General features: G+C 40.9%; 6 protein-coding genes across 11 annotated transcripts; 4 read left to right on the top strand and 2 right to left on the bottom strand.

The window, feature by feature from the left end:
• Window positions 1-7,717: 7,717 nt before the first annotated feature.
• Window positions 7,718-12,448, bottom strand: LOC115675579 (nuclear pore complex protein NUP98A-like). Its single transcript, XM_056318216.1, has 6 exons — window positions 12,203-12,448; window positions 9,254-10,651; window positions 8,842-9,062; window positions 8,408-8,762; window positions 7,935-8,222; window positions 7,718-7,857 (listed from the first exon to the last, which is right to left on the bottom strand). Exons 1-5 carry the CDS (start codon window positions 12,345-12,347, stop codon window positions 7,945-7,947), a joined length of 2,397 nt encoding a protein of 798 aa, XP_056174191.1. The 5' UTR covers window positions 12,348-12,448; the 3' UTR covers window positions 7,718-7,857; window positions 7,935-7,944.
• A 7,993-nt stretch (window positions 12,449-20,441) lies between these two features.
• Window positions 20,442-23,154, top strand: LOC115675580 (WAT1-related protein At3g30340-like). Its single transcript, XM_030598304.2, has 6 exons — window positions 20,442-20,834; window positions 21,046-21,108; window positions 21,207-21,323; window positions 21,485-21,896; window positions 22,500-22,651; window positions 22,766-23,154. The coding sequence occupies exons 1-6, from the start codon at window positions 20,644-20,646 to the stop codon at window positions 22,911-22,913; spliced, it is 1,083 nt and encodes a 360-aa protein (XP_030454164.1). The 5' UTR covers window positions 20,442-20,643; the 3' UTR covers window positions 22,914-23,154.
• Window positions 23,155-25,989: 2,835 nt separating this feature from the next.
• Window positions 25,990-26,772, top strand: LOC115675640 (uncharacterized). Its single transcript, XM_030598381.2, has one exon. The coding sequence runs from the start codon at window positions 25,994-25,996 to the stop codon at window positions 26,702-26,704; it is 711 nt and encodes a 236-aa protein (XP_030454241.2). The 5' UTR covers window positions 25,990-25,993; the 3' UTR covers window positions 26,705-26,772.
• Window positions 26,773-31,181: 4,409 nt separating this feature from the next.
• Window positions 31,182-36,684, top strand: LOC115675669 (uncharacterized). 5 transcript variants are annotated; one of them, XR_008818043.1, is made up of 6 exons: window positions 31,182-31,398; window positions 31,928-32,194; window positions 33,537-35,149; window positions 35,777-35,857; window positions 35,953-36,157; window positions 36,231-36,684. XR_008818043.1 is itself a non-coding variant. In XM_056318305.1 (4 exons), the coding sequence occupies exons 1-4, from the start codon at window positions 31,684-31,686 to the stop codon at window positions 36,100-36,102; spliced, it is 2,355 nt and encodes a 784-aa protein (XP_056174280.1). In that variant the 5' UTR covers window positions 31,182-31,683; the 3' UTR covers window positions 36,103-36,162. The 5 variants fall into 5 exon arrangements, 1 of the variants encoding a protein (XP_056174280.1); XR_008818041.1 differs by having other exon boundaries at window positions 31,674-32,194; XR_008818042.1 differs by having other exon boundaries at window positions 31,596-32,194.
• Window positions 36,685-52,053: 15,369 nt separating this feature from the next.
• On the bottom strand, window positions 52,054-54,544 carry LOC115675670 (B3 domain-containing transcription factor NGA1). Of its 2 annotated transcripts, XM_056318463.1 has the most exons (2): window positions 53,932-54,544; window positions 52,054-53,818 (listed from the first exon to the last, which is right to left on the bottom strand). In XM_056318463.1, the coding sequence occupies exon 2, from the start codon at window positions 53,741-53,743 to the stop codon at window positions 52,649-52,651; it is 1,095 nt and encodes a 364-aa protein (XP_056174438.1). In that variant the 5' UTR covers window positions 53,744-53,818; window positions 53,932-54,544; the 3' UTR covers window positions 52,054-52,648. The 2 variants fall into 2 exon arrangements, with proteins under 2 accessions (XP_056174438.1, XP_056174437.1); XM_056318462.1 differs by having other exon boundaries at window positions 52,054-54,544.
• Window positions 54,545-66,832: 12,288 nt separating this feature from the next.
• On the top strand, window positions 66,833-69,696 carry LOC115675673 (mitochondrial import inner membrane translocase subunit Tim13). Its single transcript, XM_030598431.2, has 2 exons — window positions 66,833-67,040; window positions 69,337-69,696. Exons 1-2 carry the CDS (start codon window positions 66,924-66,926, stop codon window positions 69,484-69,486), a joined length of 267 nt encoding a protein of 88 aa, XP_030454291.1. The 5' UTR covers window positions 66,833-66,923; the 3' UTR covers window positions 69,487-69,696.
• Window positions 69,697-70,399: the final 703 nt, after the last annotated feature.

The raw sequence follows: 70,399 nt of genomic DNA, 5'->3' as shown, positions 1-70,399 counted from the left end.
TCGATCTGAGCTACCGCCGCCGCTGCTGTAGAGCGGAAGATGGAGAGAGAGGCATCGGAGCCACCCAAGGCAGAAGGACAGAGACGATGAGTGAAGCTAGGGGATTATATAAGCGTGTGGCGCGAAGCTCGCTGGCATGGCATGTGGTCCAGAACATGCATTAAAGCGGAGCCTTTCTATTATAGATGTTGTGCAAATAAGCTATTCCCATTAGGACGCGAATAATAACCATTCTTGTCACGCCCCGAACCCCGCGGGCGCACGACATCCCGCTATGGTCGTTATGATGCGACGACCCAGGACTCGTCGCCGACCCTTTTCTTTTTATCTTTGAATTACGCAAGCGGAAACGATAACCAACACAACAATCCCCAGACAATAATTAAATCGGGGATAGCAGAGGAAAACCAGACATAACAAAAGCCATTTTAATATTCACTTGATTAACCCACGGGAACATACTTACAGGCCCACTCCGGGCGTTTTCACAAAAGCCAAAAAAGACAAAGGTTAGGGTTAATCTACTCCATCCAAAAGATCGCTTCCAGGCCTAACCCTCAAGGACCAACCAAAAACCGCGGTACTCCACACCGCATAAGAAGCAACGACAAGCTAAGGTCCTGAAAAAGGTTTAACAACAACAAATGAGATAAAATCTCAATAAGTTAACGGCCTAAGCCCCGCTTAGGAGGCCAACTCGCACGGGGGTCCCTAACCAGGCAACACAGCATCAACAGCACATTATTAAACAACCGCAGGCATCCTTACCTCGCCTTGGTACACACGTTGATGAAATGCATATGTCGCAAACTCGAAGCATCTAAATCAATTACTCATGCATCAATGCATCACAAGCGGGCGTGTCCCGATTATAAGATAGAATCCACTTGGGCACGTCCCATACCATGCCTAGCAGTTTCTACCACATAATCAGGCACTAAGTATCACACGTATTCCAGTTATTACGCCCCCTCGGGGCCACCACACATCAAGCGATACGCAGCAAGATGGCGGTCTACCGGTAAAAACCGGGCTCTGTCCCGCCCCGTCGGGCACGGCTACGTCAAACGATACATAGGATGACGGCATTCCAATACGGCAACATCAAACGATACACAGTAAGATGGTATCCCGTAAGGAGCATCAAGTCCGGCCTCGGGCCGCGACAAGGCATCCGGGGTATCGGCACTCCAGATTATCCCCAGGCATCCGATAAATCGGGCAACGTCAAGCGATACACAGCAAGACGGCTTTAACGTGTGACCACACGAGCACACAAGCATACCGGCCAATTATTATCTTTTCAATTAGCCCATGCGTCCATGAATAGTGCTCACACAATGCCGCATAACAAACCAAGTGGTCACACATGCAAACAGTCATTCAATTCTTGCAATCTTCGATGCTAAACATGTTTATCAATCACAAAGCATCACTACCAATTACTTGGCATGACAATAAAAATAATTTAATGCCAAAAACTCGTAAACTTTCTTAAAAACTTCCGATCAAAACAGTTTATCATAAATTCAATTTAATTTCAAAAATCCCATAAATACTTTCTCGAATCAAAATCATTTAAACCGTTTTCCAAATACGCCAACTTATACGGCGAAATCCAACATTGGCATCACAATTAACGCTTGAAAATATCCGAAATAATAACATTTAATTTTCGGAAATTAATTATTTAATAATAAAATATTAATATTTAATTCGAAATTAATTTATTAACTAATAAAATAATATTTAAATTTCGAAAATAATTGATTTAACATAATAATCAATAACAATAAAATAACTGATAACTTATCACCACAATCGCGATAACCTATCGCACAACCACGGATAACCTATCACTTAAACCCAATAAAACAAACAAAATACTAATCTAAACATAAATTAAACTACCCTAAGCAAGTTTAACACCCTAAACACGGGATTAGGGGTTAACTTACTCGGCTAACGCCGGCGACGACGCCAGTACGACGGCGGCAACAAGGGCGGTCCACGGTGGCTTCCGGTTCGGTTTCGGCCCAGGCTACGGACAGACGGCGAACGAGCGCGGGGCGAGGGAGACACCCATATGGGGGCTCTTCCGGCGTGGCTTGGCTGTTCCCGACGACTGGACAAAGAACCGGCGACGGCAGTCGAGGTGGACGGCGACGCACGGCGAAGCTCAGTCTGGCGGCGGTGGCGGGCGACGGAGGCGAGCGAAGCTTGACCGCGGCGGCTGGACAAGGCGGACACGGCTCGGTCGGGGCGATGGACGGACGACGACGGCTGGGGGGGAAGGCGCAGCGACGCTGGTTCCAGCGAGGACAAGCCGGCGGTGGTTAGTCCGGCGAGGGGCTAGCCGGCGAGGAGCAGCGAAGCAGGAACCAGCAGCTAGAAGCAACCGCGACGACGGACTGTGGCGCGGCGGTTGGCGGAGCGGCAGCACCAGACGAGCGGCCGGCGGTGAGGCTGGCGTCGGCGCGTGGCTGGGCTGAGGCTGGTCGGGCAGAACAGGAGCAGGAGCAAGAAGCCAGAAGATGCGGCGTCGGGGGTAAGCCAACGCAGGAGAAGAAGAAAGAAGGAGAAGAAGAGAAAAAGGAAAAAGAAAAAAAAAGAAGAAAAAGGAAGAGAGAGAGAGAGAGAGAGAGAGAGAGAGAGAGAGATAGGTCGGTGGGGGTTGGTGGTGGTCAGACGTAGGGGTCAGCGGGAAAGGGGGAAAGGATAGAGAGAGAGAGAAGCACAGGTCAAATCGCAATAATCGCGATCCAACGGTCACGGTTTAAACCCGAAAAACGATCCGACGGTCCCCGAAAAATCCTAATTAATATTTTTAGGATTTGGCCAAAAGGGTGTTAATAAAAACACACTGTGAGGGTGATCTACCAGTCCAAATTCGCACCCGGTCAAAAATTCACTTTTCACGTATCCCAGGTAATATCGAGATTGGCCACACTAATATCGACACCGCCCAATTAAATTCGTTCCGGAATTCCGAGAAATTCGACGCCAAAGTTTGGGCTCTAAATAACGGCCAAATTCGATCGAATGCGATTCTAGCGAAATCTCAATTTTTAAAAACAATAACCGGGAGTGATCAGTTCCCGGGCGAGATTTTACTATAAGCACACTGACGAATTACACGTTTTATAAATCCCAAAAATGGGTCGAAATTCGGAATGTCACAATTCTGTTCCAGAAATTAATTTTTGGCCAGAAATAGATTTTTCCATTTATATTCCATGGATTAGTTTTCAAGTGAAAATACGCGTTTGATAACGACACAAAATTTTTGTCGTTGAAATAGAAATTTGTTTGATAACGGCAGAAAATTTCTCCCTCCCAAGCGACTAGCGGGCGAGCGGCGGAGGACGGCGGGAGGCGGCGAAAGGCAGGCATGCGGTGGTAGGAGGCGGCCGACGGCGGGAGGTGGTTGGTGTCGGGTGGTGGCAAACGGCAGAGGATCGCAGCCGGCGGTGGGTGACGGCTGGTGGCGGGAGATGGCCGGCGTCGAGTGGCAGCAAACGGCGAAAGACAGCGGCGAGAGGTGGCTGGTTTCGGGTGGTGGCAAACGGCTGAGGACGACGGCCGGCGGTGGGAGGCGGCCGGTGACGAGTGGTAGCCCGCGTCGGGTGGTGGCAGACGGCGGAGGACGGCAACCAGCGGTGGGAGGTGGCCGGTGACAGGAGATGGCTGGCGTCGAGTGGTGGTAGACGGTGGAGGACAGCGATGGGAGGTGACCGATGGCGGGAGGTGGCCGGCGTCGGGTGACCGCAAACGGCGAAGGATGGCGGCCGGCGGCGGGAGATGGCTAGTGTCGGGTAGTGGCTGACGGTGGCCGGAGGTTGGAGGCAGCTGGTGGCAGGGGGTGGATGGCGTCAGGTGGCCGAAAACAGCGAAGGATGGCAGTCGGGAGCGGGAGGTGGCCGGCGTTGGATGGTGGCAAACGACGGAGGACGGCAGCCGGCGGTGGGAGGCGGCCGCTGGCCAGAGGTGGCTGGTGGCGGGAGGTGGCCGGCCTTGGGTGGCAGCAAACGGCGAAGGACGACAGCCAGTGGCGGCGGGAGGCGGCTAGCGGCCGGCATTTGACAGCGACGAAGGATGGTAGACGGTGGTCGGTAGAGGACAGCCAGAGGCAGCAAATGGCGGCGGATGACGATAGACAGCGGTGGACGGCGGCGAGAGGCAGCTAGCGGCAAAGGACAGTGACGGACCACGGTGGTGGGAGGCGGCCGAAGGGCGGCAGGTGAGCGACCGGTTAGTATCGAGAGCTAGCGATGAAAAGAATTTTTATTTATCATTTATAGTCCAAAAATAGAAAAGTAAGAAAATTTTACTTTTGATTTCTGTTCCAAACTTATTTCTCGAGTAGAAATTTGTTCCAAAAATAGAAAAATGAAATTGCGTTACCAAACGGATTTTTGTTCCAAATCTGTTCCCGATAACGGAAAAATAGAAAATTAAATAAACAAAATGGTTATCATTTGCGCCCTTAGTATTAGGACTTTGATTCCAAGCTTGATAACTAATTAAGGATATTTCTAGAGAAAAAAATTTCGAACAATTCATATAAATTATAGTTCATACCACGAAAAATTCTAAATCGGTATACGTATGACAAATTTATCTCAAACTAATTTTTTCACCACGAAAAACCCCAAACTGATACACCTGTGATAAATTTACCTCAAACTAATTTTTTGACCACTAAAAACCCCAAACTGATACATTTCTGACAAATTTACCCTCCGTTAAATTGGATCAATACCACGAAAAATCACAAACTGTTATACCTGTGACAAACGAAGGGTAAAACCCCAAACTGGTACACCCGTAAACTGCCATATGTCATCCAACTCAGAAATTTGACGGTAAATTTAACGAAAACTAACGGAGGGTAAATTTGTCACGAGTATACCGGTTTGACATTTTTTGTGGTCAAAAAGTTAGTTTTATGTAAATTTGTCATGGGTGTACCAGTTTAAGGTTTTTCGTGATATTAACCAATTATAATATAATATGGGGAACATTATACAAGAAAGTTATCTATGGAGATCGAATGCATTGAGCAATAAATTTCTTACTAATAGCTCCTAGCCCTTTATCGATCTCAAAAATAGGCGAAAAGGAAATTAAGAACAAGACAAAATAGAAAATAATTCTTTTAACATTCTAAAAAAAATTAAATCAAACTAAGAAAAGAAGAAGAAGAAAACTACTGGAAATTTTTGTAATTGCTTTAATGTAGGAATTATTCGTAGAAATTAAATAAGGAATCACCATCGGAATTGAAAACTTTGACTATGCCATTTATATCTACAGTATTTTAATAACACCATTCGATTGATTTAAATAACTAGTTAACAGTTACAAGTATATAGACTTTGTATGTACTATACAGAAACCTTACTTGGAACTAGAAGAAAACTTTATAATCTTTTTTATAAAAAAATGATTGAGAGATGGTTGGATGCAATAGGTTTATATGTGTCACTAAATTAATAATAGTTTCAGAAAATATAAAAATTTTGATGAAGTGGTGTGTGACACTAGTATCCATATTTAAGGCAAGAACGTATTTTAGATGAATTAAACTATTATATGTACATAGTGACACAACATAAATCACTGCATAAATTCTCTTGTGCACCACTTGCGGTGATGATAGCTGCGTGATTATGTATGAAGTGCTGATCGATTTATTTATGCTTTGACACCACCTATTGTTTGCTTTTTAAGGCATCATCGTATACCAGATGGTTCGATATCGTCACTCTCATCACAGGAGACTTTTAATTGTTGGGGTATGATTTATACTTCCTATTGATAAGAAGGCACGGTGGTCCAGAGGCCACCCCGGTGGGGTTGCAAGGGGTAGCACCCCGGCCACCAGAAGGCTTTTATAGTTTGGGCCCGTATTTTATTGGTAGTTTGGGCTTGAGCCCATGAATAACCGCTGTCTATCTATAATCTCTTTCTTTTATAATTAAGAGTAGTGACAGAGAGGTCGGATATGCTAATTATAGTGAAATCCTCTACTGAATGTAGCGCCCTCATTTAGAAGTGAACCAAAATAAAATATTTGGTCTCGATTTCTCTTTCTCACATCTATTCTCTATTTCCTTGTGTGCCTAATCATAACACTAATGACCAACCAGAGCTTATCCGCGATTGCAGTACATTTTATCGTAATTCCTATGCGTGCTATAGCATGCAAAATCCTATAAAAGGATACGACTGATGGGCGCACTTCATTCTTGTTTGATCCAATTGCCACCAGCCTCCCGAAGAACGGTTACTCGTGGGATTGAAGAAGCTCTCCTCGCCGCGTATCTTGATTCGGGGGTCGTGCCCTTTCGTAGAATTATGGTAAGATGGATAGGACTCTGCTCTATTCTTTGTTTGTTTAGGCATTTATACTCTTCAAGGAGAAGCAAAGTTCGTGCGCATAAAAGTAATGCTGAGTGTTCCTCTTGCAGTTCCTCGTGGCAGGGCAAGTTTCTTCCCTTGAATCTTCTTTCAATTTGCAGGAGCATCTTTCTTGTCGTTTGAGTGATCATCTTACCTTCGATATCTGTTTTATTGTTAAAAGCTGTCAAACTTAAAGATCATCAGTTTGCCATTGTTGACTCGTAGGAACTGAATGCCGTGAGGGTTGCATGGTAGTGTGACTTATGTCCACGAGAAGAACAATGAGAATGTCGTCCAAGCAGTAAATACTATTATAAAGCAGTTTCCGCTTTCGCTACATATTAATCTTGGCAACTGAAAATTCAACAGAAAAGAAAGAAACCCACACCTTATGATCCCCTCTGCCTGATTGAGCTGCGATGTAAGTCGCGATTCGCTCAAAAACGGGTTCAAACACAAAAGAAATCATTTAACAGTCTTGTCCCTAACTAAAAACAGCAAAGTGAAGATTCACCTCCTCTCTTTTCTCCAAAGAATTCTAGATATTTCTTGGGGGAGTGAGTCACTAGAATGATGTAAAGGGAGGGAACCACCAATCTCTAAAATAAAAGAGAAGAAGTGGACCCAACTCCACCCACCTTTCTAGAAAACAGCACTGTAACTTGACCTTATTCAGAACGAGTTTAAGCCTAATAAAGTAGCCAGAGGAGTGAGACTCAACAAGAACGCAAAAAGAAACAAAACTGCAAATAACAGAAACTACACTTATGATGCTTCCATGAATTTAACTCAAGATTAACTTACATTAATCTGACTGAATCCAGCTGGAGTTGTACAAGGAAGCAGTGAAGAAGTGCTTCAGATTCCCCAAGCCCACTGCTAAGTGTGCGGGGATGTATTTTTTTTTTTTTTGGCTAAATGCGGGGATGTATTTGTTTGGCCTAAGGAATGATTTGTCGCCCGACCAAAAGGAGATGTATTCTGTCCAAAGAGAGACGCGGCCTGTCCAAAGTAGAAGTGCTCTGTCCGCAAGCGCAGCCACTCTGCCAAAGGACGGCGTAGTAGACGAAAATAATGGGGAGGACTGAGAGGTTAAACCGGAGCCAAACGGAGTGCACGCCATAGTTGCAGAACTGAAATTCGATAGCCATGAACCGAATGCAGAGGGGCCAGATGTAGAAAAAATGCATGAAGATGAATTGGCACCAAATGCAAGAGTTTGAGTTGATCCAAACAAGTGATGTGTAGTTGACGCTGTTGAAGAACCGAAGGGTGAAATGCTAGGTGGAGGCGAGGATCCAAACCCTGCACTGCCAAAGGGTGTAGAAGCAAATGGATTGAAGGCTCTGGTGGAAGCAAACGGAGATGATTGACCAAAGGCTGGTGAAGGAGTTGAAAGAGGAGCACCGAAGCCAATAGCGCCAGCAGACTGACCAGCAGGATTTGGACCACCTGAGAATTATGCCAAGTAAGCATACGGTCAATGCAGCTAAAGCCAAAACTTATATAGAACATATTAAGGCCTGCACCTTTATCTCCCTATTGATAATCCTCCCATCTAAGCTCCTCATGGCTCTTATCCTTATATGCAGGCATTGCCAATAGTGACTCTAACTTATTAGCTGGCTCAATTCCACTGCCACTATCTGCCTCAGTTGTTGGTGTGTATGGAACCACTCTACTTCCCCCACGTTGACCTCCAAAAGGTGACTGTCCAAAACCACTACTTCCAGAAGTTGGTGTTGTGGCCAGGGCTCTTGCATGACAGATAATGTGAAAAGACCAAATTTTCCAATGAGGTGTTGTAGCCTGAGCTCCTGCATGACAAATATTGCAAAAAGACCAAATTTTCGAATGAGCCAGTACAGTGCAATGGCTATAATAGCAAACCACGAGATAAAATCTAATAGATTGCAGGTTGGATATTCCAAGTGGAAAAGGGGAAGACAACAGTAGTCCAAAACATTCCTGAAGCAAAATGAATTCATTTTACAAGACCCACCAATTTGGTTCTCAAAAGGGAATGATGTAGGTCCAAATGGACTGTCACCAAATGTAGAGATTGATTGGCCAAATACAGGAGATGAGCCAAAACTGAAGGATGGACAACTGGAAGCCCCAAAAGCAGGCACACTTGAGGCTCCAAAAGCTGGAGTACTGGAACTGAAGGATGGAATACTAGAAGCCCCAAAAGCAGGTATGGCTGAGGCACCAAAAGCTGGAGTAAATGAAGCACCAAATGGATTGGAGGTTATAGTGGAAGCAAAAGGATATGATTGACCAAATGCTGGTGAAGGAGCGGAAGGTGGTGCACCGAAGCCAACAAAGACTGCAGACCGACCAGCAGAATCGGTCCCCTGCGAATTATGCCAGGTAAGCATACAGTCAATGCAGCTAAAGCCAAAACTTAGATGGAAGGAACAATCTGAGGGCCACACCTTTATCTCCCGATCGATAATCCTCCCATCTAAGCTCGTCATGGCTCTTATCCTCATACACAGGCATTGCCAATAGTGACTCTAGCTTACCAGCTTGTTGAGCCCCCCTGCCACTATCTGCCTCAGTTGTCGGTGTGTATGGTGCCACTCTACTTCCCCCACCTTGACCTCCAAAAGGTGATTGCCCAAAACCACTACATCCAAAAGTTGGCGTCGGGGCTCCTGCATGACAAATAATGAGAAAATATCAAATTTTTTGATGAGCTAGTACACTGCAATGGCTAAAATAGTAAACCGTGACATAAAATTTAATCGATCACTTTTTTTTTTGCAGGTTTGATATTCCGAGTGGAAAAGGGGAAGACAATAGTAGTCCAAAACATTCCTCAAGTAAAATGAATTCATTTTACAAGACCTACCAATTTCGAATCGAAAAGGGGATGATGCAGGTCTAAACGGACTGCCACCAAATGCACTGGTTGATTGGCCAAAAGCAGGAGAAGAGCCAAAACCAAAGGATGGACTACTAGAAGCCCCAAAAGTAGGCTTACTTGAGGCACCAAAATCTGTTGCACTTGAAGTGAAGGATGGACTACTAGAAGTCCCAAAAGTAGGCTTACTTGAGGCACCACAAGCTGGAGTACATGAAGCAGCAAAAACTGGAGTACTGAAACTTAAGGATGGACTACTCAAAGCACCAAAAGGTGGAGTACTCGAAGCACCGAAAGCTGGAGTGCTTGAACTGAAGGATGGAGTATTAGAAGCCCCAAAATCAGGCATACTTGAGGCACCAAAAGCTGAAGTACTTGAACTGAAGGATGGACTCCTAGAAGTCCCAAAAGCAGGCATACTTGAGGCACCAAAAGCTGGAGTACATGAAGCACCAAAAGCTAGAGTACTAGAGCTGAAAGATGGAGTATTAGACGTCCCAGAAGCAGGCATACTTGAGGCACCAAAGACTGGAGTACTTGAAGTATCACAAGCTGGAGTACTTAAACTGAAGGCTGGACTGCCAGAAGCCCCAAAAGCAGGCATACTTGAGGCACCAAAAGCTAGAGTACTTGAAGCACTGAAAACTGGAGTACTTGAACTGAAGGATGGACTACTAGAAGCCCCAAAAGCAGGCATAGTTGAGGCATCAAAAGCTGGAGTAATGGAACTAAATGATGGACTACTAGAAGCCCCAAAAGCAGGCATACTTGGGGCACCAAAAGCTGGAGTACTCGGAGCACTAAAAACTGGAGTATTGGAATTGAAGGATTGACTACTAGAAGCACCAAAAACTGGAGTACTGGAAGCACCGAAGGCTGGGGCACTTGAAGTACCAAAAGCTGGGTTAGTTGATGCACCAAAAGCAGGGGTACTTGAAGCACCAAATAAAGGAGTACTGGATGTGCCAAACGCAAGGGTACTTGAAGATCCAAAAAGTGGTGAACTGGAAGTCCCAAATGCTCTTCCGGTGCCGAATATTAGGGCAGTTGATGAGCCAAATGCAGTTCCCCTGCTACCAAATGGAGGAGTGGCAGTTGAATCAAAGGCATGAGTGCTTGTAGCGCCAAAGGCAGGAGTGCTTACTTGTCCAAAGGCAGGAGCAGTAGCTCCAAATAGAGGGGTACTGGTAGAATCAAAGGCAGGAGTGCTAGTACAACCAAATGCTGACTGACTTGATGCACCAAAGGTTGGGGAGGAAACAAAAACACTGCTCCCAAATGCTGGCTGTGTTGGCTGACTTGTGCTTCCAAAAGGACTTGTTTGAGTGGTCGAACCAATCCCACCAAAAACAGGCTTTTGTCCAAAAAGAGAAGATCCTGTTAAAAAAGAAGACTATTAGTGAAGAAAAACTCTCAGCTTGTAAACCAGAAAAATGGATAAACAATTGCAATTGTACATTGAAAAGAATAAACATCCAAATTTGACTACTATTTCAGCGAGGAATATAACTCTTAAAGTAAATAGCCAGGTGACTGACTATTGGAGCAGAGTTACGGAAAGCAAATTGTCACTAAAATGCATACTTACACCAAAGAAAGGTAAAAGGATTATCTTATCAGTGGGGAGGTTGCATTGATCGAATGAAGCAACTAAAGTACTATATCAACGCCTTTTAAGATAACTAGCATCAGCCAATATTAGGCAAGGTGTCATGTGAAGCAGGCGGTTGCAGTCAAATTTATTTTGGTAAAGCTCAAGGCTTGCTACGGTTAGTTGCTAATCAACTCTAGAGCTGAATTATATATCTTGACACAACACAATCGGAGTTAACCAAACAACTATCTCTTGACATTCTAATCTACACAAGTGTTCAGTAACCACTGTGGATAAAAGGAAAACAAAGCCATCAACCAATAATTTGCAACGGTCCAATTCTGACAACTTAACATTCTTTCAAGTCAAATCTTCTCAAAAATAAAAAATAAAAACCTTATGCTCCAATAAAAACTCAACAAGAGTTTCTTCGCCTTGAACCCATTTAGGAATAACACTATTCCACACTTTGCAAGCTTGAAGCCCTCGTTTGTACTGAATAAATTATCTTCATTATGAGTGTTTTCCAACTTTCACAACAGCATTAGCTAACATGGAGTTTGTACATGCCAGAATTCTTTTACCGGCTGTGCTTTAACTATATCTTTTCCTCGACTTTAGATCAAATGTTCTCATGATATAAAAAAGCCTATGACACAATGAACTTGGCAAAAGGAAACTTAGAAGCATATCATACAATGAACATAGAAAAGGAAATTATATGTTGTACTTAGTTAGAATGACACAAATGGAAACTGTTCGACTTGCGTCCAAAGACCACAACCTATAAATCTGATCACATTCGGTGGATTTAGCTATACTTTTGCACCCATCATAACTTGAATTCAAGAGTTTCGACCATCACATCACTAAATGTTTAGCCACATTTTTAGGGGAATCGTCAAAGCAAATCACATGCCCAAATCATCCTAGACAAGTTCTCATCTTGATTGCGCTCATTTCATGCATAGGTACATAAAACAAAAGAAACATGCCTGCCCTCCTTCTGACTTTCCTTGAGCTTATGTGTCATTTTGCGTTCCTTGACCATAATTCAAGTTGCTTGCCTTTTGGCTTCTGCTGTGCTGGAATTGCAATTTAATTACCATCATTCTCGCCTCTCAATTTGCCAAGCAGAGAAAACTAAGTTATAGAACAAAGTTCAACATACTCGTCAATTTGTCCCATGATCTGTCTGAAAACTAGGCCATCAAAATCCAATTCCAAATATTCTTCCCATATCAAAGAAACAATGAGCGCCGTATCAAATGCCTATCTATATGCTCACTTTCAGACGTTCCTCATGATCAGGAGGGTAACAACTGGTCACTTACCACCAAAACCTGAGGAAGAGCTTCCAGAAGCGGGTGTTGAAGTTCCAAAAGATGGTGAAGATGAAGCACCGAAGGCAGGCATAGTGGAAAAAGGCGAAGAGGGTTGAGTAGCAGAAAAAACACCAGTTGAAGTTCCACCGAACATGGACCTCCCCGTTAGAGTTCCAAAGACTGATTGGGACTCAAATGGACTGCTAGATGATTGCCCAAAAAGCTGTAGAAAGCGTTCAAGATTGACATACCAAAGAAGGTGACACCGAAAGACATTATAAAGCAAGACAAGCATACATACTTAACGAGAAAGAAATTCAAGTTCCAACTTTTAATTTTACCGACAACACATCAAGAAAGTAACATGTTTCGAGATTTTTTATTTTTCAATTTACCTTAAAGACATCTCTAATCTGAAACTTTCCAGCTTCCTCAGAAATTGAAAGGCCGTGGTCCAAAGAACTTTTAAGATGCCGAATCATTATCGTACGCGTACTATATCGATCATGTCTCTGAGGACTGGTGATTCAACATCTCACTATCTTCCACTAAAAAGATGTATCTTTCTTTTAATTTTCTCTTCAGTGTCATGTCATGCAGATTGATTCCCCTTATACATTTGATCGTATTTCTTTCTTGTTTTTTTCATGTGAAGAACTCTAAGACTGCGAATGATAATCATTATATTTTTATTTTTCTGTTCCAGAAACAAGTTTGGAATAGAAATTCATTTGATAACGCAATTTCATTTTTTAATTTTTGAAACAAATTTTGATTTCAAAAATAGGTTTGGAACATAAAAGAATAGTAAAAAATTTCTACTTTTCTATTTCTAGAACAAAAATGAGAAATAAAAATTCTTCTCATCGCTCGCCCTCGCTACTAGCCGGTCGCCCACCCACCGACCGCCCATCGCCGCCCACTTGCCGGCCGACGCCGTTCGCCGTCTCCCGCCGCCGGCCACCATCTCCCATCGCCGGCCGCCTTCCTCCTACCGCTGTCGCTCGCCACCGCCCACTGTGGGCTGCCACCCGCCGGCCACCGCCTCCTGCTGTCCGTCTCCCACCGCTGCCCTCCTCTCACCACCGGCGGTCGCCCGCCTCTTGCCGTTGCCCGACACCAACTGCCTCAAGCTACCGTCCTCCGCACTCGCCACGTCGCCGTCCGCCGCTGCCTCCCCCATTGTCCGTCGCTCATCGTTTGCTACCACCGTCCGCCCTCCTTCCGTCGCCACCCTCCTTCCGTCGCCGCCCCCCTCCCGCCACCGGCCATCGCCCGCCTCCCGCCACTACTCGACGCCGGCCGCCTCCAACCATCGACCTCCGCACTGGTCGCGTCGCCGTCTACCGCCTGCCGCCGCTTCCCCTCGCCGTCCGTCGCCCGCCGTTTGCTGCCACTGTCCACCGTCCACTTGCCGACCACCCAAGAGAGAGAAATTTTGTGCCGTTATCAAATAAATTTTTGTTTCGGGAAGAAAAATTTTGTGTCATTATCAAACGTGTTTTTTTGCTCAGAAACTCGTCCAGGAACAGAAATAGAAATTTCTGGCCAGAAATTGATTTTTGAAACAGAATAATTGACATTCGCAGCCTAAGTATTCATGCAACTAATTAGTTCTTTATTAATGCTTTGAATTTATTATTATCATTCTCATATTTCAAATTACCTTTCTATTGTGCTAGTCCACCGTTCATGTGGCGAGAAACTGGCTCGACAGTCACAAAAACTTGGAGAGTGTGTAAGCCGCGAAAACGGCACCTCAAGATTCATAATCAGAAAACTAGAACATGGTAATTGAGAAAAAGGATTTGCATACCTAATTTAGAATTTATCGTTCTTAATGCGGAATAGCCACAATTGTGAGCTCAAGTACTTCTCTTCTATTACGTCCGTATCACTTGCTTAATGAAACTGCTCCTCGAATTAGGTTCTTGTGAGATTATTTTAAAGGAGAGACTTTAAGTACTATTTATAGAGTTTTAGCTACAAACCCTCTCATGACAGGTGGGGTTCTACTCGACCCACATCAGTCAACCCTATATTATACTAATTAAGAATTTTTATATCTTACTTTATCAGACCAACCCGGTAAAACGGTAAATTTCAATCTTAATTAATACAGTCCATATCAGAAAAACTCTTACAGAGCGATTTCACAATAATAGACGCATGATGGGAATGGGGTCGTATGTTCTAATGGACGACTTTGCACAAATGTTAGAGCAATGGCTTTCATCTAGGTACAAACTGAAGAAGAAAGATCTTAAGCAATAACCTTTTTATTTCTCGTGCACCTATTTTCTTCGCCTATTTTTCCAATCTTCAAGATTTAATAATTTGATACTTGTCAACCGAATGGGTATGCGACCAGAGGGCCTCATCCACTGTGTAGGGTACAACATATCATGGTAAGTTTATGAAGGGGACTATAGTCACGCTAAACCAAGTCGTTCTATTTATTTGTCTGGGACTACAAAAGTATTTGAATTTGTTTAATGTTATTCAATAAGCTTATATTGTTTTGCTAGTAAACAAAATTGGCATAACTTATACTTTTTGGCATTAGATTTCTCATCTGGGCGGAGAGATGATGCTTTTGCTTAAGCTTGCCTGATATAATTAGGTTTTGCTTAAGCTTGCCTGCTGATACATTTTCAGGTTCTTCAATTTTTCCTAGTAATTAATTTACTACGTTGATTATTATGCGTTATCTTTATTCCTTATGCACCATGCATGATGATTTTCACATGTTAGTGGTTTGGGATAATAAAATTGCCCAAGATTGCATACAAAATGTTTTAGTAAAAAGAAAATGTGCTGAAAGGGCGTTAATCTAGTGTAATCATATCTCCATATTCTGAATGTCTAGTTCGCAGAAATAAGATGGTCTCCCACATCTTGCTTGGGTTTCTAACCGGCCCGTAACCGGTTAGTGGCGATAACTTACTTATAATAATTGATTGAACTAAGAAACTAAGTTGCAATTGAGAGTAGGGGTGATCGGTTCCAGGATGAGTCAGTTCTAGACCTGGAACCTGAAACCGACCCTGTTATAACTGGTTCCTAGTTTTTGGAGCCTGAAACTTACCATGTTTGCCCTGGACCCTGTTTTGGAACATATCCTGCTTTTTCGGTCCGATTACAAGGTCTACCCGAGAACCCTTTTTGTTTGTTCCTTTTCTTGGTTTTATTTTTTCGGGGTAGAAAATAGGAAAACTTATAACTCAAATCAAAGGTTATAAGTTTGACTATGCAAATAATCTTAAGTATTCATACAAAAGCATATTATCTTAGTCCTAATAATTTAATGGACGTGATAAAATAGCAGGGGTTCCAGTTCAATATGTAGTTTCTTCATTACAGAACAAAAATTTCAAGAAAAAGGAAATTGCTCCCTATAATGCTTACAAGCCTTTAAGTTAGACTATCTGTAAATAATGATCACCTCCCTCATCCTTTATGATAGAATGTTTTGAATTTTGGCCGTATAAAATTACAAATGGAACTCCATATAAAATTTATTCTAAAACCGGTCAGGATGGGTTTTCACTTGAAACCGAAAACCGGACCGGTTCTAACCGGTTCCCAACAAATGGAACTGGTTCCTGGACCTCTTTTTCGAGTGGGCCGGTCTGGTTTCCAGGTAAACCCGGTCCAGTTGCACACCCCTAATTGAGAGTGTCTAAGCGTAGGTGCCACCTTGAAAGAGAGACCAATTGGCACCCGCTTCAGCTTTCCCTCACTGATTCACCTTGGGAGGATCAGGACATGCACTGCTTTCTTGATATCAAGATCGACCAAAACGAAAGAGTCTTCATCTCTCAGAAGAACCTCCTAAAGAAATTCAAAATAAACTATTGCGAAACGGTTGCAAAACCACTCGTGACAAATGAGAACTACTAAAAGAAGACGGGGCAGAAAAAGTTGACGCTTCCCTTTATAGAATCCTTATTGGCAATCTATTTATCTCAATGCTACAAGGCCAAATATCATGTACACAAATAGTATACTATCATGGTACATGCTAAATCCAAGCCAAATTCATTTTGGAGTTGCCAAAAAGATTCTCAAATATTTACGAGGAACAATAGACTATGGCATTCAGTATCGGCCAAGTGCAAGCGCCAAGCTCCTTGGTTACACAGATAGCGATTGGGCGGGCTTAGATGACAATAGAAGGAGTACTACTGACTATGCACTCGCACTGGGTTTTGGAACATTTAAATGAGCATCCAAAAAAACAAGTCTCATGGCGCAACCCTCTTGAAGCGGGGACACGTTCTGGTATGTGTTATCTCGAGGTGAGTGGACGGATTAGCAAATAAGTATGGACGGTTCCTCTTATGAGACGACGCTAGCATTTAGTTTGGATTATCTCAAACCATAGTGATTGCGACTTTGACTAACTCAGTCAATTATGAAAAAATTTCTTCTTTTAGGAGTGGTTGCTAACCTATTGGAGGCCGATTAGAGGCCAAGCAAAATGTGGGCTCGCCTCGCTTTGTACCCTTGCTTGCTCGCCTAGATCGCCGGCCTCCCTTGCTCGCCTCGCCTGGTTGTTCTCTTCGCTCACCTACTTTGTTCCCTTCGCTCACCTCGCATCTCTCTCCGCAAGTTTCTCTCTCTCTCTCGCTCTCTCTCTCTCTCTCTCTCTCTCTCTCTCTCTCTCTCTCTCTCTCTCTCTCTCTCTCTCTCTCTCTCTCTCTCTCTCTCTCTCTCTCTCTCTCTCTCTCTCTCTCTCTCTCCCCGGTGGATCTGCTTTCGCTTTGCTCTGGTCTCTCATTCTTGTTTCTTTGATTTCCTACTTTGGTTTGTTAAGAAATGTTGCCAATTAGTTGAAAACCGTTGTAGGGATTAGTAATAGTTCAGCAATAGTTGGGGAAATCATTGTTGGGTCAGCAATAGTTTTGAGATATCAATCAGTTAGCTGAAAATAAGGGGGAGCCAAATCATAAGAAGCAAAATCTTTAGGGCCATTGTTGAACCAATTGGAACTCAAAGCCGTAAACGAGTGACAAATACTTCAATGAGGCAAGCTCGAGGAGAGAAAGAAAAGAGATTAATCACAGCACAAAAGCTTGGAACGCAAATTAATAGGCTTTATTTAGCTGTTGAACTAAGGAGCGTTGCTGCCGCTACTGTGTTTTCTTAATCAAAAGGGGTCCATGTGCATTATTTATCAAAAGAACTATGTTTTCTTACAATTCTTTTGAGTGTTCAAGATTATTGGGTTGACTATCAGTAGTTGATTACTCAATAGACATTTATGCAGCTCACAGTAAAAGAATTCAAATCTATTTTTGTCGTGATATGCAGTCGCGTGTGCGGGAATCCTCATGGTTTGATCAGGAAGTATGGACTCATGCTACAGAGTGTTTCCGCGGCAATGCCATGGAGATTGGCTTCATCAAGGTAAACTTCAACTTTATTAACAAGTGCAATTTAACCTCTAATTAACCATGTACACTTTTTATGTAAGTACTTAATTTTCAATCATGTTTCATTTTGGAATACAGCTGAAGAGCTAATGTGACACCCTAAAATGTCACACACAACACGCGTTCTTTCCATTATTTATTATCTGAACAAAATACATAGTGTTGACCACCTAACATCACTACACCTATACTAACCAAACCACCATCTAATCTAAGGGTTGATGGCCTCCAGCATCATATCATCCCCTCCATCAACATGTCCAGAGACCATCCTACAAATCTGAAAAATAAGGAGTGAGCTAAACCCCAGTAAATGAAATCTCTAAGTCCAAGGTAGAAGATCATCTTACCACTCAACCTGATACTAACAAACAACACAAGACAATCATGAATGACGAGTGTGGGAGAAAATGCATTATCCTTCTTATCATGATATGCCGATGTAAACCGATAACAACATTGCACGAGATTATTTACTCAAACGCAAGGAGATGGTATAACATATTATGATGCACGACTGCCACCAACTATACACATGTGAATATATGCATTTTTACATTCACATAGGCATGCATCATATTCGTTATTAGCATATTATTCCATCTCGAAACACTCCCCGGGGCATTCCAAAACACTCCCCAGGGCATCCCGACACACGGGCCATCTCCAACTCCAAGACATCCTGACACACGGGGCATCCCAACTCCGAGGCACCGATACCACCAATATGTGGGCAATGTAATTTACTTTTCATAATACCTTCCATGTTTAATCACATAGTAACAGTGCACACGATAATATAATTACCCTTGCACCAACCATGAAATCAACACTCATTTCAAGAATCAACATTCGGTACACGCATCTTTTCTTGTAAATCATTTCCATCATGCAATTACCTTGTCTTCTCATCGATCTCATAATGACATGCTTGCCTCCTTTCGTATCTCATGCAATCAATAATAACATACTTAGAGAATTGGCAACTCAAATAATCGACAACGTGAACATCGACAACTTAAATAATCGACAACGTAAACATCGACAACTCAAAGAATCGATCACGTGATTAATTGACAGCACTTTGCTAGTAAACCGGTGAGATGATTAGTAATCCAGCACGGAACAGATAAGGGGTCCACTTGATAGCAAATGTTAGGATTAGGCGCACAAACACAACTAAATAGAAAGTAAAGGCGAGAAAGAGAAATCGAGATACAAGGTTTTATCCTGGTTCACCCTAAAATTAGGACTACATCCAATAGAGAATTCTACTATAATTAGCATCACCTTATCTCTGTTACAATTCTCAATGACAAGAAAATAAGATTATACATAGACAATAGCTATTCATGAGTCCACACCCAAACTACCAACAAAAAACGGGCTCAAACTATAAAAGCTCTCTAGTAGCTCGGAAGCGCTGCCCCCTGCGAACCCCGCTCACTCACCGGGGAGCGAAACTCTCATGCCTTCCTATCGATAAGGAGTATGAATCACATCTCAACACAGCCGATGCACCACGATATATATTAGTTCCTGGAAACCAAAAATTCAACATAAAAAAAAGAGAAACCTTAGACAACTTACGATCCCCTATCGCCTGATCGAGCTGCGATCTTAGTCGCGACTCACTCAGAAAAAGCTCAAACTTGAGAAATTACAGTCTTCTCCCTAACTGAAAAAATATGGCAGCTCTGACCAAAATATGTGAAGAAGAAGATTCAATGGGACCCTCCTGCCATTCAGGGAAAGTCTGCACATGGGTGCAAAAGTTGGGAGGTATTAGTAATGGATGGTGATGAATTGTCCCACACCCTAAATGTTTCAATTAACATACGGTGGAATCAAGGACTCGAGCCAGAAAGTTCAGGACAGGGACAGACGACAAATTCTTGTCGACTGCTAAGTACATCTTGCACCGTGATGCTGTTGTGTTGTTCATGGTCACTGTCTTTGGTCCTGAAAATCCGGAAATAAAAAAAGGATATATTTACACATATATAACTGTCAGCTTGCTTGTGCTTCCTCAATTACGTACTGTAATTGCATATTTCGCTCAGCTGAAACTTTTAGAGCTACAGAAAGATTTGGGAATAATCTGCGTCACTGATATATTATTATGTTCGTGGCTCGGAAATTCTATCCTTCCTTTCCAGCTGAAGATCCTAAAACAGGTAGCATAATGGCCATTTAGCCTGTTAAATGCGTTATTGATTTTTGTTTATCCATACGAAGTAAACTTGGGTGCTGAAACTGAGAATCGATTATTGGGAATACTAGAAAAGGCTCTCACCTTGCTTTTCCACCTGCTCATTATCGCAGATCTTTTTATTCTTTCAATTTAAACAAGACTTGACACATTGTTCTTGCTCTCCGCGTTGTCGGACGGAGGATGTCAGTTAATTTATTCAAATGAGGAAGTATTAGATGCCTTGTTAGTGCCATGGCTGAGAGAGGCCGACTGAATGAATGAATGATCAGTCATCTTTACATCCCTACTTAAAGGGGACAAAAAAAGGAAGATGCCTACTGTAGGTTTTTTATATGGGAAAATTCCGAGCCATAGAGAACCGACCCACGTGATCGAAGTTGCTCGATAGAGCACATAACAAGATATTAAACGGGGAACTCGTGTCGAAAATATGAATTGGGCATCCGGGAATGAGATTGTACGTGCGATTCTCGACTGTTTGTTGCATGAGCCTGGGAAAAAGAATCTACAAAATAATCTCACTTTGTTGGAAAGGATGAGTCAAAAGAAAGCACGGCAAAAAAGAATGGAAAGGAAAGAGTATAACCTAATAAACTAATGCAAATATCGGTGGCTTAGAGCACTGATTTGATTTGAAGAATTTGCACTTGCTTTGCGTACGCTTGTTCCAGAGGCTGCCTGCATATATAGAGCGACGGATGTCTTTCTGGTGTACATCGAACATAAGCAACTCCAAGTTAATTAGCAGAGCGAGAAGCTTCGTAGTTCGTTGCATTCCTTAAGAGTATCTGATTTGAATGGCTGAAGAGAACAGGAGTGATACATGGCAACCTTATGTTGCAATGCTAGCAATTGAGCTTGCCTTTGCCGTAGTAAATGTACTATTCAAGAAAGCGCTTGATGAGGGAGCGAACCCTTTGGTCCTCATCACATACCGGCTTTCTATTTCGACCATTTTTTTGGCTCCAATCAGCTACATTTTGGAAAGGTGAAGCTCTTACTCAATTTTTCATTAGTCAAGACTCTCCTTTACGTAGTCATCTAGTTGCTCATGTTGTTAAAGATTATTTAGACAAACCTTCTTCTGTTGCTAGTTATTCACCACTGAAGCAACTCCGATAACTTCAATATTCCTGCTTTCCTCTGATATTCTTTGGATACTCAAAGTAATGGACTAAGCAAAGCACTCTTATTTGCAGGAATAGCAGGCCGAAGCTGACGTTTAGAATTTTGTGTTACTTCTTCTTCAGCGCAATGCTGGGGTAGTTTTATGCCTCAATCTGTTTTTTATTTTTCCAAAATTCTGCTACTTGATTAAGAATGGAAATAACTGTAGGGAGGTCTATTGAAATTTTTGCAGGGCGTCTCTCAGTCAATATCTCTTCCTCTTCGGAGTTCAACGAACATCTGCAACATTTTCGTGTGCGTTCCTAAACTTGGCCCCCGTCATGACGTTCGTTGTGGCCTTACCATTCAGGTACTGTCGAAAAACCCATCAATGACTCTTTTTTCCATCTAGAATGCAAGAGAGAGAGAGAGAGAGAGAGAGAGAGAGAGAGAGAGAGAGAGAGAGAGCAACTTTGTTACACACATAATTTCCATGCTAAGTCTACCCACTTGAGCGAACTTCTTTTACAGGATGGAGGTTGTGGACATAAGAAGCAGCAGCGGAATAGCCAAAGTGCTGGGTTCAATAGTGTGCATTGTCGGTGTCTTGACACTATCTCTCTACAGAGGAAGCTCTTTGCTCAACCATCCGCAGTTGACTTCGCATCCTTTTAGTCCCGCTGCGAGGCTCGGGGCGACGAGGAGCACAGCCAGATGGGTGATGAGTTCCATGGCATTGTTTTTAGGGACCTTATTGTGGTCATGTTGGTTCCTAGTTCAATCCAATATTGGGAAATTATACCCTTGCAAGTACACCAGCACAGCCTTCATGTCCTTCTTCGGTGCACTCCAATCTGCTATGTTAGCGGGCTTGACGCCGGGAAGGAGCCTCTCCGTTTGGGTTCTCAAGGGCAAAGTCGAGATACTCACCGTCGTTTTTGCCGTAAGTACACATTTCAATAATACCATATGAAGGTCGAACCTCAAAATCTTTCTTCCAGTGGAAGCTCAGAAACTTTTGTTAGATCCATCTAGCTTTTGTTCTTTGTTTGCTTTGCAAAACGAACTTAATCCGAGCCCACTTGAAGAACAGCCATACATAAGCTTGGTGAAAAGTAGGATTTTTGTCATCTTTTGCCATGATCTCTTTCCTACAAAAAAGGGTCACCCTCAAATCGATGCACTACTTAAATTGGACTTCAGTGCCAAAATTTTGAGAAACTCTAACGTCATGAACTTGGGTTGACAACCACGGGAAAGAGAGTGATGGACTTGCGCCCGTACATGCATCATGTCCATCTTTTTCATGCTCGCCCTCCCATGCATGTTGCGACGCGCACATCCAACCAAACCGAACCGAACCGTCTAAAACAATAAGCAATCAAATATAACTAAAAGAAAGAGTGTGAGCTACATAAGTCTTCCAACACGATGCAGTTTGTCTCGAAAGTTCTCATAAAGCTCAACTTGATAGGTAAAGCAAGCTGCTACATCTTTTGTGTTACTCATCGGTGTTGGTGCTAAACGTAGAGTATGGGTGGTGCAGGGAATGGTGTGCTCGGGATTGTGCTACGTGGGGATGTCGTGGTGCGTCAAGAAAAGGGGTCCCGTGTTCACGGCGGCGTTCAGCCCCCTCGTTCAGATATTCGCCGCCATGATCGGCATCCCCGCCCTCCAAGAGCAGCTTTATCTAGGAAGGTAACTCCGAATCTCATCCCCATTCCGATCAGGCAAAACCATCACATAAATCTCAATCTCTTTCAACTTACGTTGCAATATCTTCTTTGTCTCACCCAACTTTGGATGGACCAGCCTGTTGGGATCTGTTCTTGTGATCGTGGGACTGTACGTTCTTCTGTGGGGCAAGAACAGAGAGATGCACGAGAGTATCGAGAAAAAGGCGCAGCCGGTTCAAGACATTGAGGATCAAGAAGCAACAGTGGAAGCAGCAAAGAAGTAGCACATGAAAGAAAGTCACTTGATCTTCATGAAATTTTTCTGTTTTTCTGATGAGTTCAAGTCGGACGACAGAATGGTTAGTCGCAATCCGAAAATGGGTTGTTTCGGATTGCGACGCCTGTTCGTGAAATTGTCACCATTAGCATCGTCAAGCATGTATACCTCGCCGATCGTTCGAAGTAATGCCATTGGTTTCGGCAAATATTAAGTGATTGAATTGAATTTCTCATGGTGCAACATAACATTTTGAGGACATATCGATCGAACTTCAGGACACTTTTACTCCGTCGCGGGCGCTTTCCAACGGCTGATAGAGGATCTCGTTGTTCCGATGACGGCATAGATTGCGTATTCATCTGACGGTTAGCAATAAAATCCGGTGATCCAACGGTGAATAAAGCCCCCAACAACTTTACCGCGCAAAAGGGCACAGTCCACTAGAAAAGCCCCGAACTTTAACTATGGTCTTTATTTTGAGAAATTACTTTGGAGCCAAAATTTTAACTTTTCAGGTGTCGAATGATAATCATTTAATTTTTTTATTTTTTTATTTTTTTGTGCCTAAAAATAGGTTTGAAACAGAAATCTATTTGGCAATGCAATTTTATTTCTCTATTTCTGAAATAAATTTTGATTTTAGAAATAGATTTAGAACAGAAATTTTTTTTTGCCTGTTTGGAACAGAAATGAAAAGTTAAAATTTTATACTTTTTATTTCTAGAACAAAAATAAAAAATATAAAATTGTCTCATCGCTCGCCCTCACTACTAGTTGGTCGCCTACCAGCCGCCCATCGCCGCTCACCTACCATTTGCTGCCTCCCACAGCCACCCGCCGATCGCCGTCTGTCGCCTCCCACCATCTGCTGTCTCTCGCCGTCGTCCGCCTCCCACCACCGCCCTCCTCCTGCCTCCCGCTGTCGCCCGCCTCTCGCCATTGCCCAACGCCGACCGTCTCCTGCCGCCGTCCTTCACACTAGCCGCGCCATCGTTTGTCGTCCGCCCGCCATCCACTCGCTGGCTGCCCGGGAGGAAGAAATTTTGTGTCGTTATCAAATAAGTTTTTGTTGTGTCGTTATCAAACGTGTATTTTTGCTGAAAAACTCATCCACGGAATAGAAATAGAAAAATCTATTTCTGGCCATAAATTGATTTATGAAACAGAATGATTATCATTTGTACCCTTAATATTTTCGTTTCTTTGGCAAAATTTCCTTCATTTGCGAGCTCTAATTACTAAAGGGTTAATCCTCTTCAACATTTTTTTTATGGAGGAGGAGGAAAAGGAGGGGAATTAAAATGAGTAAAAAAGAATAGGTAAGATTATAATTTTTTTGCGAGGAGGAAATGGAGAAAATTTTCCAATGTAGGAAAAAAATAATTTTTATGTGATTGAAAGTCTGCTCGTATTAGTAGTAAGTTTTGATAATGAAAGAAAGGCAACTATTAATGTATTTATAGTTAGTGAGAGAAAATTACCTAATCAGTTCTAAACACATTGTACGAATGCCAATTCAATTTTAAACTTTTCATTTTTTGTCAATTTAGTCCTAAATCTTTGCGTGAAATTTCAATGTAATCCTTCCATCAATTTTCATTATTGTCCAGTTATCACCGACTGTCATACATGACACATCTCCACGTCAGTGATTTCCGATGGAAATTGACTGAAAAGACTACTTTGAAATTTCGTACAAAGGTTTAGAACTAAACTAACAAAATTAAAGAGTTTATGACTAAATTGGCATCCGTATAATCGATTTATGACTAATTGGACAATTTCCCCTAATTAGTGATGATATTTATATTTGATTGCTGTAATTTTACATGAGTGTTTATAGCTAATAATTTGTCGCAAGCATCCATTAATATTGTCCTTCAATGACTATTTTTTGGAATCAAGATTTCGTAGCTATAAACTAATTAACTTTTTTATATGTGCTTGATGCAATACTTCATTATTTACCTTAACCACATGTGCATATAAATCTGTTTTCCTCTCTATAGCTATTTTTAAAGGACTTTGCTATTTTTTTTATAAAAAAATCTCAAACCTTTGTCGGTGAGGCTCAAGATGCTGGTGAGCCAGATTTGGGCAAAACTGGCAACGGCCAATCTTACGAGGCGGCCTAGGCGACATTTAAGGTCGTGCAACCTCAATCGAGGTTTGCCGGCGCAAGATCTAGCCTTGTCAGCGGCTCGCAGTGGTCTGATCCCTTTGTCGGTGATATCGCGCAAGGCAAAGGCATTTTCCAGAATTATGAATGTTTAGCTAGAGTAAAGTTGGAAGAAAAATTGTATTAGTATCCTGGAAATGCTCAACTCCCAAAAGTCCTCCGAACCTTCCTTGGATTAAGCGCCTTTGTATTTCCCCAAAGCTCTCCAAAAATTTGTCAAATAGTATTTGCATTTGCCTAAAAACCTTTAGAGTAAGTATGAGTGAACACTTATGTATGGTGTCACTTAGGTGGAGCTTTCTTTGTATAAGCCTACTTCCTCGTTCATCCTTCTTCTTTCCCTTCATGGCTTTAATTATCTTCGTTCCCCCATTTTGAATAAAGGAAAGTAGATCGAGTTTTTTTGCCTTCTTACTAGAATTTAAAATGCTATCCAAAGTTCAAATTTTATGAATAAAATATATGTAAATTTACGTGTCAATATTTATATATTGAAAAGGTCTCGATTAGGGTGATTAACAATAAACCACTACGTGGATATCACAAGATTTAGATTCAGTAAAAAGTAAAATGCAAATGGTCATTCAGACTCGCCTTTGTCTTCTTTCCCAACAAACTCCCAAAGTGCCCCATAACATCCGTGCATATAACATCAGCGGTCAATGAATTTCCTTTTTGAATTGAAAACGGTCCAAATTACTTAATTAGTTGCTTAATCTGTGTCATGAAGCGTTAGATAACAAGATCCTCGACAAAATAGGGAAAAAAATAGAATGAAGTGGGCATCGTCAAACCCGATGGATCTTTCATGCCAAAAAAACCTGATAGATCTTTAAGATCGAGTTATTCTCGAATGCACGGGATGCATACGGGCCTAATGTATTTCAAAAACTCAGATACATCTTATGGTCGAGACATTCTTGGATGCACCAGATACATGTGAGCCTAACGTATTTTCCGCCTTTGGATCACCCAAGCTCTCACGTGCGATCCATCCAGATCAAAAGGCTCAAATGCGTTGGGCTCAAGTAAACCCTATCTCACCTGAGAATTTGTCCTTTAAACCGATAAGCGAGCAGGAAAATTGGCCCCACCTGGGACGCCGCAAAAACAACAGCCCACTGGAAGACGCTCGAATACTGAAAGCAACCCGCCGCCGTCATCCCACTCGACAAAAACCAGTACACAGAATCGCCTGCCGAGTGCGAGATTCATCCTCATCCCCATTTCCATCCACGTCCAAACTGAGCACGCGAGCATGTATTAATACGTACGGATCACCACATCGGACGGTCGTCCCCGAGATTTCGAAGCTCCGATCTGGGTTCCCGGCAAAGGCGGGGCAAGCTATTCGATTCGAGAAGGAAAGAGTTGTTGAAGAAGAAGAAGAAGAAGAAGAAGAAGAAGAGAGGATGATGATGGTGGCCATAATGGCGGAGATCATGGAGGAGTACACGGCGGTCCTGGCGAGGGTGCTGGAGCATCTGTTCCACGAAGCCCCGCTGCCGCGGCGCGTCCGGATCCTCATCCTCCGCAGCCTCCCGTTCGCGTCCCCGCCGAGGCGCCGCCCTATCCGAGCGCCGGCTCCGGTCCCCGTCAGCGTTGGCACCGCGTGATTAAGTTTTTCATTTTTGTCTTTCTGGGATTAGTCGCGTGTATATATACGAGAGGAGGAGTTTTTTTTTGGCTTTGATCGATCTGTTCTTCTTCCTCTTCCATGCTCTGTTTCGCTAGCGATTGACGTTCCAAGGAATGAACGAACGTTGAACCAAGCTCTCTCGTCTTCCTCTCCTCGGAAAATCTTACCTACATGAAAGCCGTCTCTTTGTTTGTCGGAATATATGATTATTACTCAATTACTAAAGATTCGTGTATTGGATCTCCAAAAGTTTAAGATTAATGTTCGTAGGAATCTAGGACTTGATGATCCTGACATGAGGGCGGGACTAATTACGATGGTGGTTGTCGTTAAAACTATTAGATTATGATTAATTATTTTAGGGTTCCGCAGTAATCATGTGTATTAATCAAATCACATAACAATTGTAAATGGAATAAAGGTATTTTCATGATTAATACGTATTGGGTTCGCTAAGTCGGATTTTAAGCGGTCAATCTCAAACTCGTCTCCCGGCCCAAAACCATAGACCTGTTTATATCCCATTTATTAGGGTTTGGACAGGTTGGGTAATGTAAAATTTAATATATTATGTAACGTGTAAGACTTGCTTTTTTAATACAGAGCAAAGTGGTGACTGGTCCGGTTTTTGCATAACTTGATCCACCTCCAAAGGATCTTAATGGCGCATTCTCCTACGTTATTATGGTGCATTCAGGATTTTACTTTGCGACATATTGTACTGTATTGATTATGAATAATTTACTTTATTGGAGGCTCACTTATAAGCGGGAAAAATTATCAATTCAGCCATAAACATATTGTATGTATGTTTATTCGGTGTTAAACTTTTTGAATTTGGCCAAAGTAGTCCTAAATATATGAACAAAATTCCTATATAATTCTTCCGACCAATTATCACAGCAAATCACTGATGGGGCGGTCCACATAGGACGTTATTTCAAGTAAAGTTATCCACATCAACTTGCCACATGGAACGGCTGGTAATGATTAAAATGCCACGTCAACAATTGACCGAAAGAGTTATATTAGAATTTCTTACAAAGGTTTAATGAACAGATACGGTGAAAAATGAACTCGTCAAGTTGACCTCTTTAACGTTATCACCGGATTTTGTGCTATCTAATGGTTTGAAAAATAGAGGGTGTCATTCATTTCTTTTCAATTTTTTCTTCATTTCTCTTTTGCGAATATATAATTTGTTGGCTTCGCAGAGATGCCCTTTTCTCTCGTTTGAAGCTTAAAGGGACGGCCTTGTGCTAATGTTGGAGCATTATTTGATCAGTATTTTCTAATTATGTGCTGATCCCCTTTTTTGTTTATTATCGAAAAAGCAAAGTAATGCATACAATTTCAGCAAGAAAAAAAAAAATGGGAACAATACGCATTTATAATCGATGATGTCCTTTAATGAAAGAATTTTTCGTTTTGATATTGCTACATTCAAATCACACGGGTGGTCACCATCCTCAATTCTGTTCTTGTTTATTGGAACAGACCGAGCAAATTCGTTCTTATCGTGATTAGAGTGCATAAATGTTCTATTCATTCGTTTCGATAAAGAATAAGTGATAGTATATAAAATATGTTCAGCGTCATACTCTAATGCTTAAATTTTTTGGAGCAAATGGTTGCGCAATCAATTGGTTTAGCTGGAATCATTCCATGTAAAAAAGATTGGTCAAATGTGTTTTCCTAAAGAATCAATTTGCCCTTGGCGCGTACGCTCCAATTTTAATAATCCGCCGGAGATGACTTCCTCGAGAAGGCAAAAATGCACAACCCCGGTGATTGCCGATTGGTGGAAACCAAAGCCAAGCCATCCCACGGGTTAGCTGGCAGCAATTATTCAGCTGTGAAATTATAATAATAGCAACTTCTAACCTAACATTAATTAGATGAAATTTAATTCTCTTATCATATGCTAAAGATTAGGACTTGGGATCCGTGTTCATATGAAGCTGGTGAGTTATGCTTAGTTTGAAAAAATGGGTTATGTGGTAGATCAAACTTACTCACGCACTTATTTCATTTAAATTGATTATACTTTTAACAGGTGTTGAATTGATTAATTTAATTTATTCGGGATACTTACATAATCTTTTTCTATTAAGTAAAGCTATGTACAAATGAGAAGAATTGATTGTATATTATTTGGATGATTAGCGTGTTACACTCAATGGTATTTTATATCGAGATATTTGTCCAAAAAGTCATAAACCTATTGTTCGGCGACCAATTCAGCTCTAAATGTTTTAATTATGTCAATTTAATCTTAAACCTTTCGACAACTTGCCAATTTAGTTATAAACTTTTCAATTATGTCAATTTAATCCCACACCTTTTGAAAATTTGACAATTCAATCTTAAAACTATTATTTGGATATTTGGTTAAAAGGACTATATTAATAAATCGTCAAAATATTTAGGATTAAATTGGCACAATTAAAAAATTTATGACTGAATTGACCTTCGTATAGTAAGTTTAAGATTTTTTGCATGATTTTTTCTATTTATATTCGAAAAGTATGCACAAGGAAGCTAGCTAATTTAAACAATCTCATATAAATCGACGATATCTTGTAATATTCTGACAAATCTACTCAAGCTCAAGGCGGCTCCAAGGAAGCCAAGCCAAGTGGAATTTGGACAAAGAAACTAGAAAATTTATCAAAGGCAGGAGAGGGGGGGGGGGGGGGTGATTTTATTGGCAGATGAGACATAGACAAGATCAATAATTGCGCCCCTGAAAAGACTACATTTCTGATGACCTGAATGGTGGCTTTGGTGTCTTGTCGCACCAAATGATAATCAGATTTTGCAAGACTATTCGCGGTTTTATTGGCAGAAGGGACACGGACGACATCAATGATTCCTCAAAGAAGATTTATCGAGTAAAGTGCTAGACAATGAGTCAATGATTTGCTCCTTGCCACGTGAAGAAATCAAGGAACCGCCAAGAAACGCACAAAACCCTTGTCCTAGAGATGCGATTATCGATGTGTCCGGCATAGTCCGCATTTGAGTAGAGGCGTAAATCTAGGTTGATGTTGGAGCGAAGACCATAAAATAAGGCACTCATGATGTATCGCAGGATATGTAGCACAATGATGTAGTGAATAGAACACGCAAAATGTAAACTGACTCCCCGGATGAACCGTATTTGCTTTGTCAGGATGGGTGATAGTTGAGCTACAATGGGTATAAGTGATCTCATCATCCGTCAAACCTTTTCGAGAGATAAAATCTAATGCGTATTTTGCTTGAGTCGGAAGAAACTACTGTACCCAAGAAATAATGAAGCAAATCCAGGTCTTTCAACTCAAAATGACGACTTTTGACCCAAAAAAAAAAAAACTCAAGATGACGACTAATATATTGGTTGGAGTCCAAATTGCTCGATAGTAGTATTGAATTTGGCAAACCATACGCATGCATGGTACCTATCTCAATTATATAAAACACTCGATAATCTACTTAAGATGTATTCTCATCATCTAAATGGTATAACAGAGAACTTAAGAGTGAGCGGACTCAAAGGGGACTAAGGTACACACTCAAATTCCTCACCTTAAACTGTTTGGCTAGTTCAACTAAGCCACTATCCGAAATGAGGGGAGGTACCATAAGGCTTCGCATTTAGGTTTCGACGTAATAAAAACTTGTGCTATCTTTTCGCATTTTTGCGTACAACGTGCAATCGGTAATGATTCTACTATAGTGCCACAAAATTGCAAATTGATCCTAAGTAATCGGTGTTCTTCATTGGATTCAAGGGGAGCGACTTCGTTAGATTGGGAAATGATGTGATTCTGCATGATACCTTGAATTCTTCCGTATAGAGTCACTTTGAACCCTTGTCGATTGAACATGATAAATTACACGAACCGAGTTCAAATCGACATACTAAATAAACACGCACGTGCTCAACAACATACGCTTTTAACTCAATAAGATAAGTGTATCATCTGCAACGGATTTATAGCTTCACTTTAAAAATATACTGAAGCTTTTTCAACACATACCTCTGTTAAGTAAAAAAAAAGGAAAATCATTTATTAATTAACCAGAGAAAGGACATCATACTCTATTAACTCATCTTGGGATTTATCTAGTGACAAGAGCGTTTCCATACTTACTTTCCGCTTAGGAACCGATTGTTATGGGTTCTGTTCTATAAAAAACTCATATTTAAGTTGACAGCCCTAGCAATAGATTGCTGTGTTAGTTCCTCTCTTGTTAGCTAGCTAATGACGATCAAATCATAATTATAAAAATATTAAAATAACAAGGATTAAATTTACCAAAAACGATAAGAAGGCTTCAATTTAAATTTATAAAGTGGTAGAAATTATTTCTTTTGGTTTGTTTATAAGAAGAGATGATTTGGAACGGTGGAAAAATAGTGCCTTTTTCAACGACTTACGCGGTGGAGGCAGACTTCTAAAAATTAATACGACAAAGCGATGATGATCGGTACCAGTACAAGGAACATAGCAGCAAACCAAGGAGACATCGAAGCCTTCTTTCTTAAGCATTTCTTCTCTCTTTCTTCTCCTTGACCCGAAGTCGGAAGGTCAAGCAACAGAGCGCTTCGGGAGGAGGAGGAGAAGAAGGAAGAAGAAGCTGTTCGTCAATCATCGCTAAGCTTGCTTCTCGTACAGGAACGAGGTTTATCTCCAATTCTTTTGTCACTTGCGTTCTTCGCTTGAACTCTCACACGATACGTATCGGATCACTCCCCATTCAAAGACCCCCAAAATGCGAGTTTTTTCCACTTGTTATTGCATATAGTTTGATGGGTACCTGTCCTTTTGCTAAATTTTAGCACTTGGGACATTGATCACCGGTTGAAACTGTTAGTGTAGGTATAAATCGGCTGTTTTTGAACATGGTTAGTGACTTCTTGAATGAGGGGTTTTTAACTTTTGATGTTGTTGAGGTAGTGGTGGTTCAATGGGGGGTCCGAGTCAGAGACAGTTATCGGCGTCGTCATCTCGCCTCTCGCCTTTGGCCGAGCCCTTCAAATTGAGCAAGCCCTATCAGCAGCAAGTTTACACTCACTCATCAGAGCCTTCAATTAACAATTGGCAAAGTCTCAGTCCTTCTGTTGTGTTGGTCCATCCGTTTTCCAGTCTTGGATTGGAAAGCGATGCACCGGGTGATTGCAGTTACTCTGTTTCTGACTTTGGAACTAAAGTCTCAGGCTTTCCTTATGATTATCAAGATTACCCATCTGAGGCATCCCAGGATCTCGGTGGTTATGAAACTGTATCCGTAATTGAGTCGTCTCTTGTGAATTGTGGCAAAGAGGTTTCCAGTCTGGTCTGTGATGGCCAAATGAGTGGTGTTGAGGATGAGGGCACTCAGGATAAAAAAGGAAGCAGCATTGGCTGTCAGGGGAGCATTGTTGTTGAGGGGAAGAATGCTAGTGATTCGACCGCATATCCGCTCTTTGCAAAGCAAGGTCAGTAGTTTCTTTTCGAATTTAGATGTTTTTCTGGTCCTGTTGGGTAGGCTGGATAGATGGAAGTGAGATGCGATTATTCTCGTCCTATCCAGCTTTCAAGGACCCCTTTTGGATTGGAAATAAGGCCCAGTAATACGTCTTGCATTTATTGTTCTAAGATAATATTGCTGTATGGTCAATAATTAGTTCTTGCTCATCTTATTGGTGTTTCACTTGGCGCTGACTCTTGTTGACCGTACTTTGCCTCATTTTCTGGTTGCTATATATAAGTGTCTAATTACTAGTATGTACAGCAATGTCTACGAGGGTTTTGATTTAGCGTTTACATCATCTATGCTAATTCATGTTATGGCATAATGGATGCTATGGCTTGTCATCGTGGTAGCATTGCTTTGTTTTGGGAGAGTGATCCAAATTTTTTCAGTCAAATTCATCCCGCGTGTTCAGAAAATCTGTTTTTGCCTCAATCCTGGTGGCTAATTTGAAAATTGCTAGTGAAGAACTAGACTACTTTGTAAGATTAGACAATAAGCAACCATGTAGTCTGGTATCAGTTCACATCAGAATACCTGTGAAATTTAGTATTTGGAAGTCTGTATTATATTGATTTTCTTGTTCAATTCAAACTCATCAAGACTTTATTAAGGGTTTGCTCCTCTTTTTGGCTCCAATCCAGTGGCATGCTCGACTCTTAGGCTCTTAGCTGTAGTGGTTGTGTAGATCTAAATAAAAGGCCTGTTATGTTTGGTTTCATTTACCTCAGAGAACCTCTATGACCAGGCATTCCATTAGGGTGCTCCAAACTTTGTTAGGGGTCTGGTCTGAATTTTTCCAATATTCTGACTCAACTATCTTGGCCTCTCGTCTTGAATCTTTAACTTTTGAGTGGGCTCTTGAGGATGTTGCTGTTTTCCTCTGAATGGAAACAACTTCACTATGTATTGGGATGGTGTGGACTGATAATGCCTGGCAAATTTATCCAGGCCCTCATCAGCAGCCCCTAAACAGTCATAAAGCTTTTAATGTCGTAATTTTGGCTTTATCAATCGTTTTTGGCTTGAGCAACAGTTCTCTTACTTGTATTTTCTTTTTTTCTTTGAGCCGAGCGAGATAGGTGTTCCTTGATGCTTTGTAATGTTGCGAGCTTTTGATCTGTTGGATCTTTTCTTTAGCGAAAAAAAAAAGTATTTGGGATGTTTGACAGTCTACAGGATTTCCTTTGCATAATGTTTGTAGTGAGAAAGAGAAAATTTTGTGTGATGTATAGAGGGAATGAGAATTTGAAAACCAGTATGAGTTTAGTATTACTTTGTCTGCTCATGAACTTTTCTCTCTGCAGGGAATAATGCTTCCAAAGGATCAAAGAGCTTCCACGAAACTTGTAATGATCTCTGTATGGGTTATTTAGAAACTTTTGCGAGAGATGATCAGGTCAAATTCCGAGGGACAGAGCAAAAAGAAGCTGAATGTACCTCATTTCCAGTACTAGATCCCAGTGTCAGCCCCTTAGAGCTTTCAGTTTTAATAAATCAGTATTCCTCTGCAACCTCCCCAAATAGTTACAGTCCCTCACAATGTCCAGCAGATGTGGTTAGAGGGAACAACAATAATCCTAACATTTTTTCATCTGAATCTGATGGATGCTTCCCCCAGTTTGAATCTCATAAAGAGAAACGTGCAGATTCTCCTTTTCCGGGTACAAATCACTGTCAAGCTCCGTGTTTTGGGCAATCAAGCATTGATGAAATAATTTCTCCCTCTGATCTTGCTGTTTCGAAACCTTCGAGTTTTAGTGGTATTGGGGCTTTCAACGGAAGGGAGAACGATAGTACATTGGAAATGGACTTTTCTGCTCATGACGAGAGATTTTCTGCTCTAGAAGGCGAGGAGAGAAAAAGTCAGAGATTTGACACTGTCATGAATGTTGAATCTTTGCCTGGAGTTCAATGCAAAGGGAAAGTTGCTGAAGGAAGTAATTTTGCCCAAGATTCTCTTTCAATGCCTGAAAAGGATGGACTCAACCTAAATGAGCTAGACGAGAGCGATGCTGACGAAGATTCACCTTGTTGGAAAGGACTGAACTTTTCGCAATGTGCGTTTAGAGAATCCGAAGCTTCAGAACATCAACTTGATGAAGCTCCTGATCGTAAACTTCAAGAAAATCGATCAGAAGCAAGAAAAAGTTTGAATCCCCTAGCACCTGTCTTTGTTCCTCAAAATATTGAACTTAAGTTGTGTCACAAGGAGATTGAATGTGCACAAAATGATTCCTTGCCTTTCCAAAAGCGTGCATCCTCAGCTGCTATCCCATTGTCTGAAGTACAGACAATGCAATATGACAACATGGCAAGACACTTCAATTGGGAAGGACTGAAGACAATTGGCCCTCAGTTCAGAAATGATATGCATAATCCTGCTCCGGAACCCCTTCTGAAGGGAAAGACAAGTAGCTTTGCTAAGGTTGATTCTGGTGTCACATCACCATTTCCTAGGGAGGATTTTGTTACACATACTGGTGATATTGGAAGGGGAACAAATCTTGAAGTCCCAGTGAACATTATCAATGATATCACACTTCCCGATGCAACTAGTGTTTCTGTCTCTGCGGTGGTGCATGTCTCTGAGTCAAAGTCACTTGAACGGTGGTCTTTTTTAGGAGTTGGAGTGCCCACTTACACTGAGGCTCCTTCCGATGTATCTGACCTAGTGTCCACATCATCAAGGACAGAAGTGGATGTACTTTTGAAGGAGATGCATTCTCTTTCAGAGTTGCTTATAGATAAGTGTGAGAATGGATACGTGCTGAGTGATGTTATACATGACAGAATCCAGGTTGTAATCAGCAATCTCTCAAGGTGCACAAAACAGAGGGAGAGGCAGTGGACATCTTTGGATGGATTAAATATTCCTGGGATCTTGAGCTTTTCAGACAAGTCTGCTTATGCATGCATGGTATGATTTGGTAGTGGTGTTGTTATATTTCAATCTCATCTGTAACTGGAATATAAACAGATAATATTTTGGGGAAAAGAGACTTCTGACCTAAGAATCTGCATATTTGGCAATAATTGATCTAGGAATTTTCATGCCAGCTCTCTGGGCATACTCATTTATGAACAATGGAGGAGCATTCTCGTTTGCCAACAACTTTTCCGCTAAGCTCTTTGGTGGGATGTACATTTTCCTTTTGGAGAGGCAAAAAGATGATAAGTTTCTGACGGCAATAGCCCTGTATTTCTAAGGAATTTGCCAGGGATCATATTATTCTTAGTTAGGATGTTGTGTGTTTACTCTGACTTAACAGCACATTAGGCAACGATTTGATATTTCTTGAAATAAGCTATTTACACTATGTTGAAGTACAGTAAGTCAAACAGATTTGCTATGTAGAAGTCTGCATTTTGTGCTGTTTTACAGGGATGAGGATTGTTGTCTGAAGTCCCGCCCATCTTGTACTACTACAGTGCAAATCTAAGAATGTGGACTAGTCAATAAGCTGCTTAAACATTTATATAATGTCATGTAGTGGTAACTTATGATTTATGGGCCTGAGCTTCACTAAGTAACTACTTGATGCAGAATACTGATTCAGTGCTGTCAAATAAGGAGTTGCAGGATGCTCGTCCTCTGGTCAGCAATATAAGTAATGGGATTCCCCAGGTACAATTTGCCACATTGCATTAAATTATATTTATCGGCAGTTGTCTTCACTGAGAGGACGTAATACTAGATGGCTCGCGGTTTGTGAGGTGCAGTTCATTGAGAAGAGTATGGAAGCTGCTCATGCTGAGGACCAAATGAGTCCCCAGACTGTATTATATAAGAACCTATGGCTTGAAGCTGAAGAGGCATTACATGCAATGAAGCATAAGGCATCCATTGCACGTATAAAGTCCAAGACATAGATTCACCGGAGTGAACACTTAAGTTTTGCTTCTTGGTTGAAGCTTGATTTTTCAGGTAAATAGTGTTCTCTCTCTTTAGAATTTAGATATTTTCGATCAAAATCAATGAACTTATAGGTTTTAATCAGGTGATCGTGCTGTGCTTTCAAGATAATTTCAACCATGTCATTTCATCAGATGTTAATGGATCATGTAACAAAAGGCTGACTTGACAGAAAAAAGACATGTCACTCTATCCACATGTCATATGGCATCTCAGCATTTTGGTAACTTATCTATTGGACGGTTGATGAAATGAAATGATTGAAATCATTTGGAAGGACAATGACCTGATTGGAAGTTTTAAGTTCAGTGTCCTGATCGAATGTAGCTGCAAAGTTGGATGACTGTAAAAGTATCTTGCCCTGATTTTGCTGTATGAGAACGTGAGACATTCTTTCACTACCCCGAGTGAAAGTCGTTTGAGACTTGAGAGTTTATATTTGATCCCAGATGTTAGACTTCTGGAGATGATGGGGAACGGGAACTACACATATTTGAGATGACGAAAGAAACTGTAAGCCATGCTCAAGTTTATGTTCATACGTTGTTCATGAGAGCGTATGATTGCCCGTGATGGCTCAAATAGTCCAGCCAGAAAATGCATGTTTTGTTTCATTAGAGGGAACTGACTGCTTTTCTCTCTCTCAATCACAATACTGCGCAGATTACATAGTATTTAGCAACAAGGGGTCATCGCAAACTGTAGGAGATATTATGTGTCTGTGTATGCGCGCATCACAGAGATGATCATCCGAACACTGTATGTTTCTAATCACCGAAGAATTATTTGTGATAAGTTTTCAAGTCATCAAAGGATGGACAGTCCATGGTTCAACAGCAGGAAAATGCAACAGCCCAAACCTGAAAACAAGAAAAAAACACTACCCCAGCCTCACATCCATTGGGACACTTGTGTGTAGCAAGTTCAGACTGATGGGGCAGCCATCTGAGTCAAACCGAGTTCAATCCTTGTTGCTGTGGATGCATACTGAACAAGAAGGTATATCGTGAGTTGTATCTCTGTTGCACGGAGGGTACATTTATCATTACGCATAGATCGGTGCTTATTTGGTCACCCATTGTTCTGCAAATAGGATTGGACGTTTGCAGCTTATCCAGAATGAATCGTATCTCAATCACCCATCTATTTTTGAGCGATGTGCCACGATCGCGTGTTAAATTAATCCATCCATGGAGACTATCCATTTCCACAATCACACGATTGACATGCGCACAAGATGGACAGAACCTGAATTACATAAGAATGAAGCTTCAGGATTTTTGTTACATGTTTGCTTTTCTAATGCTTTGGCAAGTCCTAAAGCCCATTGGACTCTCATTACTCACAGAAGAATATGAATAGCTTTATCGATCATTTAGACAAATGAATATGAAGATGTGAGATGGAGGTTGAGCTGGCAAGCAAATGGTGTAACAGGCGTTGTCTATGTAATTTTTGTCAAACCCTGACTGACACCCCCATATGTTTTAGCTCATGGGGATGATGCTGTTTGACATTAACGCTCTGTACTATCCTTTTCACTTTTATCAAACCTGCAATTTGACAGAGAGAGCTGCTGTGTACGTGTCTCAGGATTAAAGGTAAAGGGGCAACAAAAAGGACTTGAATCACACTGCTTAAATGCTACCCTTCAAGTAATACAGTACAAAAGCGACACTGAAACAAGAACTCCTCCCTCTTTCCCAAGACACTAAAAGGAGGGCTTCATCTTTCACGTCCTTCGTGAATGGTGGATTGCACATAAGCTTCACTTTGTAATTAGGGGCTACATCTTTAGGAAGGAAGACAATGACCTTATTTTCTTCCACAACAAAACATGAATGGTTTCTTTCTAAATTAATTTTGTGGGTAATGGCTCGAACCCTTGAAGCTTATTGAGCTAAGAACAAACTAAAGCCGAGCAGATTATGAATGCGATCGTCTTTTTTTTATTGTCTTATTGAACATGGTCCTCACATGTGGCCTTTACTTCCAATAACATGGACTTGCTCAGCTCTAGTTGTTAAGTACTTAATAACTAATGGAAAGAAAAGAGTAATACCGTGTTAAAATAGCAAGAGAAGATATGGGGACTTCAAAGCACAAGGGAAAAATTCATTGGACTTTGATGTAGTGGTAGGATCACTACCAGTCTTATCTTATTTGCTTTTATGGTACGTATATGTTCACTTTTTAGGTAATGTGGAATCTTAACTAAATTCACGTGTCGTCATCAATTTCAGTCCATTAATCAAGGCCAAAATATTAGGCACGTTTCTTACCAAGCAAAAGACCATATGAAATGACACCAATAGTCCCTCTATTTTTTGTTTGGAATTTAAAACCGCCTCTTTACTTTTTTTTTTTGTCCGAAAATGGTCCCCGAACTCTTTAAAAAGTGCCACCATTCGTCCTTATCCCTTTTCGGTGATGGATTTTGTTGACATGGACTCGGCACCATTAAAATTACCGACGTGGACTTTAATAAGAAATTGACATGGTTTTTGTCAACTTTTTCAATATTTTTGCATTTTGCAAAACTCTCTCTCCACCCACGAAAAGAACTTAAGGATCAAGATTTGCATGCCCTAGGCGATGTCGTGGTGGTCTTGTCGACTCAACACTCCCGAAGTTAAAATTAGCTGAAGGACTAATAGTGACAGCTTAAAAAATTACAAGGACCATTTTGGACAAGGTTTTGAATTTCGGATAAAAATAGAGAAAAACACCAGTGCCCTTTCACCAAAAGACTATGTCCACAAATGGCCCAAACACTTTCTATACTTAATTACAGTTCAACTGTCATGATCTCACGAACTATCACAAATCATTACAGACCTGCCTTGTTTCTTTCCTCTTCTTCCCCATTGCTTAAAGAATTGGGGATTAGAAGTTGAAGGAGCTCTTTTCATACGAGAGAGAGAGAGAGAGAGAGAGAGAGAGAGAGAGAGAGAGAGAGAGAGAGAGAGAGAGAGAGAGAGAGAGAGAGAGAGAGATATGGGACAGCGAAACATTGCAGCTTAGATGCCGAACGACCTGTTGGAAGTACAAGGACAATCCATGTAGCATTCCACACAGAGAAAGCGACAAGTCGTATGATTGTGGGGGACCCTTCTTAGAACTTGGTTAACTGGGTATCCATCTCTTGAAAAAGCCCATGTCATCACATTCGATTCCAATGTCATCGTCTTCTCCCCCAATCAACATGTACAAGAGGAAAAAAAAAAACAAAAGTAGAACTTTTGATTCGAACATATCTAGGCCAAAGCCATTTACATCTAGTCAATTTATTATTCATTCGCTTCTTCATCGTATTAAATTCGCGGTGCAAATGTCGTTAAAATTATGCCGAACACTAATCCATTAAAACAACTGACCGCGTTACCGCTAAGTGTTTGGGAATAGATTGTTTGAGCATTTCTCTTGAACTTTGCCGCCTGTCACTCTCTAAATTGGAGACGAATTCCGAATATTCTCTCCCACATGGTCCATATGATCCATATGTGCCATACTTTTATGACCACAGTTGTATCCATTAAAGCCAAAGTGATAATGTAACATAAATGCCTCGAAATCATTAAGAAGAAGAAGAAGAAGAAGAAGAAGCAAGTTGGGCTGAGGCTGAGCAAGCCAAGTGAAGCAACTGGCATGACAGAAAGAAAGGGAAAGATGGGATTGGAAAATTAGGTCTAGTTGGATTGAAGAAGACAAAAATTGGGACAAGAGAAAGAGATTGGGATTGGAACTCAAAAGAAAAATTTAGAAAAGGGGAAGGTAGAAAGGAAAAATAGGGGGATTGAATAGCAAAATAGGGGCACTGGGGCAGTGTTGGGGGGATACCTAAGCAATAAACTAGGGATGGTGTACTGAGCATTAAATCCGCCCCATTACATCCCCAGGTGGGTCAGAAATCTCTCAGATTACTTCATTTTTTTTGTTCAAGCAGCTCCCTTAGAAAACAAATGGGAAGGACCTACATTGCCTCTTTTCCTTTCTTTTTCTTCTGATTTTTACGAAAGTCGAACGAGTAAGCTCGAATGAGCTGTGGGATTTGTCCTCTTCGTTCAAATCTGGTTTCGATTCGTCACAGTTGCACATTCTCCTCCAGAGGCTGTCCCACAGCGCACAAAACATATGTATCTCTCATAATTTACCTATAATGTATATGACTGATGAGCTGCCATCCAATGGGGATTAACCGAATGCCGAAAAAGAGCAAGAGAAGAACAAGATTATGCTCGCGACATTTTAAATCGGAGTATTTTATATAACCCAGTGTATCATCAATAAAAACTGTGATTTTGCGGTATCTAATGAGCAACTCCTGTGTATACTGAGGATTCCAGTAAAGTACGATAAGTGACGCAAAGAAGGGTCGTCAATCAAAATATTACAAATACCACTGCTAAACATAATCCCTTGTTTTTTTGCCATTGGCATCTCCGCGTTTGCAATAAAGATCCAACAGGAAAGAACACTGCGAGTGCAAGCCGTGAGCGGGATCAACAGTAGTCGATGATATCAGGAAACCCATAATGTGGACTGTAGATATAGAAACAAAGTTGCTGGTCTGTACTCAAATCAGGGGGGGGAAGAAGAGTAGTTCATGGTGTGTGCGGGGATTGTATGGGCATGAGCTGTAACTATCATCCCCCCTCCCCCCCCACATACAGACATACATACATACATATATTCGCTTGTCTATAATTGTGGGTAGTTGTCTGGGATCGGCTGCCCCTCTTTTTGCACTGTCATTGTTAATGCTCTGTCGCGGCCTCTCACTCTCTCTCTCTCCTAGTACTTTTGCTGCTGCTGCTTCTATGCACTCCCTCCTTTCTCTCTTCACTTTACTGATTTACTTGCCGCGAGGACAGAGAAAGAGAGAGCATCAACGGTGAAAGATTGGAAGTCCAATCAAAACCAGCCGGCCAGAGCCGTCCGATCCTTGACATGTTTGATGACTCGGAACCCCAGGTCCCAAATGGATATGCTGTCCCATTCTCATTCTCACTCTTTAGCAACGTGGAATGTTTAGTTGGCCAAGAATTGGGGGGGGGACGGGAAAAAAGGGAATGGTGCCAAAGCTCTATATTCAATCGATCAAAAATAACATCTTGACTATATTCACCAGTGCTTTTCCGTGCTCGTTTTAAATAGACTAATAAATGAGGAAGATTCCGAATTCTTAATAATTTTGATCACTCATGTTTCAAAAGGAGAAGAAGTATGAAAATTCGTAAACTATCCTTTTACCTATTTGTCCTAGCATCGGGGATGTAAGAACAAGTAGTATGATTTACCATCAAGAATACCATTTGTCGTGATAAACTCATTTAATCGAGCTCCAAAAAGGGTATTCAAAATAACCACGCGAGTTCATGATCATTTAGAGTGCATCTTACCGATAAAATAAAGTCGAAAGGCTCCATTTTTATCCAACATGGTCCCGAGCATAATAAAGAAAATGGGATCCATACGAGATCGGGCTTCGTTTCGTATGCCTTTTTTACCTTGTGGATCGACTCGTAAAACAGACAATTTCTTGGTTTTTTTAATCAATCTTTTTTCCTTTCCTTCTGAGAAAGAAAAGTCCAAAGCAGGAAAGAGACAAGAAAAGAAAAGAAAAGAAAAGGACATGATCAAAGATGAAAAGGAAAATCGCGTCACGGGGGGGAATGTGGTGCAATGAATCCCGTAGGGAGAAAAAAATCAAAACGTGGTCCATGCAAAAACAATATTCTAGGAGTGTGAGACGTACATCGCATGCGTTCGACTCAGAGAGAGAGAGAGAGAGAGAAAGAGAGAGAGAGAGAGAGGGGGGGGGGGGGGGGGGAGAGAACGTGTTTTACACTGTACAGATGGAGATGGAGAGAATTTCCTCTTTCTTTTTCTGTCATTGATTGCGCCTATGAAAACCCTAACCCTAGAAGAGTCCTCTTTCTAGGTGGGGACTCCTTTATGTATACATGCTCAGTTCAGAGAAATGAGCGAAACGAAGCTCTTTTTCCTGTTGATTTTCTTTCAGGGAGGTGGGTTTTGGTGGCTGAAACAAGTGAACAACACACAAGGAGCATCGAAACAGAGAAAAGGAAAAAACCAGTGGGTGCAAAAGTACGATTAGAGCTCGCTTTTTTCACTGTTGAACTGAGTCATTGGAGGGCGGGGCAGTTATGGGGCACCAACAAGAACTGACACGGCGACAATTTAGGTGTGTGTGTGTGTGTGTGTGGGGGGGGGTGGTGTCTGATAATGATAACACTGGGTAGCTGCTAAGTCCTAAGTAAAAACATTATTCAGTGGGAACAATTCACGGGAGCAGGGTAGACAAAAGCTCTTGGATAGGTGGGGTTGGTTTTACACCGAAATGGTTGGAATCATCGGCTTGAGGAATTGATAGTTTAACCAATTCTCTCTTTCCTTGCTGATTGTAAATCTCTCTCTCTCCCTCTCTCTCTCTCTCTCTCGGGGTTGGATTGAGTGACCCATCAGTACCTTCCACCTTTAAACGTATGAACAGAAATTGACCACACATATGCATATGCATCCACTTGCAGTACACGTAGCAGAAACAAAGACTTAGCCCTCAAGAAGTTCATATTTACTGCAATACAACCCCATCTTGCGTAGCCTCTGGCTTGGAGGACAAGAGAACAAGAATAACCAGAGAAAAAAAAGGGAAAACAAGAAAGAAAAAAATAAAAAAAGAAGGTGCTCCTTTTTGGGTCGGCTAGGCTAGGCACGCACTGCCAAGTCCCCAGCTACCCTTCACACCCAAGAGCTGAAACGGGAGGTTCTCAATCCCCACAGTCATTCTCATTGCCCATCACAAGAAACGAAACAAAGACATAAATGAATGGAGTAAATGAGATGGAAAAGCAGTTGATAAAGAGGGTGTGGAATTGCGTAAAGTTTCGTTACGGCTGTCTGCTAGGGTTGGCTGGGGGGGAGATCAGAGCAGCCCCTCTCTCGTGCTAATATAGGCTAACCCCCACCACCACCACCCCTACCACCGCCCTATAATGGCCTCTGCCCTTGATATCCTGTGCCCTACATTCTAGGACCCCCCGGCCCCCCCCCGCGCCCCCGAACTGGTCTGCGTGGACCCCATCCTAGTAATTATTTTATCTTATCATATTTATATCATCTGCAGAAAATATTTGTTTTCGTTTTCTGCATATTTTGTCTTTTCCTTTCTTTCTTTTTCCTTAAACAAATTTGATTAGAAACCTGCTTTTCAATTCCAAAAAGGAATTAGAAATCGTGAACAATTCGCTTAAAACGAGAAATCTAAACAATCAAGCATAGGCACATAATGTTTTCCTAACTCACTATCCCAAAACCCATCGCACCTTATCACTCCAGGTCTCGACCAAATTTGAGTCGAGCTGACCTTGCTTTGATACCAATTAAACTAAGATGTCACGCCCCGAACCCCGCGAGCGCGCAACATCCTGCAATGGTCATTATGATGCGACGTCCCAGGACACGTCGCCGACCCAACATTTTATCTTTTGGTTACGCATGCGGAAGCTAAACAAAGATTCACCCAGACAACAACAATAAACAAGGATAGATAGGAAAACGGTTTACAACATCGAAATCAAAACACCATTTTAACATTTACTTGATTAACCCCTGGGAACATTTTTACAAGCCCACTTCAGGCATTTCCAAACATAGTCTACAAAAAGATGTCGGGCTGGGGGTCAATCTACTTCACCAAAAGTTAGCTTCCAGGCACTCCGCCTGTATACTTGGTGCATCAACATGCTAAGGGCATTTACCAATCTCCGTTGCGTCTCTGGTATGATCGTGATTCCGGACGCACGCCGGAAACGGTCCTGGTTTTTGGGATGGCCCGGAAGAAAGGCGTGAGTGGAGTAGTTCGAGCTTAGATCTCGACATAAGAAGATAGATGTGTATTTATTGTCCGAGCAATCATGAATATCGTATTACCCTTCAAGTGGATTCTTCGAGAGATATAAGTGTTTCACGTGGTTTGGATGCGACAGACTCGTGTTCAAATCGAACACCTCAGCGTAACTGTAGGGGCCACACACGACGCTCTACGGAGTGAAACTTTATCTGATGTACGTGGACAATGGATGGGACAGTTTAGGTTAATCATGAGGATCCTAGAAGTTATACCTAGCTATGAATGAGAAAGAAGTAGGGGGGATGTGGCCCTGGTGGCGTTGGATGACAGCCGATCGGACACCAAATTACATGATGGTGTTAAGAGAGTTAAGGGAAAAAAGGAAAAGATGAAGGGGACAAGCTGTAAATGGTCGTGTACAGATTTTGCTTTTCCATAGGAGCTATAGGGATTATACATGTTTCCTCTGCAAAGGGCATAATATAGCCAAAATCTGCGACTTTCTTTTATGCCTTCTGAGGTGGATTATGCCTCTTTCCTACTACATGAGACGATGGGAAAACAAAAGATAAAAAGTGAAAAGCCCACCCAAACTAAATGTCCAGCTAAAAGGGAAGATTCTCCACACCCATATTTTTGTTTGCTATGCTGATATAAAATTTCAAAAAGGTATCCCTTCTCTTAAGGAAGATAAAGATACATGAGAAAATAAAGATACGGGACATGAGGGCGCGGGACATGAGGACACCGACAAGTTAAAGTATTGAACACATTCGTGGAGCCCGCCCGATAGGATCAGGATAGGCTACGGAGGCTTCTGTAGTTGCTTCGGCAACCTTTTGTTGGTAAGGTTACAACTTAACCAAACACCAAGAGATTTAAGGTTAGTGATTGAGATTCTTCGGTTACTTCCTTTAGATTTTAACCCTACTATAATGATAAAGAAGACAAGAAATAATTCATCATGTCAACAGCTCCATTTTTCCATCAACTGGGGTTGAAGGTACACAACAAGAGCAAATTGAATCTTTCTTTTATGATGAGAAAGCTCACCTGTAGGCAAATCCTAGCCCCACAAAGTACATCACCACTCATATTATATGCAAAAGATGCAAGCCAAAACGTAAGATAGTAGTAGAGTATCGCGAATTAAATCTAACGAGATTGAAAAAGAAATCGTCCGAGTTTAATTCCAAAGCCAAATTGTAGGTACTAAAGTCAATGACATTGCTATGGCAACGAAGGAAATGAGCAACGACCTCATCGGTTTTGTGCGCATCTTGCTCATCCACTGGTTAACATAAGGAACATTTTAATTTTCGAAAAACCATGCATTGAAAACCATAAACTTTCGTTAATGCTCATTTAACAAGTGCCCTAGAAGCACTCGTTAAAAAAATTCTTTAACACGACAAGAAAATCCAAAGTCAAGGGTGTGTCATTCCAACACAAAAGCATAGGGAAAAACATCGCTAGATCAAGTCATTAGCGAGTCAACATCATAATTTAGTAAGATTACTGGTTTTAGCCATGACATTAGGTGACTTCGAGACCGGATCGATAACATCATAATTCAGCAAGATTGCTGATATTAGCCACGGCATTAGGTGGCTTCCAAACCGGATTGAATCGATAAGCTTTTGAGGAATTTGTACTATGGTCTGCACGACTGAATGATCTTCATATTATCATTGCACGGAGGTCGATCAGTTGCGTGGTTCACTAGACAAGGAACATCGACAGGTTCATCACTTGTCACTTAATGGAATCGTTGTGGAGTGGTCGAAGATGTCTACAGAATGTCCTACCTGATTTGGGGAAGAAGACAACACGGGAAGAGTGATCTTTCAGCATTATTTGTCCCCAAATTGCATGTGGCACATTGTGTGCGGAATCGATGATCACTTAGCCCTTAATCGCGCATGAGGACGCAATTGTTTGGATTCGAATCGATCGATGTCTTCCTAATCATTTCCAGTCTTTCCTTAAGAAGAGATGCGACCGGCCCCCTACATATTCACTACCTTCCCTGAAAAAGAAATTTGTAAGACCGAAACCATCTAATTTTTAGTCTTGGATATATCGCGTATGTTCTACATATGTTTAATATGGTTCAAAGAAATCTTGAATTAGTGATCAAGTAAAGCCTAAACGCTTATAAAGGGTTCCTTGACAGAGATAATTGATGCACTTTTATCTGCCGGCATGCTTTGATAGCGTTAAAATAATAGAGCGTAAACCGTTCAAGGTACTATCAATTTGTGTGCATGTTACGTTATTTATGCACATAACAAAACTCTAGTTCCATTAAAAGGTCCTAAAATTTTGTTAGTCTATTGAGTATATAACTAGCTAGACAGCTATGTTTCCACATCATTGTGACCTTTTTTAGGAAGATGGCTAGCATGATTAATTAAGGATCGATTCATTGCACGTTCTATCTACCGTTCAATGGGTAGACGACGGGGAGCTAAACGTACGACACGGGACAACTTAATTCAAACTCACGCGGATGGCCTGCTTTTGATTAGAACTAAAGAATACAAGGACTCAAACGGGATCACACAGACTAATTTAGTTACACCCTTGATTTGAAACTCTCTTCCTACCACCTTCTTGGAAAGGGAGAAACACATCGGGTGTTGGAATCAAGTTGCAAGTTTTAGAGCTTCGTGTTGGTTCTACACATACCATCATAAATCTATGGTAAAATGACCTATATCATGGTCTGTATTGATGTCAAACCCAATTTTCTAGGCGTAGACATACTAGTCCAAATCAGCTGAAACACATCTCAATCAGTCAACCTTATTGAGTGAGCCAAACGCAAGCGATTCGTGCTCCATGCATGCCTTAATAACGCAACTTACCCGATGTTCTTAGGATATATAGGCATCGAAATTGACTCCATCAGTAGAAGATTATGTGTAGAGTCACTAGAAAGCGAAGGCAAACCCAATGAAAAGATTGATACATACATACATACATACATACATACATACATACATATAGATGTTTTGATATTGTTCAAGCCATTCCAAAGTGAAGAAATAAGTAGTCCTCTTTCTGATAGGCTGAATCATTTTACTTTCAGGGTTCGTTTGTATGAAAGAGAATTATTTTCGGGAAATTATTTTTCGATTATTCGATGTTTGGATGACGAAAAACTAATCGACGTACTGAAATCGCTTTCCCTAATCCACTAAACAAATGAAAACTAACTAATTTCTTAGAAGATGATTTCAATGGAAAATATTCTCCTTTATTGTATAATTTTCAGTGAAACAAACGCACCCTAAGTTGATTCAGCTGCTCCTTCATTTATTCTGGCGGCAATTCTTTAAGAAATTATTGTATATCATCTTGAAGCTGAACAATTTCTTTCCAAATTACGGTCTTAAGGGAACTATTTCCTTTTCAAATCTAAACTATGCTACACTCATAATTCATGTATTTTGGGTGTCGTAACTCTTATCATCTTAGATATATATAAAAGCAAAACAAAAAAAAATTCATAGAATTGGATCGCATATTTGTTAATCACTTTACATCTTTCAAACTAATCATGACACACTTAATAAATACCAATCATCCCACATGGCCTGTATAACACGTTTAAGAATGTTTCTTACACTTTAATCATGAAAATAGTGTGTCTAATGTAATGAATGCGTACAAAAGTATTTTGTCAATAGGAATTAGGGGCGAGCATGGTTTCAGAGTAAAACCTGGAACCTGAGAATTGGACAAGTTATCAGACTGGTGGGATCCTGTCCAGTTCTAGATTCCAAGGTATGCAATGTAGGTTCCGGGTTTCAAAAACTAGAGAACATGTTTTGATAGATAGGTTCCAAGTTCTAGGTAGGTGGAACTTAAAATCTTGAACAAGTTTTTGTGTTTTTCTTTGTCTCTGTCTTTGCGTGATCCTATGGTATTCCATGGTGTCTGACAATTAGTGTATGATCTGAAATCACTAGTCTGAACTTTCATTTTATGACCAAGACTTTTACTTTATTAATGTTTCATATTTTTTGTGTGTCTAAATATAAGTTGTGATCAGTGGATTGTGGCAATAAGTGGTGGTCATAAAAGATGATGTTTAACTGCGATCATTCAATTAATAATACAAAAACATGGGTAGACCCTAAAACCTATGATAGAGTAGGTTCCAAGTTCCAGGGTATGGAGGGTAGGTTCTAGGTTCCATAAAATGAGAAACCTGTTCTAACGGGTAGATTCCAGGTTCCGGATGGAACTTGTACGAAACTTGGAACCGCTCATCCCTAATAGGAATAACATGTAAAAGGTACTTAACCATATTAAATCTGTATGAACTTATTAAAATCGATTAAAAGATGTAAACCCATCCGCTACACGCTTATTTTTCATGCGATCGTAATCAAACTCAAGTTGGACATGCTCAACCGCAAAATCAGGTAAATGAGTCACGCAGCATGATGCAAGCAACATCGGCAAACCTAAATGGCCACATCGCATATGATTTCACCTTTTTGCAGATCTTGAATTAACTTCGAAGCAACTCTAACTCTAATTGATACTTCGAGCAACTTGTCAATGGAGATATAGTCTGGGTTCTCTTTTTTCCCCTTTCCCTAAGTAATAAAGGTTATGTGAAGCATCAATTCAACCCCAATAGGAGCATGCATGTATTGAGTAAGACTCCGTACATAGAGAGTGACGTCGGCAGGCATGACTTCGGTAATATGGACGGAAGGTACTATGATTTGATTAAGGAATTTCTCTTATCAAACTCGAGAGTTTGACCTCTCAGCAAATCCCTAATACATAGTTGGAACCTCGAGTTCTCTTAAATACCAATATGACTTCAAATATGTTTGCAGAAATGGCTTCTCCGTATATGTTCATAGGAAATGCTTAAAGTATATCCTCCATGCAATACCTCAGAAAAGTTATAACACCTTCCTAATCCAGTCGAACTAAACAAAGTAAACATAATAGGAAACTGATGATCTCCAGAAGATATGACGAACAAACGACAAACGGTTCTGGAGAGAGTGTTCGCCTAATTACATCTCCATGATTAGATCAACTTTGGTGCTTTCTCTTTCATCAACTAACCAAGATAAGCAAATCATCAATTATTAGAGAATATACGAGCCACTATAGTTGATATGGGTCCCCGGTTCATATTCAGAACCAAACTTAATTACATTGCACCGATGTCAAGACAAGAACTGAGGCAATTGTCAAAAAAAGGAAATGTTGTATAACAAAACCTAGCTGGTTCAGTCAATGGTTCACCAATTGAGGAACAGATGATCTGGAAACGCTTCTGGGAATCATTTAGTCTATGATCTGCTAATAATTATCAATGAGGATTACATGTCCACATCCCTTAAATAGAAATACACACACCCACACACGCATGTGCTTACGCAAAGTTCACTTCTCAAGGATCGGCAGAAACAAGATGCCGTAGACAGACTTCTATAAATTGCTTTTGGGTTGCTTCAATTCAAGGAAAAATAATATGCAGCCCTGATGTATACGCAAGCAAGCTATGTTATGATGAACAATTTGCAGTGTTCGTTTAGGAGAATTACAGTTTCTCTTGTTTGGCCAACATTTAATCAAAGTGTAACTCAGATACTCACTTCTAATGCATAAAGATGCTCACGTACATGCATGTGCACTGTGTTCTTGATTAACTTTTATGTTCGTTTGTCGTCTAAACGTGCTTGTCTGTGAAACATTTTGCGAGTCACATTATAATCTGAGCATACAGATGGATTATATATAGATAAACAAGATCTTGGGAGTCTAAAACTTCTAGAAATTCTAGCTAGTTGTATATGGTATTATGGTCTCTCCGCTATCGTGACTTACAAAATTTCAACCAAAGAATACATGCCCATGTATGAAAAATGATCCACTTGAGGTTATCTCCAAGATTAAGTAGTGTGCACGCAAATTTCCTATGCAAAAGCAACAGACAACGTTAAGCAACAAAATGGTACCACCTGGATTCTCATAAAGGCTTAGCTAATGACTACGGAGTGCTGAACGTATATAGAGTAAACCACTTGTTCTACAGTCGAGAAATTCACATCGATGTTGAAAAGGCTTGGCATAACGGGCAATATTAAAGGCGTGGCTCAAGAAATGTATCATCTCGATAATAGTCATTTGATGGTGATAATTTAAAGTGATATATAGATGAGAGACAAGGCTACTGAATGCGTTTCCTGCTTTTATTGCTTTAGAATTTACATGGTATGTTAGACTAATCTCTCTCTCTCTCTCTCCTATTTTTTCCTCTTATGAGAGTAGCTTCTTATTTTCAAAGTTTCACGGTTTTTTGTACTACTTATTGCAATTTTAATATATTTACTAGGCAATGAATCTTATGTGATGAAATAGTACATATTTCTGTTTTCTCAATTGAACGTGGTTGGTAGATACATATAACTTTTCCTACCTGAAGTTGTAAAAGGAAACTGTTAACTTTTAGCAATGGCTCAAGGAAAAATGCTAACTTCACCCTAATAACATCAAAAAATCTTATTTCACTACCTTTCATTATAGAGAATATGGTGGAATACTGGGAACAACTTCAAGTAGCGAAGCCAAAATTAATTCAAGAATTAAAATAGAAAACACCAAGTCACTTCATCGATTAATAAAATAACTGTGCTTGCATGGAAATCTTGATATTTTGCTGGAATTTGAGAGAATGTTATCTAAATCAAATGCATTACGCCTACAAATAGAGACCATCAAATTCAACTCGAAACGAACAAAACATATAATTGAGGTCTCAAATCAATCACACTAATCACTCGCCATAAACTCTTATCCTGTAGGCATAATATGCCTAAGCCTTGATTAGTTAAGAGGCTACTAATTTCTAAGTAGTAAATTAATGTCAAGCATGTTTTGCTTGTTCACTTGAAATCAGACTACCTAACTAATCACACTATTCCGGGTAAAGATCAAACATGACTTCAGTGGAAAGCTTAGGAATAAAACAGCTAATTAAAGGCTTATAAAGTGGCAATCAAGGATAAGTAGAAACATCACAGAAAAGCGTTACTTTGACAGTCTTGCTAAGTAAGAGATAGCATGGCTATTAAAGAGGAAGACCCAATGGACAGAAGAAGTTGTTGTCCTTATTTTATTTTATTTTTATCAAAAGAAGGTTTATTCGCACGCAAGTAAATACTATGATGATGATTAGCACGGCATCAATCAATGTAGAACATTGCATATATTGGAATGAAAAGACGCAATCAAAACAATTAAACAAGAATGTGATCGGTGTGTTACGTTATGCCTCTCTGATATCTCTATGTGTAGAGTTTAGGGACTTCTAATTTTGCTCTTGAAGCTAAACATATTGATGTGTCAACAATGTTGTTGAGTTGAATCTCTTGATAGTTACTTAAGTAATGGAAAAGGGGGGGGAGGGAGGGCGATACCAAAAAGAAAAGCGCAAATGTAGAAGAATTGGCAAGTTGGACTTTCAAGCAATTAATAAACCACGAAGGTTTAGCAGGCGAGAGAGAAAAGGAGGAAATCCTTAGCACGAAAAGAGCAAGAAAGAGAGCAGACGATGAAGGCAAAAAAGGAAGCGGCTGAAACGAAGAGAGGTGAGAGAGAGAGAGAGAGAGAGAGATTAAAGATAAATCATACCTTTTAAAGCTCTCTGCAATACTTTCTCTGAACTACCTGCAGGCGTGCCGAACGAAGCAGCGACAAGATCAACAACCTACACAGTAGTGTACACACACACACACACACAGAGACCCCAAAAGTCCAAAAACCCAGAAAAGAAAAACCAAAGGAAAAAAACACGAAGGAGAAAGAAACAAAATAGAGAGAGAGAGAGAGAGAGAGAGAGAGAGAGGAACAAGACTTAAATGGCATTCAGGTAATCTAGGCACTGTGACCCTTGAACCCAGGAATCATAAAAAGTTGTTATTATTCACTTGAAAGCAGTGCAGAGATAGAGATAGCGAAATGTGGGAGAGAGAGAAAGAGAGAATAAAGATTGATCATAAAGAGCTGATTCAGTGGAAACCATGGGATGAATACACATTGGAGAAACCAGGTCCAAATGGAAGACAGGAAAGAAAAAGGAAAACAAAAGTGACATGAAATCTTGGGCTGTGATTGATGGGATCTATCAAATGTCTCTCCATATTAGACTCTCTATCTATAATGAGTTGATCATGAATATCATATATGTACTTTATACACAAAGCAAAATGTTTTTCTTTCTATAAAAGAAAGAACTGTTCGATATGTAATTCTTGGAAAATGGTGGCTGCGCAGTTCTTGATCTCCTCTCTATCTCATTTGACGATGTCTCTAACGAAGTCTTCAAGGAAAACCCCAGATTCTCTCAAATGCGCCCTTTCCCTTTCACACATCAAAACCATACCAAAACACTTTGCCATTACGGGGCAATTCTCGATTCTTGCCCTTCAATGCCTAAGCCCTCCAATCATTCCACAAATGCAAGAGTTGCAGTAGATAATGAGCAAGACATCTTGACGAAATTATGGCCCTGGTTAATCGTATGAATTGACAACATAAACCAAAACCAATCAATGTAATGCCAATTCCTTTTGGGTCATCTTCTTTCAAATATCCAAGTCCAAGGATGAGGAGACCGAAGCCTTTCCCTTGTTCAAGAACTCGGCCTGGATGGTTGGCAACGGCGTACCATTGTATAGCCTCAACTGGAGAGGAGGCTGCTGTGGAGAAGAGGACATATGGTGGGTTTGCGATGAGATTGAAGCATGTGATATAGAGGTTGAGGACAGTATGTCGCACTCGTCATCGGACTCCGAAATTGGGCACTCCATGTTCACTCCAAACAGCCTCAGCCTCTTGGCTGCAACTTTCCCTTGGACCAGGGGCACCGAATCGAATACCACTGGCTCGTTCCCCCCGGCACTGCCTCCCCCACCTTGATGAACCTGCACCATCCCAGCGGACACTTGCCTGGGGGCTGTGCCTGCACCGATGCTCGATCTGAGCTGGTAATACACCGACGACGAATTTGGACAAGCGTTCAAGCTCACCACATTCCCATAACCATAACCATAACCACTGTCGCCTCCGTAACTGTTACGGTATGGACCCAGGTGCGACGTTTGTAAGTGGTCCCTCGCGGACATGTGCATTGCACCTGCAGCTGCCCCGGGCCGCATTAGCAAAGGGCCCCATGGGACTGCTGTCGCTGAGCCCCGAGGATGCAATGAGAAGGGGCCTGGGAGTTGGAACGCGGCCATCGGGGGAGGGTCTGGGGCGTTAGGCCGCCGCTTCCAGTCGATGAAGAGACGGTCCTTGCCAAACTCGCCGACGCCGCGCTGGAACGAGACGATGTCCCCAGCGTCCAGCTTCTTCTCCTTCACGAATCGGCTCCACCCTTTCGTCATCACATAGCTCTGGCTGCTGTTCCAGTAAGAGTACCGGAACCGCCATGACTTCCCGTTGCGGTCCTCAAAGTTCAGGAGCAAGCCCTTCTCGTTAGACGAGGAATCGAGCGGGAAGTACTTCTCAGCATGCTGCTTCGGGATGACGAGGCGATTCAGCTTGCCAACGTCGCTCGGCGTGACGACCTTATCAAACATGTGCTCCCTCTCAATCGGCGGTGCAGGAGCAGCGGGGGTAGCGGCCGAGCTCTCGTGCGGACGCGAATCCTCGTCATCTCGAGGCGGTGACACGTCCATGAGCTCGGGCTTCGAGCGGCCGTCAGCTTCGCGGTCGAATCTGGGGGCTAACCAAGATCCCGTCTGGGTGTCCCACTGGCCATTATTGACGTTGCCAGCAGGAAAGAAGCCTCTCATGTGTTGGTGATGAGAAGTGGAAGAAGAGGGTGAAGACGATGAGGACGAGTAAGAGAAAGGGTTTTGCTTACCTTTGACAATCTGGGCTTCTTCGAACTCCACAAAACCCTCTCTAAAATCCATGTCCACCTCTCTTTCTTCACCAATGTTCAAATCGATCTTCAGATACTGGATCTGAGCCAAAACCAAACCGAAACCTAATTCTAGAAAATGGGCCAAATTGACTGTAGACCCACCTTTGTTGTTCTTCTTCTAGGTTAAAGATTCTGGTGAGACAGAAGAGAAAATCTGGGGGAGGGGGGGAGAGACTGAGAGCTTCCAAGAAAGAGATGGAGCTTCAAAATTCTTGTAACAGTGACGCACCGCGGTTTCTGGTTTGACCCACTACAGGACTCGAACACGAAACTAATTGGCACATCTAAAATGGACGTCTCAAAGCCTCACTCGCACGCACACACGGAGACACGGTTGAAGTTGCTCGTAAGTGTTGTTGACCTCTTTGAAAAAGTAGAGTTAGTGTGAGAAAGGATAGATTAGACACGCGCTCAAAGACACGGAGAAGAGAGAGAGAGAGAGAGAGTGAGAGAGAGAGAGAGAGAGAGGAGGGGGAATCACATGGTTGTGATTCGATCACAGGAGGTGCCTCCGCGGAAGCTTCTCAAGTTAGGCAAATTTTTCTCCTCCTCCTTTCTTGATTAAATTCTCTTTGGCTTCTAGAGAGAGAGAGAGAGAGAGAGAGAGAGAGAGGGAGAGAGAGATTATACGTAGGGACCTCATGTATCATCTGGTTGGGTTCATGTGAGCTTGTCCCTGTCATCGCCTTGAAGAAGGAGGGTGTATGCAAAGCGTGTAATTTATATGACTAATCATCGTTATCTTAATCATTAATTTGCTTTTTGTTGTTCAAGTCTTGATTTTGTGATAAGGGCCAGCTGTTCTTGGTGAGCACGAGCTTGTAATTGATAGCTTTTGCACATTTGGACTAGTTCTTGGCACATTTTTTTACTTGTCCTCCTCCTCCTCCCTTCGTTTTTCTGATCTCCTTCACCATTTGGCTTGATATTTAAAAACAGTGCAATAATTTGCGATGAATAATTTGGTAGTACTAATTCTGGTTATCTAACTGGGTGTACTGTTAGGGTTTTGACTTCATATTTTATTAATTTCAGGCGGGACCATTTTCTTTTCTTTTTGTTTCTTTTCTCTTTCCCCCCTTTCTCTGCCCCTTGTGGGTGTGTGTGACAAAGCAGATAGGAATGAATTTGGATTGTAAAGCCTAAGGTCCCCTGCAGATTTCAGAAGCATGCTGTCATATGAACACCAGAGCCCATATTGTACTTTTAGTCACTACCCCTATATAGGAGTGAGCCAGTTGAAATATCAATCACTGCTCACTAGGATTTAATTCTTGATGAGCTAGAGCATGGACAGCATGTACCTACCCTAATTGTGGATGCAAAAGGTTACATTAAGTAACAGCGGAATTCGTGTTATTTATATATATTTTCTGAAGTTTTCATAAATTTAAAGGCATATGTTTAGAAATGTAGGAGAACATTTTAGATAAATGTCCGACGTTCAAGACAAGAGGGGTTGTGGTACCCGTGACATCCTATGCCATACCGATGATTTACTGTGAATTAGATTTGTGTGCATATCAATGGATGGAATACGATTTTTTTATGAGAGGAGTCTTACTTGATAATCGATCGTGGTGTAATTAACGTGCAATATACATGAAGACTAGTCAAAGTTTTTTTACCGTATGATATCGCAAAAGAGAAGAATTAGAAAAACCGTCACCAGATTTTCCCTTTGCTGCACTTTTGTACTGCTTAGCTTCAAAGCCTTGCACGTTGTAATTTCAAGACCCTATATGTTATCTGCTTGAACCTAAAGAGAGACCGACCCCCCAAAAAAAAAAAAACAGAACCTAAAGAGAGGGAAAATTACATCATACACCATCGGTGCAAAGAGAATTTTACATGAACGGTCTCAATCACCTTTGATTTGAGGGTTGGTGAGAGAGTGCTTGGTTAAACCCTCAAATTAAGGGTTAATAACACCACTTGTGTAAAACCAATTTTACACCTCCGGTGTATGCTAGAGTTACTCGGGAAGAAAATTATATTATGTACCCTCCAGTTTTTCGTAGTTTTTATGATATTTCCCTTATAGAGCTAGGTTACATTTTTATTAAAATGAACATTTTGGAAATTCTCAAGTTGCCGAGTATAGGGATTGAGCATGATTTTTGAAAATTTTTCCCCTTTCCTTTTACCACACATTCACATTACTACTAATGAGAGTTGATCTATTTGGTAAGATAACTAAAGGGTTTTGCGCTTCAAAAAGCATGATGTATCATGTTTGATTCTTCCTCAACATCATCACTTGGGCTCAAGTCACGCGAAAGTAATTCCTGTCATGAATCCTAACCTGCATACGCGACTAATGGTACTTATTCCCTTTCAAATTTTGCTGTGTGCCTGATATGTTGTATTTCTTTGCTTCGTTATAAAAGAATTTCGAGTAATGCTATTTATACTAAAATTGATTGCGTTTATGTGTGACAATATGGGGTTGTGGTCTATTCCAAGGTGTGTATATTGGTAGATTATTAGGATAAATGAGTGATCAATGTTGCTAATTTTAAGCCTTCTATAATCAGGCTACCAATGTACCAACTATTTAGAAAAAGTAAATTAATCCTAAAATGTTGATCAGGGTCTCAATCTCCACAAAAACATGAAAAATTATCGTGGTCTTTCTTTTTTCTTTTGTATTGCGATGTGACCCACAAACTTTTGAAGTAGTGGTTGACTATAAATGGAAATGTTTTAAATAAATATATTTCAGACTAACTCAATTAAAAAAAATGTTTCTCTAATTTTATATTTAAAAAACATTGATGACTTATGGAAAGAAAGTTAATGCCAATTATTTGTTAGGGTAAAAAGCGTAATGTACATCCCGATTACTTTGTACAGTGACTATAATCTCACGTGATTCTCTATATAAATTATCGAGTTATTTCTCTTTAAGGAAATTAAGTGGAACAGGAGCCATCAATAATGCTGAGGCTCCCCAAACTATAAAATAAGGAAGGATTAGAAATCCTCCAAATATCCTCCAGATTGTGTAAAGTCCATTACATGTGTGGTGCAAATCCAAGATAAAAATAGAAATCTTTGAAAATCCCATTTGCCTAGCGCAATCTCCTTGATATCCAAATCTTGCCTCTTAAGCTCCCTCTCTGTCTCAAACCCGCTCTCTTCAACTCTCCTTAGTTCGGGTCACTGAGAGAGTCGCCAAGCGACCCTGGGAGGTAGCAACTGCGACAATCTGGTAGTCGAGGCAGCAATGACCGATGTAAGGGTGGCGACAGGATGGTGGACAACGTGCGCGAAGCTCGGGTGCCACTTGTCGTCGAAGCTAGCGATCTGGGGGTAGAAAGGGGCGGAGAGGAGGTGGATATGGACGGCACTCAGGTAGAGAGTAATGAGGGCGAACATGCCTCTGTTGTGGACGATGACCTCGAAGGATTTGACGCACTTGTGAAGGGATTTGAGTTCTTCGATGCTGATGGCCACGTGACATATAACTTCTCATTTTCATCCCCAGTCGTTGGACCACAATTGACTGGACAACATTGATAATCGACGGCGGTCGAAGGCGATGGTGATTGCAGGGTGGTTGAAAGTGATGATCATTGGCTGTCGTGGAGGTGGTCCTTGCGGAGTGGCCACGGCAAAGCCAAATGCTTCACTCCATCACTCTATGTTGAAAGAAAAATTTTAAGTTATTTTTAAATTTTTTTATCCAATCCAAATTTGTCCTACCTAGAGATGAGCATGGTTCCACAATAGAATTTGTAATTGAAGAATCAAACCGATGGGAACCTGTCCAATTCTAGGTTAAGGTATGCAGGGTAGGTTCTAGGTTCCAAAAATTGGAAAACCTGTTTCGATGGGCAGGTTTCACGTTCAAGGAACCGGGAACAAGTTTTTTTGTATTTTTCTTAATTTATGTTTTCGCGTGATACTGAGGTATTCCACAGCGTTCGATAACAGGTGTATAATCTGGTACCACTAGTCTGAACTTCCATTTTATGGCCGAGACTTTTTCTTGTTAATGTTTCATAATTTTCATGTATCTAAATATAAGTTATGGTAAGTGGATTGTAGCAACAAGTGATGGTCATTAAAAATGATGATTCACTACAATCGTTCAATTAATAATACATGTGGAACCAGGGTAGATCTTGAAACTTGTGACAATGTAGGTTCCAAGTTCCAGGGTGCACAAGGTAGGTTCCAAGCTATGGAAAATGAGGAACATGTTCCAACAAGTAGGTTCCAGGTGGAACATATACAAAATCTGAAAAAGCTCACTCCTAATCCCACCCCATAACCCATATTTTTTATCCGGCATTTTATATAGGTATATCCAATCCAGAGGATGTCACTAAACACCATATATGATATTTTGTTATCTTATTTAGACTCAAGATCGGACTATCAAACGCAACCTCAAAGTTCCCACTGAATTAGTCATCTTATCAGGGTTTCTATGATTATAGCTTAAGGGAGCCGCATAAGGAAATGCAGCTGAAGCTATACTTCTATTGATTAATTATCAAAAACCTTCGAGACCGTTTAGTCCCATCGCAAGAGTCTTCCTACCAAAATAATGGTGGAGTTGTCCTTATTTTCTAATGCCCCTGTATAATCCGGTAGCATTTATCCTAAGCCAAATAGTGTTTAGTGACAAAACACTTTATTTCCAGCTTGAGCAGGAGAATCGTAATTTCTTGTTATAATTCGAGGGGTAAAGGTGTAGAGACCCAGCTACTTAAATACTCATACAGAATATTTTGCAAGTGCCGCTAACCATTCAAGTCCGGGCATTTGATATGTACATGTGACCCTGATTCAAAGCGGTTTGTATTCAGACGGTGGGTTAACAAGTGACCTCTAATTTCTTAACTGGAAATTCCCTAATGTCCCAACCAACCGTGCCCTTTAACATAGCTTTATTAGGGCGAATTGCAAATAGCCAGTGGATCTATTATCAAATTCGTCACGTAAGAAGCAGAAGCTAAGGTGCATCCTACTTTCTTGTTGGCCAACCGAAGCTGATCAATAGATCCCACTTGAGTCGGCCGGAAGTACACACCCATCACGTTATTCACATCAGAAAGACTATCCCTGCAAACAAAATCATATTCCCACGTGATTCGATACACTTGGAATCGTGGACTTAGGATGCCGGTGGCAATATTGCATTCCCAACTAGCCATGTGACCGTGACGAACGAGTTCAATATTTAGCTAGTGGGGACTATGTCATTAGAAAAAGATGTTCGACCAACCAGATTCACCCAAATTCCAAGTCCAATCTGTCAGAGTCCCATCAAACAGGAAGCCAATTATCTTCAACCCTCCTTTTGTCGCTTATAATCACTGCAATATCCCCAAAGTTATCGTCATTACAAAAGTCTCCCCTTGTTCAACTCGAGGCTCTATTTTTACTAATGTATCCGAATGTGAGTCAAATATTTTTTTTTTGGCAAAAGCCACCAAAAACCCTAAATTATGCCTATTAATACACATTTACCATAAATTTTCTATAACAAAAAAAATCTTAAACTTGTACCTGCGTAACACATTTACCTCCGTCAAAGTTCTGTTAACGTGAACTGTTAAAAATATGTCTACATAAATGCCAGAAAGCAAACAATATTGACATGACGCTCACGTTTAAGTGAAATAAAAACAACGTTGTTTTGATTGAAAAATCATCTAACGGAACCTTCACAGAGGGTAAATGTGTCACGTAGGTACAAATTTGAGGTTTTTAATGTCATAAGAAAAAGTTTAGGGTAAATGTGTTATAGTTGACATATTTTGGGATTTTTTATGTTACAAAAAAATGTTCAGGGTAAATGTGTCTTAGTGAGCTTTGGGTTTTTTTTTTTTTGTGGACTTTCCCTTCTATTTTTCCCTTGTTTTGGATCAATATTAAGCGAGTCTCAATTAACAAGCTCTTTGCATTGACCAAAAGAATCTTCATCAATCCACTTTGCTGCCCACCTACTCAATTTTGGGCCATTTCATTTTTCTTGAAAGTATGTTAACTTCCCATATAAGAACTATTTTCTTTGAAGCTAGTACTCAATTTCCATCTGGATTAAAGTAACGTAATGATAAGGAGAGATCATGGAAAAAAAAAACCATAAATAAAGAGGCCCTCCACAGCTTCACAATGTCAAAAAGGCCGAATGAATAAATAAATGAACAAACCTTGATTGGATCCGGTCAGTCCAATCAACCCAGAGTCCCAGATAAAACATGGAATTGACAAGAATGGATGTCCAATCATTTAGAAGTCACAAGATGCTCTCAACTTGAGGAAAAGTTTAAATTAATTTGATATGTAGCAACAAAGGTGGATACTTCCACAAGGGGCCGAACCCAAAAGGGAGGTCGAGTAATTTATGACGATCACCTAACTTATGAAGTCGCATGATGGTGAGATGTCTCCTCACATTTAATGTTTTCTTATATGCACAGACTATATAACACATCCATCTTAGTTCCTTCCAAACTCTGTGCGACCCTTATATTCTCCTTGTCACATATGCTCTCCCATTGAAGAGACAGTCCAATCTCTCAGCCTTGACGTTTCGCCAGAGCAATATTGGCAAGAGCAAAATGAGTCACGGATGTGCTCTCATGTCTATATATGCTAAGATCAATATTCATGCCATGCATTGCATATATAGGTCATGATCTTGTACTATTGAATTATCAGGTACTTTGTATTGGGGTGAGCGGTTCTAGATTCCGCATTACCCATTGGAACATATTTCTCACTTTTGCCTGAAACCTACCCTGCATGTCTTGGAACCTAGAACTTATTCTGTCACAAATTCAAAGGTCGGTTTCAGGGTCTACCTAGGTTGTACATGTATTATTAATTGAACGATTGCAATTAAACATCACCTTTTATGATCACAATTTGCTGTAACAATTCACTGACCATAATTTATATTTAGACACACGAAAAATACGAAATATCAATAAAATAAAAGTCTCAGTTATGAAATAAAAACTTAGACTAGTGGTTCCAATTAGACGCCATGGCATACTACAAGATTGTGCGAAGGCACAGACCAAGAAAAACACGAAAACTTATTCCAGATTCTAGATTACAGGTTCTAGGTAACCTAGAACCTGGAACCTACCCATTGAAATAGATTTCTCAATTTTTAAAATCTGGAACCTACCTGCATATCTTGAAATTTAAAATCGGATAGGTTCCCGCCAGTCCAATTATCAGGTTTTAGATTATGCCCTGAAACCATGCTCACCCTTGCTTTGTATATTTGATTTGCCCTTTGTAATGGAAATTTCACCCATGCATTGCGGAAAAAAGCTGCGTCGATTGGCACGTGCTTCCGATCTAACTTTCTAGTCTAGTCTTCTTGGACCTAGTGACAGGCGTGGAGCTTTAGCTTGAAGGGATAAAGTTCAGGGAATTGGACAATCTAAAAGCTGAGAACAAGGTAGCGATAAGATGCATGTTCAATGAATACAAGTGGATATTAATTAAATTAAACCAGGCTTCTGGCCGCCAGTGGCGGCTGTCAATCACCAGCTCCCTTGAAGTTGTCCTCCGCCTAGACGGATTAAAAAGTGCATGTCATAAAGCCTCCATTAGTAGTCATATTGATTGCTTGGTAAAATTTCCAAATACCTTTTTCCATTTTTCACATCTAAACCAACTTTAACTCCCCAACTTTTAAAATCTACACTTTGCAATTCTCATTTATCTAAATAGTCTTTAAATTAATCATATCGGGTATCAGTTATTGGTGACGTATGTATATGATTTGAATCATCATTTTTCTCTCAAGATTGCTCAACTCACTATTCTAATCTTACTCGTGATGACAGCCCTAACATAAATCAACATGAAACTACTGAGCAGCCTTATCAACGACCTTCTTGTTATCGTTGCTCCAAATTGCGCCACCACCATGTTGTACCATAGCCTCTCTCTCTCTCTCTCTCTCTCTCTCTCTCTCTCTCTCTCTCTCTCTCTCTCTCTCTCTCTCTCTCTCTCTCTCTCTCTCTCCACCTTTTGCTGCAGCTAAACTTGGCAGCTATATGCAGGGGCCATCACCTCATAATCTAGAGGGCTCAACAGCCATGGAGGTTGAGCCTCGGACTAGGATTAAGATCGCAATTCACTTCTCAAATCTTCCACTCGACCCAGGCTATACATTTGATATTTCCATGAGAATTGCTTCTCGTACCCTCCATGCACATGTACTGTAGCGAAGACAAATCAAAGCAGTTCCCTTCCAAAAAATGACCGATTCTCCAAGATAACGCAAAGGCCATTTTAGACCCTTGATATTAGGGCATCGATAATTCTGAAACCAATAAAGTAATGCCAACCTATGCTAATTTCAAGATTAAGATATCATTCTTAATTGCCAATCTCGGGTGGAGTAATGCTGCTATCGTCACCTCTCCTGACAACAGTGACGTTTGAATTATCGAAGTAATCAAGGCAAGGGAATCGTCCAAGACTAAACATAATTAACAATCTATAATCCTAATTATGAGCATTTTGACTTTGGAAGAGACGAGAGGCCAAGTGGCCCTAATTTTTGAACAACTTGCGCTCTCTCTATGATGCCCACTGAATTTGAATTGAGCCTTCCAATGCACTGGTTCCTCTGTCTTGCGACCTGTGAAAGGCATTTGATTGAGTACACGTTCCTGGTCACTTCAATGAATATGATTACCTACTTCGTCTTTAGAAATACGGTGTGGCCTGCACGTTTTTCTTCGAAATATAAGGTTTTAGAACAAATTTAGAAATCTCGAGTTTAATTTCCCGTTCCCCTACTTTTACTAATTGTTCTAAAGTTTTCTTTGATAGTTCAAGCTTTTTAAACAAGCGATCAAGCATGAATTGATCGAATTCAAAGAAATCATCAGTTGATCAAACTTGTAACTGACAATTAATCGATTTATTTGAATGTTCAACGTGAGAATATAGACTACATATTAGCTGAATGAACCAATGAGGTACAAGAGAAAGCGATCTTCTACGTTAAGAAAGTCTATCTATTAAGAATTTTTTGATTTGTTATACCTACTTATGGAAAGTTGAAGTGTCTTTGGAAGGTTCTATTTATTTTGCAGAAAATAAATAATTTCGATAATATTTTCTTTAAAAAAATCGCTTATATTATTTGAAATAATTAGTTAATAAAAAATGTTCTCATTATCGACAACAATTTATGTCTAAACATTTTGGTGAACGATGCAAATATTTTTCGTTCATTCGTATCTACAAGCGATAAAAACAATCATTTTTTGAAAAATATTTTTCTAAATAATTCATTTTACGCGAAACAAATGGAGATAATTGGTCAATGAAAAATGTTTCATTATGGACAACAATTCATATCTAAACATTTTCGTGAACAATAAAATTTTCTTTCGTTGGTTCATCTTTTGTGAGCGACACAAGCGATTATTTTTGGTAAAATATTATCCAAATCGTTTATTTTCCATGAAATAAACACACCCTTACATATCAGTTTGTTATTTTGGCTAGTTAGTGTCTTAACAACCTAGATTTTTTTTTTTATTTTGAGTGCATAACCGAAGTCCCCCTTTACAAATCATCCCAGCCCCCATTTGTCGTTCTCTATGAGGGAGCTGTTTGTAGGCAATCTTTGGTTTACAAGGCAATCATAATTATTAGTAATACGTATAGAGAAATTGTTAGATACTAATTTGAATAATTAATTAATTTTTTAAAAATCTTGAGGGTTGTCCTACTATTCTTTGAAATTAATACCGTCCTTTATTTACCGCCGTTCCTTTTTCATATCTAGGTAGTAATTACAAGGCTTAAATGCTCCTCATAAATTATTTAGCCCACTTGATTAATAGGCAGTGAATCCCTATGCATGTTCATTAATTAGTATGGTACATAATATTAATATGAATTATTGAGAATTATTCATCACCTATAGATATTTATCTGGCCCATAATTGTCACATACACACCTATTCTATGCCCCTCTCTCTATCTCTCTCTCTGGGGTAATTCTCTCTCATAATCTCTTATAGAAGCTTCATTTGGGGTGAAATTACAAAAAAAAAAATTTCAGGGGGGACCTATTTTACAATTTTTTTAATCAACTTTTCTTCTTTTAGTTAGGAAATATTAATATTAATTATTCACGTCGAAGACAGATGAGAAGCTTAATTCTTTCTTTTCCTCTCATTTTTAAAGCGCATTTGTCTAGTAAATGAGAGACAAATTCCAGCCATTTCACCCCCCTTTTCTTTTCTTTTTTTGCATTAGCTCAATTTTTTATCTAGGGTTTCCCAACTTCTCTCACACCATTTTCTAACATGCACGTTCAATAATTATTAATTACTCAAGCAACCACCATGTTGCCAAGCAATTAACCCAAGCTTCAAATTAGCTTAGCCTACTATTGTTCTCTCCCTTTTTCCCACCATTCAAATACCAAGATGATGAAGCAGAGATTCTCAGCATGCATATGTGCAAGTGTAGTGAGTTTTTTTTATATAATCGATTCATTGGACGGTTCGTCGGCATAAACAAGATTTGTTCGAGCCGTACAAGGAAGAAGACCTTGTAAGAACAGGCCTACATACGTAAGTTCTGATTTATCCAACTTTTTAATTATCTAGTTTGATTAAAAGATGAGGCCATTAAGGTAATCATCGAATTGGCTAGATACCCAAATGACCCACATGGGCATTTTTTACGACCAAAATTAACTGGTGGATCATAACATAGCTGTACATGGACGGTTCATAGGCTCTTAAAAACCTTCAACATAGAATAAGTCCATTCAAGTAAGCTGACACCATGTAGTGATTGGTTCCTCTTATTTAGGCCACTTAGTCGTATTACTAGGGTTAACCCCTCCCTATCTGTAGAGGCCACTCCATAACTCTCTCTCTCTCTCTCTCTCTTCTCATTATTTTTGCCTTTTGGCCCCCAAAAAACCCACGAATTCTCTGCATTTTGCTTTTGTTAGGTGCTATTTGGGACAGCATTTTCATGGCAAGTGGGAATCACGCCTAATGATTCCTTCTCCGACTAGTGTCAAATTGACTTTCCTTTCAAGAGTGGGGGGAAAGGGGGGTGAGATGGATTTCTTTCTTTCGTTGCAACCCTAGCCTCGTGACTTCTCACGGCGATATCCACGTCGCTCTGCGCAGGTTACGATTCAAAGCGAAAATCCGAATGATAGATTGGTCGAGCTCGGTCGTTAGCTAGAAAATATTAAATTAAGAAGGGGGGGGGGGGGGGAGGAGAAGAAACAAAACCAAAAGAAAAGGAGGGGAAATTAAAATAAAAAAAAAGGATAATGATACAAATAGTCCATGATGTGGTCCCTGAACTTTTACCTAATGTTTAATGTGGCCCTTGAATTTTTAATTTATTCAATGTTGTCTAGCCCCTGGACGTCCCTGATATTGAAGGACTACATTGAATATTTCCATATAATTCAGGGACTACATCAAACACGTACCAAAAGTTCATGGACACCATTAAATGAATTAAAAGCTCATGGACCACATTGCATGTTGGGTTAAAGTTCAGGAACCACATTGAACAAATCAAAAGTTCATGAATCATATTGTACATTAGGTTAACATTCAGGGAATAGTCGTATCATTTTTTAAAAAGAAAAGGGGTGGAGTTTGCCATAAAAAGATGATGCATCGATGATGCTTGTGTTAAATAGTAGCTCGTGGGTAGCTATTAGTATTAGACACAGGACCACACGCTCCTTCTCTCTCTCTCTCTCTCTCTCTCGACCCATTCCCATCCAAAAGACAATCCTCTTCACTCCATTAGGACCACCATCACCAAGGAACCCTCTCTCTCTCTCTCTCTCCTTTTGTCTCTTTTCTTTTTATTAAATTGTTCTGATGGGTGTGTTCAATATTCCCATGTTATCGGTCTGAGTTCGTTTTTTTATAATCATCATCGGCTTCCCTTTTGTTTGGTTTGGGGGTTCTGATGCATTTCGTGGCTGCACATATGTCGCTGTCGTTTGCAGCTGAGTCTTAGCCTAGGCGTGGGTGCCAAGAGAGATAATAAAAAGGGCCAAAAAAGGAGAAGTTGATGAATAGTGAGAGACATGAACAGATCATTTGTGGAGGCACATGGTGGATTTACACCCCTCGAAGCGAAGTGAGTTGGAAGGATACCTAACAACGGTTCGGATCGTTTCGTTTGTTTCGGTGATTAACGCCGTGGGAAATGTGGCTACTTGGTCGGTCGATCGAAGCTTCGAGAGCGTGAAAAGTACCCCACATCGCTGGTTTACAGGGTTTGCTCCTTTTCACGATCTGGGGTTAAAGCCAAACATGTAAATTTACTCATTTAGCGAACCAAAAAACCCATACGTATTAGCACGTCTTACTACCCCTCACCCATCTACTTCAATGAATATAGAATTAAATGATGTAAAAGCTATTGAGAAGCACAAGTTTACCTCATATAAAATGGTTAACTCAAGTTGGAGCCCAGCTCGAGTCTTCTTCCACACACGGAGCCGCCGATCGCGAGCTCCACCGCGACGAGGCCAGCTCCGTCCGGTCCTTGCCGGAGCTCGAAGCGCGTCGGACGGGCCCGGCCGAGCTGCTTCCTTCTGGACCCTATCCCATAGAAACTCAGATCAATTTTTTTTCTGAAAGCCAATTAGTGAAAAGCTTCTTTTTTTTTAAGAGTCAATGGACAGTCCAGCCCAAAGGATCTTGGGACCTGACTATTCAGGCCCGCCTATTGATCCACCAGGCCCAAATCCAAAAGCCGAGTCGGGTCGGGTCGATCGACCGACCCGCACCGCTTTGCCCCGTCCGCTCTGCTTCGCAGAAATCATTAGGGTTTATGAGCGGGTTTTGTAGGGGCTTACACGTTTCCTAAACCAGCCGAAGCAGCTCCCCTTCCTCGCGCGGAAGAGAGAGAGAGAGAGAGAGATGGACTCGTTCTCGTCACCCTCGAGCGGTTCCTCGTCTTCCCAGTTCTCGACCGAAGACTTCATGGACCAGCTCAAGACCCAGCTCGCTCAAGCCTACGCCGAGGAGTTCCTTGAGGTCAATCTCTCAATCTGTCTGGGTGCGGGTGTGTGTGTGTGTGTGTGTGTGGGTTTTGTGGGGGTGTTCTATTGGTAATTGGGTTGATTTTGTTACGTGGGTGGAATTCCTTTTGGGCACTGACTGTTATGGTGTTGCGTGTGATCTTCCTTGTGAGTATCGGTCTCTTGGGGTTCATTCGGTTCATTCCACTATCTGCATTTAGTTACGGCTTCCAGTTTGTCGGTGAAGAAGTTGGGTCTTGTTCTCGAGATTTCGATCCGGTGATGGGAGGGGCTCTGTTCGGACACTCGATCGCCTTGTCTCGATCGAGCTTCGCTTCGCGGATATCGATGTTATGCGTCTGTGCGATTTCCCTTTGGAGTGTGGTACGCTTGCACCCACAAAAGAAAAAAAAGGGAAAACCAAGTGTTTGGTTGCAAAGCAAAGATAGGGAAAACGGTTTGAATTTGAAGGTTATCGTAATTGACCTTTGATTGCCTGGTTTTGTTAATTTTCAGGCTTAATTTGTTTCGCAGCATTTTCCTAAAAATGGTCCATTGTATCGCTTAAAATAATTAGTCGAAGAAATATGTTTTCGCTATTGACAACAATTTATGTTTGAACATTTTCGTGGATGATGAAGATATTTTTCGTTCATTCATTTCTGTAAGCGATATGAGCAGAGCTTCAGTGTTGGCTTCTTTCTCTGACTCTTTAAGTGTCGATTCCCCACCCACGTGCATGCGTGCATCCTGTTCGGTACTTACTGCCGCGACTAGAGTGGTTGGCCTTTCGGGTTTAAAGTACAGAACCTGTCTTGGCGATGCTTGGAGTCCAGTGGACGTTGCGCACAGAATGTAGTTTCTGCTGTTAGTTGCTTAGCTCGAGCAGAGCTACTCAGTTGTTTTGAAAGTGACTTTTTCGGAGCTTTATTGTCTGTTCCTTCATATGCTCTCGAGACATGGCTGGGTAAATGGAATCAAACCAAGATGACGAGCTTCTGAATCTGAATTTTACATGGAATACACACGTATGGTCTTCAGAGTTCTCTGTATGCTTTGTCTATTCCATTTGCTCGTGTTTCTGTAAGAGCTTGTGACTTTTGTGTGCATGGTACCAGCGAGTTTATTGAGCTACACTCAGATCTATACTTCATGTTAAGATCAGATGGATTGAAATACACACTGAATATCCTCAAACTCTGTATAACTGGTGGAATGTCTAATCCTGCAAGGCAAGTATTCGCTCTTGAGTTATTTTTATGTGCTCACAGTGTAGATTTGGCCTGCTCTGGTTGTTTTGAAATTTAGTCAAACGGTAACTTTTACAACATTTAGTCGAGTAATTCATTTCTTTTCAAGTGTATAATTTTCTTTAGGAAAATGGTTGACTTTTGAATTTGTTATTTGTCCATATATTGTTATGATTATATAAAGTAATAGAAGTTCCTAGAACTAGCTAGGGATTATCTTCTTCAGGACTTGCACCGGAGGAGCCATACTGCAAGTTCAACAGGGGTATTGTACCTCGATGAGGAAATTACATATTTGAATGTGTTTTGAAATAAAGCGTGCACTTAGATTAGTTTGGCATGTCTGTAATCATTGCAGTAATGTGTGTTTGGAAACACATTTCTTAAATTAAAGCACCTTGAAACATGACGAGTGCATCTTAAACAGTAGCTGTGTTAACGCAGTGGCTGTGGGGTGTTTGTTAAACACTCTGTAAAAGTTGAAGCACATCTTTTCATGACTGTAGCTACTACAAAGAAGTTACACTAACTACTCTCTACTTCTGAAAGAAGTTGCATTCTGTCTCTTAGCATTCAGTTTGCGCAAAAGTAGTAGGAAGATTATTACCAACGGTAGGATGAACGTAAAAGTGGGTGGACCTTACAAATGGAGGAAGAATGATTGAAATTCAAAACATTAAAAGAAGGAAAATCATGGTCTGATGATGTACTTGTTTTAAGAATTGACCATCAAAGAGTCTTTAACTCGAGGAAGAAGGCAGATAGAACATGTAACATATGAAGTGCAATGCACTCAAAAGTTCCATCTTAGAATGCTCACAATTTACTGGTGGTGAGAGCATGTTACAACGATGCATGTTTCTTGTTTGAATTATTAAGTTGATCGGTGGGTGTGAGTTTCTATTGGTTTTAGTGGTAGCTTCATGTGTGATGAATTAGTACTTGAATGTGTGTGACTTTGTCCTAGTGCTTTTATAAGCTGCCACCGATTTTGCTATCGTAATTTTGTCTCTACTTTGTGTTCTTCTCATGATTTTTTTATGCTTTCATTTTTTTGTGCAGACTGTTAGGGGAAAATGCTTCGAAAAATGCATTACTAAGCCAGGATCAAGTTTGAGTGGAAGCGAAAGTAGTTGCATTTCTAGGTGCGTGGAACGCTATATTGAGGCCACTGGTATCATTAGCAGAGCTATGTTTAGTGCCCCTCGTTGAAATTTTGCTACAGATTTTATTCTTGAAGAATGTTGAGGCCGCTCTATCACCAAGTCATATGGTGCAGGAAGTCTGATATTAGATTTCCGTTTTACCGGAATATTTCTTATTTAGATGATTTAGATTCTTACTTTTTAATTCTCACCCATATGGGGAGCACATTCTGTACTTTCATCTATTATTTGTGAAATCAAAATTTCGAAGCTTAAACATTGGTGTTGGTTGATGTTCATTATCATTTGGTCTGTGCTAGATTATGAATTTGATACACAAAAAAAGCAGTGAAAACACTGCTTTGGTCAATGCATCTAAGCCATTGGCAAACGTTCCTTCAGACTGTTTTACCTCACTCTTTCTTCTGGCTTTCATAGAGAAGTAATTCCTCTTTCATCTTAGGCTGATTTACACTCCTTGAGCAGTTAAGAGCTTGATTGAGAACCATCAAGCTTTTCCTTTTAGTGACTTGCATTCCCTCCATTTCTTCGATGTGCAGGTTAATTTCCTCAAATTCCAAACACCTACCTCTTTCCACTAATCTGCACCTAACTTGTATCTTACGTTGTGAGTCAGTATACCTTAAACTGGATAATGCACCCAGACTGTGCTCTATAGTCATTATTGCAAGGCCAGCTCCTTTGCCAGTTGATTGCCCTCCACCTCGAAAGATTTGAAGAAAAATCTTTTCTTCTTGTCTAGCAGTAGGCAGCTCAATCTTAGATCTGCCATCAGGTGGCAGATCTTAATCTTCTACTTGATTGACATGAACATCGGTGGTGTGTGATTGCTTCAGTGGAAACTCAAGATGTCCATTGTAAAAGGGCATTCACAGAACCTCCTTTTGAGGTTTTCCGCTCGTTGTACCACTGGTTTTTGGAGCTGCTGGGGTCTTTGGGAGCTTCCATATCAGGTATTC

Source organism: Syzygium oleosum, unplaced genomic scaffold, assembly GCF_021117445.2.
Source record: "Syzygium oleosum isolate NSW1041296 unplaced genomic scaffold, Sole_v2.1 Sole_v2.15, whole genome shotgun sequence".
In the NCBI taxonomy this organism is placed as follows: domain Eukaryota; kingdom Viridiplantae; phylum Streptophyta; class Magnoliopsida; order Myrtales; family Myrtaceae; genus Syzygium; species Syzygium oleosum.
Note: the sequence above shows the minus strand (reverse complement) of the source record. Positions and strands in the feature narration are given on the sequence as shown.

What these genes read in the sequence shown, in the direction of transcription:
- LOC115675579 (XM_056318216.1), bottom strand. Translation starts at nt 12,347, where the DNA reads ATGTTCGGTGGAACTTCAACTGGTGTTTTTTCTGCTACTCAACCCTCT. An exon ending in CTCTTCCTCAGGTTTTGGTG is followed by an intron (nt 10,652 to 12,202) that starts GTAAGTGACCAG and finishes CTTTTTTAACAG; the next exon opens with GATCTTCTCTTTTTGGACAA. An exon ending in ATTCGAAATTGGTAGGTCTT is followed by an intron (nt 9,063 to 9,253) that starts GTAAAATGAATT and finishes GTCATGCAGGAG; the next exon opens with CCCCGACGCCAACTTTTGGA.
- LOC115675580 (XM_030598304.2), top strand. Translation starts at nt 20,644, where the DNA reads ATGGCTGAAGAGAACAGGAGTGATACATGGCAACCTTATGTTGCAATG. An exon ending in TTCTTCAGCGCAATGCTGGG is followed by an intron (nt 21,109 to 21,206) that starts GTAGTTTTATGC and finishes AAATTTTTGCAG; the next exon opens with GGCGTCTCTCAGTCAATATC. An exon ending in GTTGTGGCCTTACCATTCAG is followed by an intron (nt 21,324 to 21,484) that starts GTACTGTCGAAA and finishes CTTCTTTTACAG; the next exon opens with GATGGAGGTTGTGGACATAA.
- LOC115675640 (XM_030598381.2), top strand. Translation starts at nt 25,994, where the DNA reads ATGGTCGAGACATTCTTGGATGCACCAGATACATGTGAGCCTAACGTA.
- LOC115675669 (XM_056318305.1), top strand. Translation starts at nt 31,684, where the DNA reads ATGGGGGGTCCGAGTCAGAGACAGTTATCGGCGTCGTCATCTCGCCTC. An exon ending in TCCGCTCTTTGCAAAGCAAG is followed by an intron (nt 32,195 to 33,536) that starts GTCAGTAGTTTC and finishes TTCTCTCTGCAG; the next exon opens with GGAATAATGCTTCCAAAGGA. An exon ending in AGTCTGCTTATGCATGCATG is followed by an intron (nt 35,150 to 35,776) that starts GTATGATTTGGT and finishes TACTTGATGCAG; the next exon opens with AATACTGATTCAGTGCTGTC.
- LOC115675670 (XM_056318462.1), bottom strand. Translation starts at nt 53,983, where the DNA reads ATGGATTTTAGAGAGGGTTTTGTGGAGTTCGAAGAAGCCCAGATTGTC.
- LOC115675673 (XM_030598431.2), top strand. Translation starts at nt 66,924, where the DNA reads ATGGACTCGTTCTCGTCACCCTCGAGCGGTTCCTCGTCTTCCCAGTTC. An exon ending in ACGCCGAGGAGTTCCTTGAG is followed by an intron (nt 67,041 to 69,336) that starts GTCAATCTCTCA and finishes TTTTTTGTGCAG; the next exon opens with ACTGTTAGGGGAAAATGCTT.